We start from the raw sequence: 72089 nt of genomic DNA, 5'->3' as shown, positions 1-72089 counted from the left end.
GGATAGACTTGCCTAGAAATGCCAAGGAGGATACCCATCATCGGTTAGGATGAACATATCAAGGATACATCAACTAAACAAAAGGTAGGAATTACATCTATCGAATGCTGGATAGAAGATCATTAAAGAGAAAATCCGTCACCGGTTAAGATGAGCATATCAAGGATAGACTCTGAAAGGGGAGAAAATAGGAATTACATCTATCAGTTACTGGATAGAATACCATCGAAGAGAAAATCCGTCACCGGTTAAGATGAACATATTAAGGATTAACTCTCTGGGGAACAAAATAGGGATTACAACTACCTTTTCACTAGGTAGTGTAGCGGGGTATTCGTTACCTTTAGATTTATTGACTAAATCAAAAGTAAAACATATAATTCGAGTCTCCACCGCACTTCTATTTATCCAAAGGAAAGGTTAGAAAGCGAACAAAAACCGAGAAGTTTTATCAAATCAAAAACTAATAAAAATGTTAGAGATCTGGGTAAGGGGGTTGGTTATGCAATGGGAAGGTTTTAAGCACCCAAAACATCCTTAGTACTCTAAGGGAGCCCTTTTTACAAATGTTGTAAGGTAGGTTGGTATTTGTGAAAAATATTTGTGCAAACATGATTGGGGAGATGAGAGAAGAATATACAAATTATTTACAATTTTGTGTTTGAATGGATAAACCCATTGCCTACGTACCATCTTAAAAAGGTAGGATCAAAACCTCGTAGTTTGGGGTAAAAATCTCAAAAGAAGTTGGTGAATTAATTGGTTCAAAAGCCTTAAGGTCTTTTGTTATCAAAGGGAGAAAACTCAACCTAAAACCACAAATCCACCATGTGAGGAGAACTTCAACATGCTAGTGAGGGGTTAACCCTATAATAAGCATGGAAGACTTATAGTCCATCACTAAGGATATAGGTGAGTATTATATCAACCTCTAGGATAACTCAAACCTAATAGCTAATGTTTATGAAAAAGCTTTAACACAAATGGTCATTGGAACCACAAAAACAATTGAGTGAGTTGTATTACAAATGAAAAGTATTCACAAAAATAGGGTCAAAGTTGACTTAAGATTCAATTCAAAATAAGTGTTATGAAGAGAGTTTGAAAAATCAAAGGCATAATGCCTAGGTTTATAATTTTGAAAAAAATGTTAATTTTTGCACAAAAGTTTGGCTTGGGTTAGAATGGAGAGAAGAAGAGATTGGCTAGGTCCTAAACATGCAAAGATGAGGGAAGAGAAATAAAACCACACGGAGTTCCCTTCTTGAGATCATAAAGATGATCCAAGTTGCTCATTCCTTTGGATTTAGCAATCAATAAGCAAATAACTCAAGCAATCAAGCAAACAATCAATCAAGCTCCTAGGAATCTTCCAATTGGCTTTTGTATCTCTTATCTTGGATGTCCATGACAATGGTTCTTCTAATTGGCTCAAGTTTGGGATCCCTAGCACACAAGAACACACAAATCAAAAGGTTCCACAATGCAATAGAAAAAATGGACAAGACTGAGTTTAGAATTAGGATCCTTTCAATTCATCTTCAAGATTAAGCATTCTAAAGGCATGAGGCCTAATTGCTCTTTGATAATTTTAGCATTCTAAAGGCATAAGACCTAGTTGGTCTTCAAACTCCATTAGCATGGGTAAGGTCCTAAATCTAAGTCCTTTCTCCATTTTCATTGGGTTCCACAAACAAAAACAAAACAAGCACAATAGTATATACACAATAATGTGCTCAAGTGAGCAAAAGGCAAATTGCATTAACATAAACATGAGCTCAAGTGAGCAAATGGAAAAAGCAAATGAATTAATGTGCAAGAAATTAAATTGCATTAAAGTAAATTGCAAGAATTAAATGCTTGAACTAAAAGTTAGTAATTAGTAGTTAGTGTTAGTGTGCCATAAGGCAATTTAGCGTTATGTTAAGCAATCGATAGTGGACTAATGTAGTAGTCACACCTATCTGAGGCCGGTCAATAAAACTATAGGCAACAAACACAAGTTAGAGACCATGACTAGTAAACCAAGCTCCTAAAACTTTCCATGCCAAAAGAAAATAAGAATGATCTTGTATGGATTTAGGTTTTTTGCTTGACCAAGAAGCAACCTATCTCTAATGCAAAGCAATTCACATGATCTTTGATCAAGATGAATTTGATTTGGATCAAAGAAGGTTCAGCCCCTCATATGTCAAGGCTAACCACCAATCATTAACTCATTGATCAAAAAGAAAAGAAAAAAAGAAGAAGAAGAAGAAGAAATGGAAATGTACATAATTGAAATTCAAATGACATAAGCAAAATACATTGACCAAATATGAAATGAATCGACATCAATCAATGGTAAACGGAAGTAAGATGAAGCTTAGAAGTCAAGAAACAATAAAAATATTTTTGGTATTTTTGGAATTAAAATAATACTTGAATTAAAATAAACAAATAAAGGTCAAACTTCAAATCCAACTCAAATCAACTTGGAAAAGTCTAATTGGATCATCATAAGTTCAACATGGTCAAACAAGGTTTGACAAAAATTTTCATTATTTTTTGAAGATAAAACTAATTTTAAACAATTAAAAATGTAGAAAATATAACATAATTGAACTAAAATCTCAAATAAATCTCAAATCAATTAAGAAATTGATGAGAATAGTTTTCATAGATTCATCATCATTCAAAGATGTTAAGAAAATATTTTTGGCATTTTTGAATATTGGAAACTATTTTAAATGAATTAAAAATGACCAGAAAAGAGAAAATTCACAAAAAATATTAAATGGAATCATAAAAAATATTAAAAATCATTTTCAGAAACTAGAATTAAAAAGGGAAATATTTCAATTGGTCTCATATTTTTTGGATTAAAAATGAAGAAGTTATGAATTTTTGAAATAAAATGAAATAAAAGAAAATAGAATGGAAAATCAGAAAATGGAAAAATCAGGGAGCGTCTGATCAAGGTCTCATTAATTGACGTGGCGCATCAGATGGTTGAGAGATGCGTGCGCATGGTAGACTAAAGTCAAAAGAGAAACACATGGCATTAATGAAAGTCATAACATTCAAAGGCTGGGATTAAATTTGGAAACATCCAATGGTCCAGAGCTCATCCACGTGGGAACGGTGGTGTACACCACCGTCTTCTCCGGCGAGATTTACAGTTCCGGCCAAAACTTGCAGGTTTTAAAAACTTCACCAAAATGCACGATCTATATATCTTTAGAAAGCTGGGGTGATGTACATCACCCCTGTGCCATTGGTTTCCACTCAAGATCTATATATAGAGAGAAATTTGAGATGGAAATTTATGGTGTTCATACTGAACTTGCTCAACTCATGAAATTAAATGCACATATCAATTGCCTCTCACATGAGGACTTCAGAGGTACCAACAAACACAAGAAATGATCAATATCCAAGGAGTTTCGAATCAAAACAGTTTGAGGAAAAACCTTTGAAGAGCAGCTTTCAAACACTTGATCTACTCCAATTCTTTGATGCAACTTGTTCTTGAGATGGCAAGGAAGCAAGGTCTAGGAATTGAAGTTCAATGATCAACCAATGAAGTTGAAAACTGAACTTGAAAATTGAAAGAGAAAAGCAAAATTCCTTTTAATGGAGGTTGGGATTTTACTTCTGTAGCAATTCAGGCGCCTTGAGGTTGGATTTTGAAGAGGATTAGAGCTTCTATTTATAGCCAAGCATGATGCAAGCAATGAAATACTCATGTGCATGTGAAGTTGGGTCCTCCATGCATGGGCCTGTACAGGCGCATGGGAGGCCCAAGTGCAATTGCAAATGCAAGCTGAAATGCAAGTGAGGTGTTTTGGACGTGCATATTTGATTGAATTGGCTTGTGCATGGAGTTTTGATATGTTATGCATAATTGAACCAAAAACTTCTCCTCTTCAAAAATGCCTCTTACCAAATTGAAACATAGTCATGTGGGTAATGGTTGGAAAGGTCTTGACATGAGGAACAAATGTTATGTTGAACAAAAATCCATTTGGTGTTGGGAAATTTATGAAAACAGGCCATGAAGTTCAATGTGCAAAACATGCATATGAGAATTTTGCCAAAATGGACCAACTTTAAGCCCTTCTTTTTCAATGACCTATCATGTTTTGTATTATCACATGTGTTTATTTTAGGATTATGAAATTTTATCCAACATAAAAATTGAAGTAGGCATCTTAAAATTTCCAATGCACTTGGTCTCACCTCAAAATCATAAAAAAATGAAGGAGTTAGGTCCTTGGGAAGTTGACCCAAAATTAGGGTTTCAATCAAAATGACCTATAATGTTTTGAAATGAATGATGACCTTCCAAGTTTCAAATGGATTTTTGATGAACACGAAAGTTGTTCATATGGTTCTTAAGAACATTGTTTCTCTTGGGGTAATCTTCACTTGACAAACACATCAAATGTTAGGTCTCAGTGGATTTCAAAATAGTCAGATGAATTGACTAATCAACTTCTCAAGTTCAAACTTCAAATATTAATGAATTGATGATTGAGGATACTCACATAAGCTCAAATATGCATGAAATAATGAATGAAATAACTTCCCTTGATTGTATTTGATCATGGGTTGAGGTTGCTTCATGAGCAAGGCACAATTAATGCACAGACGAATTAGGGTTTCCTAGGGAAACAATCCTCAAGCCCCTTGGTTTGCTTTGATCAAATTGATAAATTGAGATACTTGGGAGGCATATATGATGATTGAGAGCTTTGGGAACCATTGTCATGCTTGCTTTCAACTTCATCTGGCCATATCAATGAGCATATGGCCCTCCTAGGAGCCTTGGATCACATGATTGCTCAAGCTTCAAAACAAACAAAGTTAGTGACATATTTTTGTGCTTTTGGTTAGTAAAAAAAATAAGAAAAGCAAAAATATACAATTCAAGCATGCTTGGTGGTCTCAAACCAACTCACACAAGTCCCAACCCAAGGGTTAATGAGCCAAGATGCTATGATCCTTGAGGCAAATGCAATGTGCAATGTTATGATGCCATGAGGGATATTAGGGTAAAAATTAGGGTCTTACAGATGCCCCTATTTAAGGTCATTCTAGCCGGAGATATGAAGGTTAAAATCTTCGTCTCGACGAGGTAGAATGAGCTTAAATAATAACAAAGAGATGAATTTTGGTCCCTAAGAAACCTCATGATGCAAATGTATGTATGCAAAAGTTAATGCTATGTGGGGATATATGTCCACAAAGGAAAAATAAATCGGGAGAAACTGAAAATCTATATGAGTAACATACTCATAAATGGGACAGAGACTCTGGGGACTTTACTGGGATATAAAGGAAAAAATGCGTGAGCAGGTCACGACTTGAAACTTGCTGAGAGACACGAAGGGATTCCATGAAAATAAATCAATGGAAAGACTTGAGCTGACGCAAAGATGCATGTATTGGGGAATATGCCAATACATCAAACTATCCACAAAGGATACTTCGGATAAAAATTCGGACTCGGATGGGGAAAATCCGCTAAGGGACTCAGGCAGGGATATCCACAAAGGACTCAGCTGAGGAAGAAACAAATGAGGTATTACCGATTATTGGGTAATAAGCTCAAAGAGACATATGATCAAAACACCGGTATAAGGGTGAGAGAATAACACGCTCGGGGAGAAAGAATATCTAAGACTGGCATAAGGGTGAGAGATATCAATCATCCAAAAACGTCTGAGGAAGACCTAAAAAAGGTATATTTCAACTCAGGAAATCTGACTCCACAGGGGACAAAAAGTCATAATAGGGAGCAGAAAGGAAGGAACACCAGGGATACCGGTTACTGGGCATATAATAGGTGACCAACCAGGCGTGAATTGGGGAATATTTCCAAGACACTCATCATCCGAAAGGAGGGCTGAAAAAGCAGACGCATTCGATTCCATAAGGAAATACGAATCTTACTCAACTGGGGAAGAAAAAAACTTCGACTGAAGAGCGCATGAGATATATTATCTATTACCGTCAGAACGTAGATAACATACTCCCATGGAAGATTATCCACAACCGGTTACTGGGTTAATAAAGGATAAATCGACCAAAAAGAAAGGACATCGGGACACCGACTACTGGGTATAAAATAATGACCAATCAAGGGGGGAAACAATCATTACCAAACAAGGGTAAATGAGAGATGACTCGCTGGGGATAAATTGCTTGATCAGAGCAATCATCCAAGAGATATATCACCGGTTACTGGATGAAATACTCAAAAAATGAGGGAATATCAATACCGAATATTGGATAAAGATAACCAACAAGGAGGGGATTACATCTACCGGTTACTGGGTAGAAAACCACAGAAGAGAGTAACCGTCATCGATTAGGATGAACAAAATCAAGGGTTAACTCTGCAAGGGGGATAAAATGGGGTTTACAACTACCGGTTATTGGGTAGAAAACCACATAAATAGGACTTACAAGTACCGGTTACTGGGTAGAAGGCCACGACATCCGTTGGGGGAAAGAATGAACAATTACTGTTTACTGAGCAATTGATCACCCGAACCACAGGGAAGTGCAGGGGTAAAACAAGAGGAGTCAATCTAGGAGCAAACTAGAGAGACACAATGAAAAAAGACTCAACCCAATGAGGATATAACTCAGGGGAGAAATTCCATCCCAATACATATTTTGTGAGGAAACTGAAATGATAATCCTCCACGAGGACATAGCTCAGTGGGGAATATGGAAGAAAGGATAGACACTTTCTACCTATAGGGATGACTCTATGTGGGGAGATCATACACGACCATCTGCTTAGGAAAATATATCACCAATTAGCAGGAGATAACAAACAAAGTTATATGGCAAAGAATGCAACATGAATATCTGAATGTTATAATTATGCATGCATATGCATGGTTTATGTATGATTAATGCTGACAAACAGACATATCTAACACAAACAGGTCCAAGAATTAATGGACAGAAATCCGGTACTACATCTCAAACGAGAAAGCCAAGCCCACAGGAGAACATCCAATCTGGTGGGGGCAACAGATACCAGGAAAGACCGATCTCTGCAGGGGATAAAGGCCAAAGTTGAGGATCAAATAGAGTCGCTGCCGAGAACAAAGACTACTGCTAAGGGAACAAGCAGAGGATCAACAGGGATCAGAGACCGCTGATGGGAATAAGCGAGGGATCACAATCACCAAAGTTGGGGATCTTCCAACAGTACGAAGAGACAAGGATAAGATTAGTCAGAGAAGAAATCTACTGGGGATCTTATCAGGGGGTGATGTGGAATTCTGTGGGGAACAACCACTAAACAGAAGCACATCAAACAACATTCACTTCTAATCACGGAAAGAAAAATCTCTGCTACGGAGAAAGAGAACCAGTCAATCCGTTGGGGAAGGAATCAACACATCTTCCTCGAAGTTCCAACGCCAAACTAAAATCAGGTAACGCCTTAGCTGTGGAAGCTAAACACGGATAAGATCCACCGTAGAAATAACTCTACCGGGGAAGGGCCAAGGAAAGATAAGAAACTCTTAGGGGAATAACCACCGAACAAGAGTTCTAATAACCAACACAATTCCTCATACTGCTGGAGAAACAAACTCTGTCGAGGAGAAGGGAAACACTACTTCGCTGGAGATAGGAAAATAAACATTTTCATCACCCGCTCTGCTAGGAGAACTATCCAAGAAGGAGGAAGCAACGACGATCAGACTCCGATCAGGCAACTCCACTAGGGAACAACTGTTGAGGATGAACAAGAGGCAAACTTGTTGGAGATTAATGTAGGCGAATCCACAGGGGATAAGCTACAAACCGACTTCCTCGAAAAAGATAGCATGCCAATTTATCAATCTATAAGGGATTTTAGGTCAATCCACATAAGGAATGACAACCATATAGTTGATAAAATAGATACTAAATCTAGCCTCACTAGGGAGCTAGAAGATTAGGACTAAACTCCAGACTCTCAGGGGATCTGGGTGGTGTATCACTTTCTCTGTGCTCACTGAGGAGACAAACCTGAAAGATGATGAAGAGGATAACAAATATGCTAGGAATATGAACAAATGTCTTACCCTTTTGGAGATCATACTATCCTTGGGAGAGAACTGAAGATGTCCCAATTATCCTTTTCGGTCTTTTGTGAATGTTCACTTTGTTTAAAAACAGTTTATAAAAACTTTATTTGTTTAAAACAATGATATTTATCAATTAAAACATGCAAACATTTGTTGAACAGAACAAATAAGAGTGCAAAGAATTGGATAAAGGCTCAAATTTAATTGATGGAATGGTAGTCCGCAAATGGCAAGACTCCATGGATCTTTACAAATTTGAAATTGGTGATATATATTGGAAAAAGGCTACATTGAACATAATGACCATTTCTCCACCAACTCTGAATCCAATGTATTTGAAGCTTCAGTTGACGATGACTGAGCGAAATTCTTTGACAGAAGACGGTTGTAGGACAAAGTCTTGTCAGGATGCAGTTACTTGCCAAATCCCTAATTTTTTCCTAGATTGCCCCGGGGTGAGGTACTCAATCTAGCGGGATATATATATATTCATTTTTTTATGTCTCTAACTTTTGCCTGGATCGCCCTTTCGGGTTTTCAATCCACCGAGACGCTCATTTTTGCCTAAGTCGCCCTTTCGAGTTTTCAACTTAGCGAGCTATTCTGTTTTTATTTTAGGCGAAGTATTTCTTGACTGCATCTGAATTCACAGGACGAGTGAAATCCTCCCCATCCATAGTTGTAACTATCAAAGCACCGCCTGAAAAGGCTCTCTTAACAACATATGGACTTTCTTGAGCACGAGGTCACCTTCTCGGAACACACGAGGCTTGACCTTCTTATCAAAGGCTTTCTTCATCCTTTGCTGATATAACTGGCCATGGCACATGGCAGTCAACCTCTTCTCTTCAATCAAATTCAGCTGGTCATAACGACTCTGAACCCATTCAGCCTCAGTCAACTTGGCTTCCATCAAGACTCTCATTGATGGGATCTCAACCTCCACGGGGAGCACAACCTCCATGCCATATACAAGAGAGAAAGGGGTTGCCCCTGTTGAAGTGCAGACAGATGTACGATAACCATGCAAGGCAAATGGCAACATCTCATGCCAATCTTTGTATGTAACAACCATCTTCTGGATAATCTTCTTGATATTTTTATTAGCAGCTTCAACAACCCCATTCATCTTGGGTCTATAGGGAGAAGAATTATGATGTGCAATCTTGAACTCGCTACACAGCTCTTTCATCATCTTGTTGTTAAAGTTAGATCCATTATCAGTAATGATCTTGTCTGGCACAGCATACCGGCATATGAGTTGATTCTTGATAAACTTCACAACCACCTGCCTGGTCACATTTTCATACGACGCCGCTTCAACCCATTTGGTGAAGTAATCAATTACTACGAGAATAAACCTGTGATCGTTGGACGCCTTTGGCTCTATCATGCCAATCATGTCAATTCCCCACATAGAGAAAGGCCATGGTGATGAAATCACATTCAGAAGTGTCGGGGGAATATGAATCTTATCCGCATAAATCTGACACTTATAGCATTTCTTCACATATTTGCAGCAGTCAGACTCCATTGTCAGCCAATAGTAGCCTGCTCTCAATATCTTCTTTGCCATGGCATGTCCATTGGAATGAGTACCAAATGAACCCTCATGGACTTCAGTCATCAACAGGTCTGCTTCGTGTCTATCCATGCATCTGAGCAAAACCATGTCAAAATTCCTCTTATAAAGCACATCGCCATTGAGGTAGAAACTGCCAGATAATCTCCTCAAAGTCTTCTTATCTTTAGCAGATGCCCCAGGCGGGTAAATCTGACTCTGAAGAAAACACTTGATATCATAATACCATGGCTTATCATCTTTCACTTCTTCTACTGCAAACACATGAGCTGGTCTAATCAAGCACATCACAATAACATTGGGGACTTCATTCCATAATTTCACTATAATCATCGAAGCAAGTGTAGCAAGAGCATCTGCCATCCGATTCTCATCTCAAGGAATATGATGGAAGTCAACCTTAGTAAATAAAGTTGAAACCCTCCTCGCATAATCTCTATATGGGATGAGGCCAGGCTGATTCGTCTCCCATTCACCCTTAATCTGATTAACAACAAGGGCCGAATCACCATAAATATCAAGATGCTTGATCCTAAGATCAATACACTCTTCCAATCCCATAATACAGGCCTCATACTCCGCCATATTATTCGTGCATTCGAAAGTTAGCCTTGCTGTAAAAGGAAAATGTGTGCCCTGAGGAGTAATAATCACTGCCCCGATACCATTTCCATATTGATTTACAGCGCCATCAAACACCATGCTCCATCGGGAACCAGGCTCTGGCCCTTCATCGAGCGTAGGCTCATCGCAATCTTTCATTTTCAAATACATAATCTCCTCATCTGGGTAGTCGTACTGAACTGACTGATAATCCTCAATTGGTTGATGTGCCAAGTGGTCAGCCAAGATACTACCTTTAATAGCTTTCTGAGCTCGATACTCAATATCATACTCAGACAACAGCATCTGCCAACGGGCAATCCTCCCAGTTAAAGCAGGCTTCTCAAAGATATACTTAATTGGATCCATTTTGGATATCAACCAAGTCGTATGATTCAACATATACTGGCGTAAGCGCTTAACAGCCCAAGCCAAATCACATCATGTCTTCTCAAGCATTGAGTATCGAGACTCACAATTTCTGAACTTCTTACTCAGATAGTATATAACATACTCTTTCTTCCCTGATTCATTTTGTTGACCTTGTACACAACCCATAGAGTCTTCAAGAACTGTTAAGTACATAATCAAGGGTCTCCCTTCCACAGGCGGAGACAGAATCAGAGGCTCGGAAAGATACTCTTTGATACTGTCAAAGGCCTTATGGCAATCCTCGGCCCAATCATGACGCTGATCTTTCCGAAGGAGCTTGAATATTGGTGCACATGTGGGATATAAATCTCGAAATGTAATTCAAGCGGCCAAGAAAACCTCGAACTTGCTTCTCAATTTTGGGCGCAAGCATTTCTTGTATTGCTTTGACCTTGGCAGGATCAACTTCAATACCTCTTTCACTGATAATGAAGCCCAATAACTTGCCGGAACGGACTCCAAATGTACACTTGTTCGGATTCAAATGGAGTTTGTACTTCCTCAAACGCTGAAAAAGCTTCAACAAGTTCTTTACATGTTCAACTTCCGTTCTCGACTTTGCAATCATATCATCAACATACACCTCGATCTCCTTGTGCATCATATCATGAAACAAGGTAGTCATAGCTCGTTGATACGTGGCTCCGGCGTTCTTCAAACCGAAGGGCATCACTCGATAACAGAATGTTCCCCAAGGTGTGATGAATGTAGTCTTCTCCATATCCTCGGGTGCCATTTTGATCTGGTTATATCTGGAAAATCCATCCATAAATGAGAAGACATTGAATTTAGCAGTATTATCTACCAACATATCAATATGTGGTAGAGGAAAATCATCTTTCGGACTAGCTTTATTCAAGTCTCTATAGTCCACACACATTCGGACTTTTCCATCTTTCTTAGGCACGGGCACAATATTGGCCACCCATTGAGGACATGTGGAAGTCACCAGAAACCCCGCATCAATTTGCTTCTGAACTTCTTCTTTAATCTTCACTGCCATATCAGGATGAGTTCTCCTGAGCTTCTGCTTTACAGGCACACGCTCAGGCTTCAAAGGCAAGAAATGTTGCCCGATATCAGTATCCAGACCAGGCATGTCTTCATATGACCAAGCAAAGACGTCGACATATTCTCGTAGCAACTCAATCAACCCCTTCTTCACAGACTCTTCCAGGAGTGCCCCAATCTTCACTTCTCGAACACAATCCTCAGACCCTAAGTTGACTGTTTCCAGATTCTCAAGACGTGGTTGAATGATCTTCTCTTCGTGCTCAAGCAGACGGGTAATCTCGTCAGGAATCTCTTCAACATCATCTTCTTCGGCCTTAAATACAGAGAACTCAAAGTTGGGAGATGGTGTTGGATCATTATGTTCAATGGGTTTGATCAACCTACATAATGATTTTGGATATAAAAAAGATTTTAGAATTCAAACAAGGCAAATCATTATGCAGATGAAGATATTGATTTTATTTTATTTTTAGGGTTTTATGTGATCACCAATTTCATGCAAAAAGTGAAAATAATTTGGAAAAACAAACATTTAACATGAATTTATTGAATGAATATCATTGTATTTATGTTCCAATAATGTCATCACTTCTCCTTTTGGCATGGGAGAAGGGTTTTTAAACAAAAATGAACATTACGTGGACTTATGGACAACTGTTGGAACATCAACAACGACCCAATTATTGCAGACTCCTCCAGGGATGACAAAGTTGCCAGAATTATCCTCTGTATCATCTTCCACTACAGCAACAGCTTCCTGGTCTTCGACCGTGTGGATGAAACCACCACTCTGAAATAGACCGTGCTTGTTGAAAGTGCCTGAAGAATACCCTATGCCAGCTCGGGATTTATTGTCTTCCAGCTTGATCATTTGTCCTAAACCAGTAGTTGCGCCATGCTCAATGGCCAACTTCGCATCATTGTAGGACGCAAATGAAGAAGTTCCTTTCTTAGAAGGCTCAGCAATGGACAAGGCTTGGAACAACGTCCCAACCTCATCCTCAGGATCAATGTAAGAAAAGGAAGACAGATGGCTAACCAAGAGAGCCTTCTCTCCCCCTACCACCACCAATTTCTTGTTCTTGACGAACTTCAACTTTTGGTGTAGGGTGGGTGTCACGGCGCCTGCCTCGTGAATCCATGGTCTGCCCAATAAACAACTATATGATGGGTGGATATCCATGACCTGAAAAGTGATATGGAAATCACTAGGTCCTATCTTGATTAGGAGCTCAACCTCGCCAATCACAGTCTTTCGGGATCCATCAAAAGCTTTGACGACCACTCCACTCTGCCTCATGGGAGGCCCCTAGTATGACAGTTTCGCCATAATGGATTTTGGAAACACATTTAACGATGATCCTGTGTCTACCAGCACGTTAGATAAGGCATCATCCTTGCAATTCATAGAGATGTGAAGTGCCAAATTGTGGTCTCTTCCCTCCTCAGGGAGATCAACATCGTAGAAGCTCAAGTTGTTACAAGCAGTTATGTTTGCAACAATGCTATCAAACTGTTCTATGGTGACATTGTGATCCACGTATGCCACGTCTAACACCTTATTTAAAGCTTCTCGGTGTGGCTCGGAGTTCATCAATAAAGACAACACTGATATCTTTAAAGGGGTTTGTAGCAGCTGATCTACAACATTATACTCACTCCACTTGATGAGCCTCAACATCTCATCACAATCCTCTCTTAACATGCCATTCTGGCCAGCAGGGACAGGAGCTCTAGTAACAGCAGTAGGTCTGTCAACAGCAAGTGCCGGATTCGGACAAGAAGAAGAATTCCCCACAGGACGGGTAGCACTATCAGCAACATCAGCTCTCCTGGTATCAGCCTGGGGTTTCGGCGGCGCCGAGAAAACATGACCACTGCGGGTCAAACCACTGACATCAGCAATATTCACAACAGAAGTGGAGGGTAGAGGAACCTCCTTCCCATCTTCTAATGCAACCGCATTATAACGATAGGGAACAGCCTTGTCGGAAGAGTATGGAACAGGGCCAGCTGGCTTAATGATGAGAGTAGGAGAGGTCTTCTGCTTGCTGCCATCATATCTGACAACAACAGGCTCATGTATCCTAAATACAGGAGATATCACATTAACTTCATCCTAATCACGATTATGAAGTATCTCTATCATACCCTGATCCAACATTTCTTGGATGTGCTTTCTGACTTGACGACATCCTCTCTCATTGACAGTGCATACACGGTAGCTGTCATGGTCATGCTCGTAATGACTGTATCCACATAACATTCTATGCATCTCGACCAATGATTGTAGGATATGGCTGACATATCTGACCTTGTATTTGCCAGGGCAACCCTGAACCATATTAACAGCATATTGCCCATGCTCGGGCAATGGGTTCTTCTTCACATTAGGGCCTACGTCCTCGAAAAATAGAATACCACTTCTAACAAGGTCTTGAACCTTGGTCTTGAGAGGGTAACAGTTCTCCATATCATGTCCGGGAGCACCGGAATGATAAACACAGTGAAGCTCGGGCTTATACCACCACTGAAGGTTTGTTGGTATAGCAGGTGGGACACGTGGAGTGATCAGCTTCCTTTCAATCAATGAAGGATATAATTCAGCGTAGGTCATTGGAATAGGATCAAAAGTGACCCTCTTCCTATCATAGCTTGTGCTGGTTTGATTGTTGTTTCGAGGTTGGTAGGCCTGCTGTTGAGGACGATGATGTTGTTGCTGATACTGTTGATGTTGTTGTTGCTGGTTCTGATGCTGATAATGTTGGTTCTCCCTGAAAGTAGGTGCTATATGAGCCACCTGGTGCTGGTTACTGGAGGGACGCACAGTCTTCCTCTTCACAGAGGGTCTTCTTGATTTAAGATGGGAGGTCACAGCATGTGCCTCACCATCTTTCTTCTTGGCAAACGCCCCATAATGTTTGGCAGAAGAGCCTTCTTCTCTGGTCAGGCGCCCTTCCCTGACTCCCTCTTCTAAACGCATCCCCATGTTCACCATCTCGGTGAAGTCAGAAGGAGCGCTAGCAATCATCCGCTCGTAGTAGAAAGAGCTTAAAGTCTTGAGAAAGATCTTCGTCATTTCTTTCTCTTCAAGCGGGGGCATAATCTCTGCAGCCAATTCACGCCACCTCTGGGCGTACTCCTTAAATGTTTCTTTCTCCTTCTGGGCCATGGCCCTCAGCTGGTCCCTATCGGGAGCCATATCAACGTTATACTTGTACTGCTTGATGAAAGCTTCACCAAGGTCGTTGAAGGAGCGAATGTTCGCACTATCCAGACCCATGTACCATCTCAAAGCGGCATCGGACAAGCTGTCCTAGAAGTAGTGGATCAGGAGTTGATCATTGTCGGTTTGAGTCGACATCTTGCGTGCATACATCACAAGATGGCTGAGCAGGCAAGTGTTTCCTTTGTACTTTTCAAAGTCAGGCACTTTGAATTTGACAGGAATCTTGACATTAGGCACGAGACATAGCTCAACAGTAGATTTGCCGAAGAGGTCCTTCCCTCTGAGAGTTTTAAGTTCCTTGCGCAACTCAAGGAATTGATCATTCATAGCGTCCATTTTCTCGTACAGATCTGGGCCCTCAGATGGCTCAGAGCGGTAAATGGTGTCATCTACTCTCGGCAAAGTATGCACGACTGGAGGTGGCACAACAAGGACCGGGCTAGATGCCGGCAGAGAAGCAAAAGTAGGGGCGAGACCCTCTGGAACAAAATTAGCGGGCATCCCCCAGGGAAACCCGGCTGGCATAGTAGACGGAGCAAAGTGAGCGCTGGCAGCAGGCACGGTAGAGGAAGCAACCTCTGAAATGATCGTCCTCTAGGGAGGAGTTGAAGGCATTGGAGAAGACTGGCTTTGGGCGGCCAAGAAAGACTCCATCAGGGTAGTCAATCTTGCCACTTCCTCCTTCAGTTCTCTGTTCTCTTGCTCGAGGTGATCCATTAGCTTTGATGAATTGGCTCTGGTGTAGTACCGGTGCGTCAACTTGTCTTCAAAATAAATGAAGAACACAGAGTTAGACCACTGAACAAGAAACCCTGGAACAAAACCTGCTTATGCACATGATGCATGCAATGCTTGTGCATATCATTTATTTTTTAATTAGAGGAACTTTAGAGTTCTATTTGCAAATATTTGGAAAATATTAATCATTTAGACATATATGGAAAAATCATATCAATAATATCTAGAAAATTTTACACCAAAGAAGTACAATCTTGGTAACCAAAATACAATACAAGAGAGAAGGAAAATGATCATCCTATGGAACCCTAGAAACAATCGTCCAAAGCTCTCGAGACCGGAAGATAAGTTGCACGAAGGCTCTTCACCTCTCTCTCATAGGCTGCCTCCATATCTGCCTTCTCTTTGGAGAGTCGATTGTACTTCCTCTTCCAAAACCTAGAAGACTGAGGAAGAAGAGAAGTAACCACATCATCATGCTCATCGACAACCTGATGCTATAGAAACTCTATCAAAGTATCCTTATCTCTAAGTTGCTGAAGTAGCTCCTCTCGTTCACGGACCCAAGCACGCGAACGGTCTTCGTCTCTCAACTTCTCCACTCCTTAGTTAGGGAGGTTTAAAGGCCCAACCACAACCATAGGTGTAGGTCTCGGGTAATCATAGGGCATGCGGTACTCAGAAGCTCTCCTCCTAACCCACGAGGTATAGGGTTCCAAAGCAATACAATTCTTCGGACCAAGCTCTTTCCTTCCCTTCCTATGAATCTTGCGCCAAGCGCGGACCATCCTGCCCTTCAAGTTTTGGGGATCTTTACCCTCTTGAAAGAACACACCTTCTAACAAAATTTTATTAGGTTTATCCTTTAAGGGGAATCCAAGCTGACGACGTGCCAAAATAGGGTTGTAGTTAATCCCACCACATGTACCAAGAAGAGGCACATTGGAGAATTCACCACAAGAGTCAATAATCTGCACACCATCGTATACACGGTTATACAAAAAGATATCATCATTGGTGAGAGACATAAGTCTCGTGGACCACCATAGACATCCTTTGTTCTCCTTGAAGGCGGGTGTCTGTGGCAAGTGCGAAATAAACCACTTGTACAACAGAGGCAAACAACACACAATGGTACCACCACCCTTTGCATTCCTCATATGCAAAGAGAAATAAGTGTCACCCAATAGAGTAGGAACGGGATTAAGAGTAGAGAAAATCCTAATAGCGTTCACATCCACAAAATTGTCGATGTTGGGGAATAACACTAGCCCATAGATGAGAAGTACAAATATGGCTTCAAAGGCGTCCTCACTCATGGCCTTCCCATACATAGTAGCTTAAGCAATGAGGAAATCAGATGGGAGACCTCGAATTCCACCTTTGGTAGTCATATGAGCACCAACAATAGATTCATCTATATGCAACATATCAGCAATCTCTTGAGAAGTAGGGACTCTCTCCAAGACACTGAACGACAACTGATCTAGAATAGGTATACCCACAAGATAGGCATACTCCTCAAGCGTAGGCAAAAGCTGGAAATCCGGAAACGTGAAGCAACGGTACAAGGGATCATAGAACTGCACCAACACACTCATCAGACCTTCATCCACCTAAGTAGCAAGAATAGACAGAAGCTTCCCATGACGAGCCTTGAACTCCAAGGGATCTAATACATAGGATGTCAAACTCCTTAACTCTTTCAAGTCGGGTTGTCTGAAACTGTACTTCTTTGTATTCCTTCTTTGCTTATCCATGTCTGAAAATTTGCAAATATACCTCTTAAGTTCCTTGAAAATTTTCTCATTGTTGATGATAATGGATGTGTATGAATGCATGAATGCATGGATGCAACAATCACACTCAAGGATCAAGCAAATCACACCACACAAAGGTCATGGGATGGATCAAGTCATCCTTAATATCAATCATCCATTTTGGTGGATTATGGTTTACACCTTATCAAAACCCAAGTTCCATTGATATTAAGGATATACGAGAACGGATCAACCATGAATCAAGGGTTTGTTGCAAGTCACGAGCATGGAGTCTCGGTTAAGAACCACCCAAAGGGAGTGTACTATGGTTAAACCTGACGATCATGTTCTACAAGAGGTTCCCATAGTCATCATCCCATCTTTCGGATATTATCGGATAAACGACTACTCGTATTCCAAAAATATTCTCAAGAGAGACTCTTATGAGTGTAGTATCGCATAACAATCGTATCAAATCTTACACTTGAACGAACTTCGCACTACGTCCTAAAATAGGCCAAGATGGGCTTGGTAAACTAAGGTCCTTGGCTTCTAAGGCATATATTGGAAAGAGTAATGCCTAACCACGACTACTCGTCTGACATTATTGATCCCAACATAACCTCCACCAAGTGAATGGGCTTTCAAGTCAACTTGCTAAGGAATAACTCCACACAAGTCAACAAGACTATGCCATTCTCCTATCATAAGTGCACTCGAGTTCGGGTATAGAACTCATCTCACAAGAGACCACCAAGCACACAAGCAATTGATATATCAAGCAATTCATACATTACAAACAATACAGTAATCCCAAATTTGCACAAAAATATGTCACAAATAAATATAAACATACAATACAACAAAGGTAAAAAGTAGGCAAAACGCACTAGGCAAATTGCTTCTCCCCAGCAGATTCGCCACTTTTCTGTAGCGGGGTATTCGTTACCTTTAGATTTATTGACTAAATCAAAAGTGAATCATATAATTTGAGTCGCCACCACACTTCTATTTATCCAAAGGAAAGGTTAGAAAGCGAACAAAAACCGAGAAGTTTTATCAAATCAAAAACTAATAAAAATGTCAGAGATCTAGGTAAGGGGGTTGGTTATGCAATGAGAAGGTTTTAAGCACCCAAAACATCCTTAGTACTATAAGGGAGCCCTTTTTACAAATGTTGTAAGGTAGGTTGGTATTTGTGAAAAATATTTGTGCAAACATGATTGGGGAGATGAGAGAAGAATATACAAATTATTTACAATTTTGTGTTTGAATGGATAAACCCATTGCCTACGTACCATCTTAAAAAGGTAGGATCAAAACCTCGCAGTTCGGGGTAAAAATCTCAAAATAAGTTGGTGAATTAATTGGTTCAAAAGCCTTAAGATCTTTTGTTATCAAAGGGAGAAAACTCAATCTAAAACCACAAATCTACCATGTGAGGAGAGCTTCAACATGCTAGTGAGGGGTTAACCCTATAATAAGCATGGAAGACTTATAGTCCATCACTAAGGATATAGGTGAGTATTATATCAACCTCTAGGATAACTCAAACCTAATAGCTAATGTTTATGAAAAAGCTTTAACACAAATGGTCATTGGAACCACAAAAACAATTGAGTGAGTTGTATTTACAAATGAAAAGTATTCACAAAAATAGGGTCAAAGTTGACTTAAGATTCAATTCAAAATAAGTGTTATGAAAAGAGTTTGAAAAATCAAAGGCATAATGCCTAGGTTTCTAATTTTGAAAACAATGTTAATGTTTTCACAAAAGTTTGGCTTGGGTTAGAGTGGAGAGAAGAAGAGAATGGCTAGGTCCTAAACATGAAAAGATGACGGAAGAGAAATAAAACCATACGGAGTTCCCTTCTTGAGATCATAAAGATGATCCAAGTTGCTCCTTCCTTTGGATTTAGCAATCGATAAGCAAATAACTCAAGCAATCAAGCAAACAATCAATCAAGCTCATAGGAATCTTCCAATTGGCTTTTGTATCTCTTATCTTGGATGTCCATGACAATGGTTCTTCTAATTGGCTCAAGTTTGGGATCCCTAGCACACAAGAACACACAAATCAAAAAGTTCCACAATGCAATAGAAAAAATGGACAAGTGAGTTTAGAATTAGGATCCTTTCAATTCATCTTCAAGATTAAGCATTCTAAAGGCATGAGGCCTAGTTGTTCTTTGAAAATTTTAGCATTCTAAAGGCATGACGCCTAGTTGCTCTTCAAACTCCATTAGCATGGGTAAGGTCCTAAATTTAAGTCCTTTCTCCATTTGCATTGGGTTCACACAAACAAAAACAAAACAAGCACAATAGTATATACACAATAATGTGCTCAAGTGAGCAAAAGGCAAATTGCATTAATATAAACATGAGCTCAAGTGAGCAAAGGGCAAAAGCAAATGAATTAATGTGCAAGAAATTAAATTGCATTAAAGTAAATTGCAAGAATTAAATGCTTGAATTAAAAGTTAGTAATTAGTAGTTAGTGTTAGTGTGCCATAAGGCAATTTAGCGCTATGTTAAGCAATCGTAAGTGGACTAATGTAGTAGTCACACCTATCTGAGGCCGGTCAATAAAACTATAGGCAACAAATACAAGTTAGAGACCATGACTAGTAAGTCAAGCTCCTACAACTTGCCATGCCAAAAGAAAAGAAGAATGATCTTGTATGGATTTAGGTTTTTTGCTTGACCAAGAAGCAACCTATCTCTAATGCAAAGCAATTCACTTGATCTTTGATCAAGATGAATTTGATTTGGATCAAAGAAGGTTAAGCCCCTCATATGTCAAGGCTAACCACCAATCATTAACTCATTGATCAAAAAGAAAAAAAGAAGAAGAAGAAGAAGAAGAAATGGAAATGTACATAATTGAAATTCAAATAACATAAGCAAAATACATTGACCAAATATGAAATGAATCAACATCAATCAATGGTAAACAGAAGTAAGATGAAGCTTAGAAGTCAAGAAACAATAAAAATGTTTTTGGTATTTTTGGAATTAAAATAAAACTTGAATTAAAATAAATAAATAAAGGTCAAACTTCAAATCCAATTTAAATCAACTTGGAAAAGTTCAATTGGATCATCATAAGTTCAACATGGTCAAACAAGATTTGACAAAAAAAATTCATCATTTTTTGAAAAGAGAAACTAATTTTAAACAATTAAAAATGAAGAAAATATAACATAATTGAACTAAAATCTCAAATAAATCTCAAATCAACAAAAAAATTGATGAGAATACTTTTCATAAATTCATCATCATTCAAAGATGTTAATAAAATATTTTTGGCATTTTTGAATATCGGAAACTATTTTAAATGAATTAAAAATGACCAGAAAAGAGAAAATTCACAAAAAATATTAAATGGAATCATAAAAAATATTAAAAGTCATTTTCAGAAATTAGAATTAAAAAGGGAAATATTGCAATTGGTCTCATATTTTTTGTATTAAAAATGAAGAAGTTATGAATTTTTGAAATAAAATGAAATAAAAGAAAATAGAATGGAAAATTAAAAAATGGAAAAATCACGGAGCGTCTGATCAAGGTCTCATTAATTGACGTGGCACATCAGATGGTTGAGAGATGCGCGCGCATGGTAGACCAAAGTCAAAAGAGAAACACATGGCATTAATGAAAGTCATAACATTCAAAGGCTGGGATTAAATCTGGAAACAACATCCAATGGTCCAGAGCTCATCCAGGTGGGGATGGTGGTGTACACCACCGTCTTCTCCGGCGAGATTCACAGTTCCGGCAAAAATTTGAAGGTTTTAAAAACTTCACCAAAATGCACGATCTATATATCTTTAGAAAGCCGGGGTGATGTACACCACCCCTGTGCCATTGGTTTCCACTCAAGATCTCTATAGGGAGAGAAATCTGAGATGGAAATTTATGGTGTTCATACTGAACTTGCTAATTCATGAAATTAAATGCACAAATCAATTGCCTCTCACATGAGGATTTCAGAGGTACTAACAAACACAAGAAATGATCAATATCCAAGGAGTTTCGAATCAAAACAGTTTGAGGGAAAACCTTTGAAGAGCAGCTTTCAAACACTTGATCTACTCCAATTCTTTGATGCAGCTTGTTCTTGAGATGGCAAGGAAGCAAGGTCTAGGAATTGAAGTTCAATGATCAACCAATGAAGTTGAAAACTGAACTTGAAAATTGAAAGAGAAAAGAAAAATTCCTTTTAATGGAGGTTGGGATTTTACTTCTGTAGCAATTCAGGAGCCTTGAGGTTGGATTTTGAAGAGGAATGGAGCTTCTATTTATAGCCAAGCATGATGCAAGCAATGAAATACTCATGTGCATGTGAAGTTGGGTCCTCCATGCATGGGCCTGTACAGGCGCATGGGAGGCCCAAGTGCAATTGCAAATGCAAGCTGAAATGCAAGTGAGGTGTTTTGGACGTGCATATTTGATTGAATTGGCTTGTGCATGGAGTTTTGATATGTTATGCATAATTGAACCAAAAACTTCTCCTCTTTGAAAATGCCTCTTGCCAAATTGAAATATAGCCATGTGGGTAATGATTGGAAAGGTCTTGACATGAGGAACAAATGTTATATGGAACAAAAATCCATGTGGTGTTGGGAAATTTATGAAAACAGGTCATGAAGTTCAATGTGCAAAACATGCATATGAGAATTTTGCCAAAATGGACCAACTTCAAGCCCTTCGTTTTCAATGATGCAAGCCTCAAATGACAAAACCTCAAACATAAAAGTTGTATATCTTTTCAAGACAATCAATTTGGACTTAAATTTTGCATCATTTAGATTTTTGATGAGACAGTTATGGGAACTTGAAGTTGGACTTTTTCACATTTCAATGACTTTGGCCCAAAGTGACCTATAATGTTTTGTATTATCACATGTGTTTATTTTAGGATTATGAACTTTTTTCCAACATAACCATTTAAGTAGGCATCTTAAACTTTCCAATTCACTTGGTCTCACCTCAAAATCATAAAAAATGAAGGAGTTAGGTCCTTGGGAAGTTGACCTAAAATTAGGGTTTCAGTCAAAATGACCTATAATGTTTTGAAATGAATGATGACCTTCCAAGTTTCAAATGGATTTTTGATGAACATGAAAGTTGTTCATATGGTTCTTAAGAATATTTTTATCTTGGGGTAATCTTTATTTGACAAACACATCAAAAGTTAGGTCTCAGTGGATTTCAAAATAGTCAGATGAATTAACTGATCAACTTCTCAAGTCCAAACTTCGAATATTAATGAATTGATGATTGAGGACACTCACATAAGCTCAAATATGCATGAAATGATTAATGAAAGAAATTCCCTTGATTGTATTTGATCATGGGTTGAGGTTGCTTCATGAGCAAGGCACAATCAATGCACATATGAATTAGGGTTTCCTTGGGAAACAATCCTCAAGCCCATTGGTTTGCTTTGATCAAATTGACAAATTGAGATACTTGGTAGGCATATATGATGATTGAGAGCTTTGGGAACCATTGTCATGCTTGCTTTCAAATTCATCTGGCCACATCAATGAGTATAGGGGCCTCATAGGAGCCTTGGATCACATGATTGCTCAAGCTTCAAAACAAACAAAGTTAGTGACATATTTTTGTGCTTTTGGTTAGTAAACAAAAATAAGAAAAGCAATAGTATACAATTCAAGCATGGTTGGTGGTCTCAAACCAACTCACACAAGTCCCAATCCAAGGGTTAAGGAGCCAAGATGCTATGATCCTTGAGGCAAATGCAATGTGCAATGTTATGATGCCATGAGGGATCTTAGGGTCAAAATTAGGGTCTTACGGGTAGAATACCATAAATGAGAATATCCTTCACTGATTAAAGTGAACATATCAAGGATAGACTTCGGCAGGGGAAAGAAAGATATCCTTCACCGGTTAGGATGAACATATCAAGGATATACTTCCTGGGGATTCTACTGAGGAGAAAAATAAGGGTACTTTTTCCGGGTGTTGGGCAAGAAGTAACAGACTGCAAACTAAGAAGAATATTACCAGTTACTGGGTAATAGACTCTTAGGGGACCAATGCATCTATTTAGGCAAGAGCTAGAAAGAAACAATCAATCAAGACTCAACCCAATGAGGACATAACTCAAGAGGAGTAATTCCATCCAGAAAATCTACTGGAGAGGAAACTGAAATAACAACCATCCACGAGGAAATAAACTCAGTGGAGAAACGGAGAAAGGTTAAAGTCTTTCTGCTTAAGTGGCTGACACTCTACAATTGAAGGAGGACAGACACCCGATTTGATATGGGGATAAAATACCGCTGTGATAGAGAATAATAATCTCAAACAAATCGAATATGAAGATGCGAGATATGTAAATTATGAAATTATATGAATGTATATGTATATATGATGGTTAGGCTGATAAAACAATCACGAAGGATACAAAGGTGTCGCATAGAATTTGAACCACCGGTACAATCCTTGGTCAATCCATAAAATATGGAGACAAAAGCTGGAGAACAGAGAGATCAACACCCCAAAGGTTCAAACCTAACTGGGGAAGGAGGAGATCTGCTAAGGATAAAACAACCACTATGTGGGGAATTTTAGGTCAACACCATAAATATGGGAGACAACCCTATAGAGAAATAATCATAACAAAAGCTGCTCAGAAACCAGGAGGAAACTCTGATTGGGAGAAAGTTGAATAGCAATTGGTGGAGAAACCAAAGCGATCCACATAGGGATGATCAACCATCTCTGAAGATCAATCCTGCTGAGGAAAATACGAACTTCGCTGGGGACATACAAACTCCGCTGGCGAAGGCAGGAACTCTGTCGGGGAAAACAATAAGCCGCAGGGTATCCGAATCAACCAAATCAGCTGGGGACAAGGAAAGGGATTCCACTGAGGATCAAACACTCCACCAAGGAACTGAATCAACACAAATATCTAGGGATACCCGAAGGGTTAACTGCCTGGGGAAGATCCGATGTTTCACACTTGAGGACTTGATATTCATTGAAATGCTGTTGATATTCCTTTTACTTGCTTTGGAAAAATTCTTGCTTTTATATATTAAAGAAAACTTGATTTTGATTTAAAAAATTAATTTCAAAATGATCATAATAAAATTTAAAACTATTGGCTGAAGTAAATAAGAGTAGAAATAATTTGGATAAAAGCTCAACTTTATTTAATAGAATGGTAGTCTGTAAATGACAAGACTCCATAGATTTTACAAAGTTGAAAATGGTAATTTACATTGAAAAGGGTTACATTGAATATAAATGATTCTTAATCCTTCTACCAACTCTTGATATCCAATGTGCTCTTGACCGCTGCGGGGGTGATGAATCGATGTCAACCCTTATGCTTAAACAAACCTTCAAAACACTGAAGATCAGCAGAATGCAGTTACTTGCCATAATCCCTAATTTTTGAATAAGTTGCCCCAAGGTGGGGTACTCAACTCATCGGGAAATTATTTCTGTTTTATGTCTCTAATTTTTGCCTGGATCGCCCGTTCGGGTTTTCAATCCACTGAGACGCTCATTTTTGCCTAAGTTGCCCTTTCAGGTTTTCAACTTAGCAAGCTGTTCTTTTTTTAGGAGAAGTATTTCTTGACTGCATCTGCGTTCACAGGACGAGAGAACTCTTCACCATCCATAGTTGTAAGAATCAAAGCACCACCTGAAAAGGCTCTCTTAACAACATATGGGCCTTCATAATTAGGAATCCATTTTCCTCTGGAATCTAGGTTGAATAATAAAATCTTCTTGAGCATAAGGTCACCTTCTCTGAACACTCGAGGTCTGACCTTCTTATCAAAAGCTTTCTTCATTCTCTGTTGATATAACTGACCATGACACATGGCAGTTAATCTCTTCTCTTATATTAAATTCAACTGGTCAAACCTGGTCTGACACGATTCAGCTTCAGTCAACTTGGCTTCCATGAGCACACGTAATGAAGGAATCTCAACCTCTACGGGGAGCACTGCTTACATACCATACACAAGAGAGAAAGGGGTTGCCCCTGTTGAAGTGCAGATGGATGTACGATACCCGTGCAAAGCAAAAGGGAGCATCTCATGCCAATCCTTGTATGTGACAACCATCTTCTGGATAATCTTCTTGATGTTCTTGTTTGCAGCTTCAACAGCCCCATTCATCTTGGGTCTGTAGGGAGAAGAATTATGATGTGCAATCTTGAAGTCTTTGCAAAGAGCTTCCACCATATTATTATTCAATTTCGATCCATTGTCAGTAATGATCTTACTTGACACACCATAACGGCATATAATCTGATTCTTGATAAACCTTACAACAACTTGCTTGGTTACATTTGCATACGATGCCGCTTTAACCCATTTTGTGAAGTAGTCAATTGCCACCAAAATGAAACGATTTCCATTCGAAGCTTTGGGCTCAGTCATCCCAATCATATCAATTCCCCACATGGAGAAGGGACATAGGGAAGAGATAACATTCAATAGTGTCAGAGGAACATGAATCTTATAAGCATAAATTTAACACTTGTGGCATTTCTTCACAAATTTGCAACAGTCAGATTCCATTGTCAACCAATAGCAACCTGCTCGCAACATCTTCTTTGCCATTGCATGTCCATTGGAATGAGTACCAAATGATCCTTCATGCACTTCGGTCATCAACAAGTCTGCTTCGTGTCTATCCACGCATCTGAGCAAAACCATGTTGAAGTTTCTCTTGTACAGTATATTACCATTCAAGTAGAAATTTCCAGCTAATCTTCTCAAAGTCTTCTTATCTTTCAAAGATGCCCCAAGCGGGTAAATCTGACTTTGGAGGAAACATTTGATGTCGTAATACCATGGCTTCTCGTCTTTGATCTCTTCAACAACAAACACATGAGCTGGCCTATGAAGGCGCATCACAAATAAATTGGGAACTTCATTCCAATACTTCACTACAATCATTGACGCTAATGTTGCAAGAGCATCTGCCATCGGGTTTTCATCTCGAGGGATATGATGAAATTCAACCTTTGTAAAGAAAGTTGAAATCCTCCTCGCATAATCTCTTTATGGTATCAAACCGGGTTGATTTGTCTCCCATTCTCCTTTGATCTGATTCACAACCAAAGTCAAATCACCGAAGACATCCAAATACTTGATTCTGAGATTCATGGCCTCTTCAAGCCCCATAATGCAAGCTTCATATTCTGCCATGTTGTTTGTACACTTGAAAGTCAATCTAGTTGTAAAGGGTAGATGCGTGCCTTGAGGAGTAATAATCACTGCCCCAATGCCATTTCCATATTGATTAACAACTCCATCAAATACCATGGCCCAACGAGAACCAGGTTCTGGCCCTTCTTCAAGCAATGGTTCATCACAATCTTTCTTTTTCAAGTACAAAATCTCTTCATCTGGAAAATCATACTGCACTGACTAATAATCTTCAATTGGTTGGTGAGTCAAATGGTTAGCCAAGATACTATATTTGATTGCTTTCTGAGATCGATATTCGATACCATACTCTGATAACAACATCTGCCAACGGGCAATTCTCCCAGTTAAAGCAGGCTTCTCAAATATATATTTGATTGGATCCATTTTGGATATCAACCAAGTGGTATGATTCAACATGTATTGACGCAGACGCTTAGTAGCCCAAGCCAATGCGTAACAAGTCTTCTCAAGCATTGAATACCGAGTCTCACAGTCGGTGAACTTCTTACTGAGGTAGTAAATTGCAAATTCTTTCTTTCCAGTCTCATCTTGCTGACCAAGAACCCACAACCCATACTATCTTCAAGCACAATCATATACATGATCAACGGTCTTCCTTCAATAGGTGGAGACAAAATCGAAGGTTCAAGTAAATATTCCTTGATATTGTCAAAAGCTTTCTGGCAGTCTTCGGTCCAATCACAAGACTGATCTTTCCGAAGAAGCTTGAATATAGGCGCACACGTGGCAGTCATGTGGGAGATGAATCTGGAAATATAATTCAAGCGGCCAAGAAAACCTATGACTTGCTTCTTAGTTTTGGGCGCAGGCATCTCTTGTATTGCTTTTACCTTGGCAGGATCAACTTCAATACCCTTCTCGCTGACAATAAAGCCCAACAACTTACCAGAACGAACACCAAAAGTACACTTATTGGGATTCAAGTGGAGTTTATACTTCCTCAAAAGCTGGAATAGCTTCAACAAATGCTCAACATGTTCATCCTCATCAATTTATTTAGCAATCATGTCATCAACATATACTTCAATCTCTTTATGCATCATATCATGAAAAAGAGTAGTCATTGCTCTTTGGTAAGTTGCACCAGCATTCTTTAAATAGAAAGGCATCACTCTATAATAGAATGTTCCCCAGGGTGTAATAAATATGGCCTTCTCCATATCTTTGGGTGCCATCTTGACCTGATTATAACCAGAAAATCCATCCATAAATGAAAAGACTTTAAATTTAGTAGTATTTTCTACCAACATATCAATGTGTGATGGAGGGAAATCATCTTTCGGACTGACTTTATTCAAATCTCTATAATCAACACACATGCATACTTTTCCATCTTTCTTCGGCTGTGGCACAATACTGGCCACCCATTGCGGATACTCAGCTATTACAAGGAAACCAACACCAATCTGCTTCTACACTTCCTCTTTGATCTTTACAGCCATATCAGAATGCGTTCTTTTCAACTTCTGCTTGACTGGCGGGCATTCTGGCTTCAACAACAATCTATGCTCCACAATCTCAGAATCCAACCCAGGCATGTCTTGATAGGACCAAGCAAACACATCTGAATATTCTCGAAGAAGATCAATCAACCCCTTCTTAGCATCTGGACACAGTCGAGACCCAATCTTGACTTCCTTCACATCATCTTCGGAACCCAAGTTGACTAGCTCAATCTGCTCTTCAAACGACTCAATAATATTTTCATATTGCTCAAGAAGATGAGATAATTCATCACTCACTTCCTCATCACTTTCCTCCTCGGCCTCAAACACAGGGAATTCAAAATTCGGAGAAGGAGAAGAATCATTGTATTCAATGGGGTTAGGAACCAACCTGCATAATGATTTGATATTTTGATTTTAGAGAAGTGAATTTGTGACCAAATATTATGCAGATGGACAATTATATTGTTTATTTATGTTTTTTGTGATTACCTTTTTCAGAATAAAGCAAAAAGTAAAAACAAACATAATAGATGTGGATGAATAAAATTAATTTTATTGATGATCAATTTAAAATGCCCAAACAATGTTCACTTCTCCCTTAGGCATAGGAGAAGGATTTTAAAATATAAAAGCAATTACTTAGGTAGATGCAAAATAACAGGAATATCCAGGGCAGTCCAATTGTTGCATGTCTTTCCATGCGTTACAAAGTTGGTGCAGTCTTCCTCTTTGCTATCCTCTAGCACAGTAGCTAAATGTTATTCATTTCCATGAAGGAACCCTCCGCTACGGAAGCTGAGTTGCATATCTTCAGATCTTACAATTGATGAGCCTTTTTGGAACCCCAAACCGGTTCTTCCTTTGTTGTCGGAGACCTCTACCATGCGCCCCCACTAGTCAACGACACCTTCTTCCACAATCTTCTGAGCATCTTTCAGCGAGACATAGGTGCTCCAACTTTCTTCTCAGCAGCAAAAGATAAGGCTTGGAACGGAGTTCCAACCTCATCCTTAACTTCAACATACGAGAAAGATGACAAATGGCTAACCAACAGTGCCTTCTCTCCTCCAACAATCACAAGCTTTCCATTCTTGACAAATTTGAGCTTCTGGTGCAGAGTGGAAGTAACAACCCCTGCCTCATGAATCCATGGCCTTCCCAATAAACAGCTGTAGGCCGAGTGTATATCCATTACTTGAAAAGTAATCTGAAAATGACTCGGACCTATCTTGACTGGAAGGTCCACTTCACCAATTACCGTTTTGCGCGCCCATCAAAGACTTTGACGATTACACCACTGTACCTTATAGGCGCTCCTTGGTAAGATAGCTTTGACAAAGTTGACTTCAGAAGCACATTGAGTGACGAACCCGTGTCAACAAGCACATTTGACAAAGCATCTTCCTTACAGTTCATTGAAATATGCAAAGCCAGGTTATGATTTCTTCCCTCCTCAGGGAGTTCTTCGTCACAGAAGCTCATATTATTGCATGAAGTGATGTTAGCCACGATGTGATCAAACTGATCCACAGTAACATCATGCTCTACATATGCTTGTTCAACAATTCTCTGTAGTGCTTCTCTGTGTGCTTCGGAATTCAAAAGCAGAGATAACACTGAGATTTTCGAGGGAGTCTGGAGCAGCTGCTCAATCACATTAAATTCGCTCCTTTTTATCAATCGGAGTACCTCATCATCATCATTGGCTTTCAAGTTGCTGGACTCACCAGACTTATCCTTTGAACAACCAATTGGATCTACATTAGGTACCTCTACCTTCTTACCAACAATTGTTTCCTCTTTACTTTCTAGGACCACCGGCCCAAACACTGGACCACTGCGGCTCGCCTTTGTTACATCAGCAATGCTTACTACTGAACTAGTCGTAGGTAACAGGACCTCTTGACCATTCTCTATCATGGTAGCATTGTACTGGTACGGTACAATCTTATCAGATGAATACGGGACTAAGCCCGCTAACCGTATTATCAACGGCGATACTGATCTTTGATTTTCATTCTTAATGTTGTTGCTATCATATTGGATTATCAACCGCTCTTGTTGCTTGAAAACGGGCACTACGACATTGACGTCGTCATCTACATGACGAGATTGAACAATTTGAATCATGCCTTCATCCATCAGTCGTTGGATGTCCCTTTCCACCACATCACATCCTCTTGGGTTCACACTACAAACAACATAACCATCATGGTCATGTTCACAGTCACTCACCATACAGATATCCTTGTGCATCTGCACTAAAGATCTTCGGATAAACCGAACGTAAAAAACTTTGAATTCTCCAGGACAACCGTCCACCATATTCATTGAAGAGTTCCCATGAGCGGGCAAAGGGTTTGCTTTCACATTTGGTGCGCGGTCCTCAAAGGACACCATACCACTCTTTGTAAGCTTTTGAACCTCATACTTCAATGGATAACAATTTTCAATATCGTGTCCGGGTGCTCCTTGATGAAAAGCACAGCAGAGCTCAGGTTTATACCACTAGGGAAGTGGTTCTGGCATCTGAGGTGGGTTCCTCGGTTGAATTAAGTTCTTGAGAACTAGCGAGGGATACAGCTCTGCATACGACATAGGAATATGGTCAAAAGAGACCTTCTTCCTCTCAAAGTTCTGCTGATGATGATTATTGTTGGTATTGTTGTTGTTGTAGGTGTTCGTTCTTTGTTGCGGTTGTTGTTGTTGACGTTGATGTTGTTGTTGTTGAATTGGTGTTGCTTGTTGATTAGAAAATACCGGAATTACTGATGACACTTGATGATGATGATGTTGACGGGGTGGTGGATTTCTTCTGATCTGAGGCCTCCTCTGCCACCCACTGATTAATGCGTTGGTTTCACCATCCTTCTTCTTACCAAAGTTGCTACCATATCTCTTGCTCGTTGACGCCTCATCTCTTGACAACCGTCCCTTACGAACTCCTTCCTCAAGTCTCATCCCCATATTTACCATTTCAGTAAAATCATTGGGGGCACTAGAAATCATTCGTTCATAGTAAAATGAAATCAGAGTTTTCAAGAAGATCTTCGTCATTTATTTCTCCTCCAAAGGAGGAGTAATCTGGGCAACCAACTCCCTCCATCTTTGCGTGTACTCTTTAAATATCTCTTTATCCTTCTGAGACATAGACCTCAATTGGTCTCTATCTGGCGCGATGTCCACATTATATTTGTATTGCTTCACAAAAGCCTCTCCCAAGTCGTTGAAAGTGCGAATACTTGCACTATCCAACCCCATATACCAACGGAGTGTAGCACCAGTCAGGCTATCCTTGAAGTAGTGAATAAGCAATTGATCATTGTCTGTCTGAGTTGACATCTTACGGGCATACATCACAAGATGACTGAGCGGACAAGAATTCCCCTTATATTTTTCAAAGTCAGGTACTTTAAACTTCACAAGGATTTTGACGTTGGGTACCAAACGCAACTCGATAGCACTCTTCCCAAACAGATCTTTACCTCTCAGCGTCTTCAATTCCTTGCGCAACTCAAGAAACTGATCTTTCATTTCGTCCATCTTCTCATAAACATCCGGACCTTCAGATGGCTCAGAATGATAGATGGTATCCTCTACGCGAGGCAAAGTGTGAACAACGGGAGGTGGCACGGACATGACCGAGATAGATACCGGCATGGAAGTAAAGGCAGGCGCAAAGCCTTCGGGCACAAAGTTGGGCGGCATTCCCCACGGGTATCCGGCAGGCAGGTTCGACGCAGAGTGGGCAGTAGCAGCAGGCATGGTAAAGGGAAGTCACCTCTGAAGTAGCAGTCCTCGCGGGAGGATTTACAGGCGTTGGAGAAGCTTGACTTTGAGCAGCAAGAACTGACTCCATCATGGCAGTCAGGCGGGCGATCTCGTCCTTCAACTCTTTGTTTTCTTGCTCTAGGTGTTCCATGATTCTCCGATGATTGGCTCGGGTATTGTACCGATGAGTCAGCTTGGCTAAAGCACAAAAGAAACACCAATCAGACACCTGGCAAAAACCTGCTTATGCAAATGATGCATGAAATGCAATGCTTGATTATTTTTATTTCCAAGGAACTTACTATATCGTTTACAAATTTATAATAATTAAATGGAAATTGCAACAATTTGATATGACCAAAAATCTCTTTTTATTTATATAAATTGGAAGGATTACACTGAGTACAATTTCAGACACCAAAATAAAAAGATACAAGAGAAAAGGAGACTAGTCATCCTAAGGATCCCTAGCAACAAAGTCAGAAGATTTGGTTGTAGGCGCGTACTTCCTTCGAATGCGACGGATCTAGGTCTCAAAAGAAGCCTTAATCTGAGTCTTTTCAAGGACAAGCTGATCAACAATCTTCTTCCAAGCAAAGGAAGGTTAAGGCATGCTAGAAGATGAAACCTCTGGCTCTCTCTGTCTCTTCATCACTCGGTCTTCAAGTAGCTCAATAAGTGCATCTTTGTCCTTAGACTCCAATTATAAATCTTCATGCTTCTTGCTCAAAGCATGGAAACGCTCTTCCCACATATCCTTCTCTTGCTTCATCTTGACGAGCGCGTTTTCCAACTCCTCTACATCTTGGTTAGGGAGAGTTAATGGCTCAACCATAACCATAGACATAGGTCTTTCACAAGGATAAGGCATCTTCAACTCTAAATCTCTCTTCTTCACCCAAAGAGTGTAAGCTTCCAAAGCTACACAATTGCACGGACCAAGCTCGAATCTTCCTTTCCTATGCACATTATGCCAAGCTTGCACAATCTTCTGCTTCAAATGTTCGGAATCTTTATCCTCTTGATAGAAAAGACCTTCTAACAAAGTGTTATTAGGTTTGTCTCTCAAGGGGAACCCAAGTTGATGACGAGCCAAAGCAGGGTTGTAGTTAATTCCTCCTTGTGTACCAATGAGAGTGTAGTGGGGTATTCGTTACCTTTATATTTATTGACTAAACCAAAAGCAAATCATACAATTGGAGTCGCCATTGCATTTCTATTTATCCAAAGGAAAGGTTAGAAGCGAACAAAAACCGAGAAGTTTTATCGAATCAAAAACTAATAAAAATGTCAGAGATCGGGGTAAGGGGGTTGGTTATGCAATGGGAAGGTTTTAAGCACCCAAAACATCCTAGGTACTCCTAGGGATCCCTTTTCATAATTTGTGGTAATGTAGGTTGGTATTTGTGAAAAATTATTTGTGCAAACATGATTGGGGAGATGAGAGAAGAGTGTATAAATTATTTACAATTTTGGTGTTTGAATGGATAAACTCACTGCCTACGTACCATCTTAAAAAAGATTAGGATCAAAACCTCGTAGTTCGGGGTAAAAATCTCAAAACAAGTTGGTGAATTGATTGGTCTAAAAGCCTTAAGGTCTTTTGTTAACCAAGGGAGAAAACTCAACCTAAAAACCACAAATCCATCATGTGAGGATAGCTTCAACATGCTAGTGAGGGTTTAACCCTATAATAAGCATGGAAGACTCAATGTCCGTCACTAAGGATATAGGTGAGTATTATATCAACCTCAAGGATAACTCAAACCTAATAACTAATGGTTTATAAAAAGCTTTGGCAAGAAGTGGCCATTGAAACCACAAAAACATTTGAATGAGTTATATTTACCAATGAAAAGTATTTACAAAATATGGTCAAAGTTGACTTAGAATTCAATTCAAAATAAGTGTTATGAAAAGAAAGTTTGAAAATCAAAAGCATAATGCTTAGGTTTCTAATGTTTGAAAACAAATGTTAATGTTTGCACAAAAGTTTTGGTTTGGGTTAGAGTGGAGGGAAGGAGAAGAATGGCTAAGTCCTAAACATACAAAGATGAAGGAAAAGAAATAAGACCACAAATGGAGTTCCCTTCTCGAGATCATAGTGGTGATCCAAGTAGCTCCCATCCTTTGGAATAAGCAAGCAAATAAGCAAATACTCAAGCAATCAATCAATCAAGCAAGCTCTTAGGAATCTTCCAATGGCTCTTGTATCTCTCACTTTAGATGCACATGACAATGGTTCTTCAATTTGGCTCAAATAGGAATCCCTAGCACAAGAACACACACATCAAAAAGTTCTACAAAACAAACAAAGAATGGACAAGAGTGAGTTTAGAGATTAGGTCCTTCCAATTCATTTTCAACATTAAGTCCTTTTCACTCCATTTTTGCATAGGGGATGTCCTAAAGTCTAAGTCCTTTTTGTCCATTTGCATTTGGTTCACAACAATCAAAACAAAACACAAGCACAATAGTATATACACAATTATGTGCCCAAGTAAGCAAAAGGCAAATTGCATTAACATAAACATGTGCTCAAATGAGCAAAGGGAAAAAGCAAATGAATAATGTGTACAAGAATATTAAATTGCAATAATGTAAAGCGCAAGAATTAAAAGTTAATGGTTAATAGTTAGAATTAGTGTGCCATAAGGCAATTTAGCGCTATGTTAAGCAATCGTAAGTGGACTAATGTAGTAGTCACACCTATCTGAGGCCGGTCAATAAAAATATAGGCAACAAACATAAGTTAGAGATCTTGATTAGTAAATCAAGCTCATACAACTTGCCATGCAAAAAGAAAGTGAGAAATGATCTTGTATTAATTTAGGTTTTCATGCTTGAAGCAACCTATCCTTAATGCAAAACCATTCACTTGATCTTTGGATCAGGATGAATTAGATTTGAATCAAGGAAGGTTAAACCTCCCATACATCAAGGCTAACCACCAATCTTTAACTCATTGATCAAAAAAGAAAAAGATGAAGAAGAAGATGGATAAGAATGTACATTAATTGAACATCAAATGAAATAAGCAAATTGCATTGACCAAAGACAAATGGAATCAAGGTCAAACACTAGTAAACAGAAGCAAAATGAAGCTTAGAAGTCAAGAAACAAATAAAATATTTTTGGTATTTTTCAAAATTAGAATAACACCTTGAATTAAAATAAACAATTAAATGTCAAACTTCAAATCCATCTCAAATCAACTTTGAAAAGTCCAAATGGATCATCCTAATTTCAACAAGGTCAAACAAAGTTTGACAAAAAAATTCAGTATTTTTAGAAACCGAAAACTATTTTTAATCAATTAAATTGCATAAAAAATAACCTAATTGAATTAAAATCTCAAATAAATTAATAAATTGATGAGAATATTTTTCATAGATCCATCATCATTCAAAGAGGTTAAGAAAATATTTTTGTATTTTTTGGATATTGAAAACTATTTAAAATGAATTAAAAATAACCAGAAAAGAGAAAGTTCATAAAAAATATCAAATGATAAAATAAAAAATATTAAAAATCATTTTTAGAAACTAGAAATTAAAAGAGAAATAATGCAACTGGTCTCATATTTTTTGGAATTAAAATGAGAGAGATGTGATTTTTTGAAATAAAATGAAATAAAAGAAAATTAAATCAGAAATTGGAAAATGCTAAATAATGTGGTGCGTTGGATCCAGGCATGCGCGCGCACCAAACACTCTGGTCAATGAGAAACACAAGGCCATTAAAAAAGTCATAACAATGAAGAGTGGAGATTAGATCTGGAGAATGCATCGCACGACTCAGATTTGATCTGGGAAACAGACGGTGGTGTGCACCACCGTCTTCTCCGACGAGCTCATCAGCGCCGGTGAGAGTTGCAGACATGGCAATCTCAACCAAATGAAGTGATCTATACATCAATGGAAAGCTGGGGTGATGTACATCACCCCTGTACCATTTATTTTCACTCTAGATCTCCATGGGAAGAGAAATCAGATGTGGAAAATGATGGTCTTCAACTTGAACTCAGTGGATTTTCAAAATGAAAATCACAATTTAATTGCCTCTGATGAGAGGACTTCAGCCAAACCAATAAATGCAAGAAACAAGCTACAATCAGTGTGTTTTGAAGAAGAAAAGATTGTGTAGCAACCTCTGAAATATGGATCTATGGAGCACAGTTCCTTTTAGCTATTGATTGCAGTGTGATCTAGAGATGAAGATGAAGCAAGGCCAAGGAATTTTAAGTCTGATAATCAACCAATGAAGTTGAAAATCAGATCTGAAATTTTGAAATGAAAGAGTGAATTCCTTTAGGTATGGCTATGGATTAAGTTTTGCAGCATAACAGGCGCCTTCAGGTTGTTGAATAATGAAGCCAAGCACTCTTATTTATAGCAATTGGCAAGACAATGCATGAAAGTTTCATGTGCATGAATGAAGAGGGCCTCCATGCATGGGCCTGTACAGGCGCATGGAGGGCCCAAATCCTATTGGTTTTGCAAGCTTAACATCAGCAAATAAGTTTTGGACGTGCAGATGAGATGTAATTGGCTTATGCAATAAGTTTTCAAGTAGTTTCCAAAAATGCACCAAAATGTTCTCCTCTTCGAAAATGCCTTTTCCAAAAATAAAACATGGCCTTGTGGGTTATGGTTGGAAAGATATTGACATGAGGATCAATTGTTATGTTGACCAAAACTTCATTTGGAAATGGGAAATTAGTGAAAATTGGTCATAAAGTTCAAGGTGCAAAACATGTGCATGTGGAAATTTCCAAAATGGGCCAACTTCAAGCCCTTCTGTTTCAATTATGCAAGCTCCAAATGACAAAACCTTCAGCATCAAAGTTGTATATCTTTTCAAGAAAATCAATTTGGACTCAAATTTTGCATCTTTTGGATTTTTGATGAGAAAGTTATGGGGACTTGAAGTTGGACTTTTTCACATTTCAATGCCTTTGGTCCAAAGTGACCTATAATGTTTTGCATTATCACATGTATTTATTTTAGGATTATGAAACTTTGTTCAAAATAAACAATTAAGTAGACATCTTAAAATTTCCAATTAATTTGATCCCACCTCGAAATCATAAAAAATGAATGAGTTGTGTCCTTGGGAAGTTGACCCAAAATTAGGGTTTCAGTCAAAATGACCTATAATGTTTTGAAATGGATGATGACTTTCAAAGCTTCAAATCAATTTTTGATGAACATTAAAGTTGTTCATATGGTTCTTAAGAACAGTTTTTCTATTGGAGTCATCTCCATTTGACAAACACATTAAAAGTTAGGTCTCAGTGTACTTCAAAATAGTCTGATGAATTGACTGATCAACTTCTCAAGTCCAAGCCTCAAATCTTGATGAAATGATGATTGAGGACACTCAAATGAGCTCAAATATGCATGAAATGATGAATGAAGGAACTTCCCTTGATTGTATTTGATCATAGGTTGAGGTTGCTTCATGAGCAAGGCACAGTTGATGCACAGTTGAATTAGGGTTTCCTTGGGAAACAATCCTCAAGCCCCTTGGTTTATCTTGATCAAAATGACAAATTGAGATACTTGGTAGGCATATATGGTGAATGAGAGCTTTGTGAACCATTTCCATGCTTGCCTTCACCTTCACCTGGCCAGCTCAATGAGCATAGGGCCTCCTAGGAACCTCAGATCTCATGATTGCTCAAGCTACAAAACAAAAGATGTTAGTGACATATTTTTGTGTTTTTGGTTAGTAAACAAAATAAGAAAAGCAATAATATACAATTCAAGCATGCTTGGTGATCTCAAACCAACTCATACAAGTGTTCCCACCCAAAGGTTAGGAGCCAAGATGCTATGATTCTTGAGGCAAGATGCAAATGTAATGTTATGATGCCATGAGGGATCTTAGGGTCAAAATTGGGGTCTTACAGATGCTCCTATTTAAGGTCATTCTGGCCGGAGAAGTGAAGGTTAAAATCTTCGTCTCGACGAGGTAGAATGGGCTTAAATAATAACAAAGAGACGAATTTTGGTCCCTAAGAGACCTCATGATGCAAATGTGTGTATGCAAAAGGTAATACTTTGTGGGGATATATGTCCACAAAGAAAAAGAAATCCGGAGAAACTGAAAATCCATATGAGTAGCACACTCATAAATGGGACAGAGACTCTGGGGACTCTAATGGGGAATAAAATGCGTGAGCAGGTCACGACTTAAAACTTGCTGGGAGACACGAAGGGATTCCATGAAAATAAATCAATGGAAAGACTTGATCTGACGCAACGATGCATGTATTGGGGAATATGCCAATACAACAAAACTATCCACAAAGGATACTTCGGATAAAAATCCGGACTCAGGCTAGGAAAATCCACCAAGGGACTCCGATGGGGAATGTCCAAAGAGGACTCAGCTGAGGAAAAAGCAATTGAGGTATTACCGGTTATTGGGTAATAAGCTCAAAGAGACATGTGATCAGACACCGGTATAAGGGTGAGAAAACAACATGCTTGGGGAGAATGAATATCTAAGACCGGTATAAGGGTGAGAGATGTCAATCATCCAACATCCGAGGAAGACCTAAAAAGGTATATCTCAACTCAGGAAAATCTGACTCCACAGGGGACAAAAAGTCATAATAGGGAGCAGAAGGGAAGGAACACCAAGGATACCGGTTACTGGGCATATAATAGGTGACCAACCGGGCATGAATTAGGGAATATTTCCAAGACACTCATCATCCGAAAGGAGGGATGAAAAAGCAAACTCGATTACAGGATGGACATTCGATTCCATAAGGAAATACGAATCTTACTCAATAGGGGAAGAAAAAGACTTCGACTGAAGAGTGCATGAGATATATTATCTATTACCGTCAGAACGTAGATAACATACTCGCATGGAAAATTATCCACAACCGGTTACTGGTTTAATGAAGGATACATCGATCGAAAAGGAGGGACATCGGGATACCGACTACTGGGTATAAAATGATGACCAATCAAAGGGGAGAAATGATCATTACCAACAAAAAAAGGGGTGAATGAAAGATGACTCGTCGGGGATACATTGTTTTATCAGAGCAATTATCCAAGAGATATATCATTAGTTACTGGTAGATATACTCAAAAGGTGGAGGAATATCGATACCGAATATTGGATAAAGATAACCGTCAAAGAGGGGATTACATCTACCGGTTACTAGGTAGAAAACCACGGAAGAGAGTAACCGCCATCGGTTAGGATGAACAAAATCAAGTTTAACTCTACAAGGGGATAAAATTGCATTTACAACTACCGGTATGAGGGTAGAAAACCACAAAGATAAGACTTACGACTACCGGTTACTGGGTAGAAGGCCACAAAGATAGGACTTACGACTACCGGTTACTGGGTAGAAGGCCACAGCGAATTCCACTAGGGAAAAGATGGATAATTACTGGTCACTGAGCAATCATTCATCTATACCACGGGGAAATGCAAGGGAAATGACAAGAGGAGTCAAACTAGGAACGATCTAGAGAGACACAATGATACAAGACTCACCCTATGAGGATATAACTCAAGGGAGAAAAATTCCATCCCAATACATGTTTTGGGAGGAAACAAAAATAATAATCATCCACAAGGATATAACTCAGTGGGGAATGTGGAAGAAAGGGTAGACACTTTCTGCCTATGGGGGTGACTCTATATGGAGAGATCAGACACCAACATCTGCTTAGGGAAATATATATCACCAAATAGCAAGAGATAACAAACAAAGATATATGGCAAAGAATGCAACATGAATATCTGAATGTTAAAAATATGCATGTATATGTGTGGTTTATGTATGATGAGTGCTGACAAACAGCCATTTCTAACACAACTAGGCCCAGGGACCAAATGGACAAACAACCGGTACTACATCTCAAAAGAGAAAACCAGGCCCACTGGGGAAAACTCCCAATCTGATGGGGGCAACAGATACCAGGAAACAAATGATCTCTGCAAGGGAAGGAGAACCCGTCACTCCGCTAGGAAAGAATGGACACATCTTCCTCAAAAGTTCCATCGCCACTCTGAAATCAGGCAAAGTCTTGGCCGGGGAACCGATCAGGGATGCAATCTATCATAGAAGCGACTCTACCAGGAAAATTATCCAGGGGAAGGATGAAACTCTATGGGGAACAACCACCAATCAAAAAGTTTTGAAACCAACACATTTCCTTGCACTGCTGGATAAATCATCTCTGCCGAGGAGAAGAGAAACACTATTCCACTGGGGATGAAAATATAAACATTTTCGTCACCCGCTCTGCTCAGGAGGAAACAACAGACAGGTTCTAGGGAAACACTACTGAGGACTGAACCAGGAACTACCTGTAGGTGATCAGCTGGAGATATCCTGCTTGGTGACCATACTGAGGAGCTGAAATGGGATCAACCCTGCTGAGAACGAACAAAGTCCAACCTGCTGGATATTCATGTAGGAGAATCTGCGGAGGGAAGTTACAAACCAAATTACTGAGAATTCCACTCATGCTGGGGATTTCCTGCTCACTCTGCAGGAGAATTCCAATCTGAATGAGGGAATACCAACTTCCTCGAAAAGATAGCATATCAATTTATCAATTTATGAGGGATTTTAGGTCTATCCACCCAAGGGATGACATCCATATAATTGATAACACAGATGCTAGATCCAGTCTCACTGAGGAGTTAGAAGATTAAGGCCAAACTCCAAACTCTCTGGGGATTTGGTGGGATGTTAGAGATATACTCCTCCCAACAAAATGGGACCAAAGCTCCAGACTCTCTGGGGGACTTGGCGATGCTTAACTTTCCTCTGCGCTCGCGGAGGAGACAACCTGAAAGATAATGAAGAGGACACAAGTATGCTGGGAATATGAACAAATGTCTTACCCTTTTGGAGATTATACTATCCTTGGGACAACACTGAAGATGCCCTAATTATCCTTTTTGTCATTGTGAATGTTCACTTTATTAAAAATAATTCATGAAAAATTTTATTTACACAAAACAATGATATTTGTCAGTTAAAACATGCAAAATATTTGTTGAACAGAAACAAATACGAGTGCGAAGAATTGGATAAAGGCTAAAATTTATTTGATGGAATGGTAGTCTGCAAATGGCAAGACTCCGTGGATCTTTACAAATTTGAAATTGGTGATATATAATGGAAAGGGGCTACATTGAACATAATGACCATTTCTCCACCAACTCTGAATCCGATGTATTTGAAGCTTCAGTTGACGGTGACTGAGCGAAATTCTTTGATAGAAGACAGCTTATAGAACAAAGTCTTGTCAGGATGCAGTTACTTGCCAAATCCCTAATTTTTGCCTAGATTGCCCCAGGGTGAGGTACTCAATCTAGCGGGATATATATATTCGATTTTTATGTCTCTAACTTTTTCTTGGATCTCCCTTTCGGGTTTTCAATCCACCGAGACGCTCATTTTTGCCTAAGCCTCCCTTTCGGGTTTTCAACTTAGCGAGCTATTCTGTTTTTCTTTTAGGCGAAGTATTTCTTGACTGCATCTGAATTCACAGGACGAGTGAAATCCTCCCCATCCATAGTTGTAAGTATAAAAGCACCGCCTGAAAAGGCTCTCTTAACAACATATGGACCTTCATAGTTTGGAGTCCACTTGCCCCTGGAATCGGGCGCGGAAGACAAGACTTTCTTGAGCACAAGGTCACCTTCTCGGAACACACGAGGCTTGACCTTCTTATCAAAGGCTTTCTTCATCCTTGTTGATATAACTGACCATGATACATGGCAGTCGATCTCTTCTCTTTAATTAAGTTCAACTGGTCATAACGACTTTGAACCCATTCAGCATCAATCAACTTGGCTTCCATCAAGACTCTCATTGAAGGGATCTCCACCTCTACTGGGAGCATATCCTCCATGCCATAAATAAGAGAGAAAGGGGTTGCCCCCGTTGAAGTGCGGACAGATGTACGATAGCCGTGTAATGCAAATGGCAACATCTCATGCCAATCCTTGTACGTAACAACCATCTTCTGAATAATCTTCTTAATATTCTTATTAGCAGCTTCAACAGCCCCATTCATCTTGGGTCTATAGGGAGAAGAATTATGATGTGCAATCTTGAACTCGCTACACAGCTCTTTCATCATCTTGTTGTTCAAGTTAGATCCATTATCAGTAATGATCTTATCTGGCACACCATAACGGCATATGAGTTGATTCTTGATAAACTTCACAACCACCTGCCTGGTCACGTTTGCATATGACGCCGCTTCAACCCACTTGGTGAAGTAATCAATTGCTACGAGAATAAATCTGTGACCGTTGGATGCTTTCGGCTCTATCATGCCAATCATGTCAATTCCCCACATGGAGAAAGGCCATGGTGATGAAATAACATTCAGAAGTGTCGGGGGAATATGAATCTTATCCACATAAATCTGACACTTATGGCATTTCTTCACATATTTGCAGCAGTCAGACTCCATTGTCAGCCAATAGTAGCCTGCTCTCAACATCTTCCTTGCCATGGCGTGTCCATTGGAATGAGTACCAAATGAACCCTCATGGACTTCAGTCATCAATAGGTCTGCTACGTGTCTATCCAGGCATCTGAGCAAAGCCATATCAAAATTCCTCTTATAAAGCACTTCTCCGTTAAGGTAGAAACTGCCAGATAATCTCCTCAAAGTCTTCTTATCTTTAACAGATGCCCCAGGCGGGTAAATCTGACTCTGAAGGAAACATTTGATATCATAATACCATGGCTTATCATCTTTCATCTCTTCAACTACAAATACATGAGCTGGTCTATCCAAGCGCATCACAATAATATTGGGGACTTCATTCCAGAATTTCACCACAATCATCGAAGCAAGTGTAGCAAGAGCGTTTGCCATCCGATTCTCATCTCGAGGAATATGATGGAAGTCAACCTCAGTAAAGAAAGTTGAAATCCTCCTCGCATAATCTCTATATGGGATGAGGCCAGGCTGATTCGTCTCCCATTCACCCTTAATCTGATTAACAACAAGGGCCGAATCACCATAAACATCCAGATGCTTAACCCTAAGATCAATACACTCTTCTAAACCCATAATACATGCCTCATATTCCGCCATATTATTCGTGCATTTGAAAGTTAGCCTTGCTGTAAAAGGAAAATGTGTTCCCTGAGGAGTAATAATCAATGCCCAATACCATTTTCATATTGATTTACAGTGCCATCAAACACCATACTCCATCGGGAACCAGGCTCTGGCCCTTCATCGAGCATAGGCTCATCGCAATCTTTCATTTTCAAATACAGAATCTCCTCGTCTGGGAAGTCATACTGAACTGACTGATAATCCTCAATTGGTTGATGTGCCAAGTGGTTAGCCAAGATACTACCTTTAATAGCCTTCTGAGCTCGATACTCAATATCATACTCAGCAACAGCATCTGCCAACGGGCAATCCTCCCAGTTAAAGTCGGCTTCTCAAAGATATACTTAATTGGATCCATTTTGGATATCAACCAAGTCGTATGATTCAACATATACTGGCGTAAACGCTTAGCAGCCCAAGCCAAAGTACATCATGTCTTCTCAAGCATTGAGTATCGAGACTCACAATCAGTGAACTTCTTACTCAGGTAGTAAATAGCATACTCTTTCTTTCCTGACTCATCTTTCTGACCAAGGACACAACCCATAGAGTCTTCAAGAACTGTCAGATACATAATCAAGGGTCTCCCTTCCACAGGCGGAGACAGAATCGACGGCTCGGACAGATACTCTTTGATACTGTCAAAGGCTTTTTGGCAATCCTCGGTCCAATCATGATGTTGATCTTTCTGGAGGAACTTGAATATTGGCGCACATGTGGAAGTCATGTGGGATATAAATCTGGAAATATAATTCAAGCGGCCAAGAAAACCTCGGACTTGCTTCTCAGTTTTGGGCGTAGGCATCTCTTGTATTGCTTTAACCTTGGCAGGATCAACTTCAATACCTCTCTCACTGACAATAAAGCCCAATAACTTGCCGGAACAGACTCCAAATGTACACTTGTTAGTATTCAGACGAAGCTTGTACTTCCTCAAACGCTGAAAAAGCTTCAACAAGTGCTTTACATGTTCAACCTCCATTCTTGACTTTGCAATCATATCATTAACATACACCTCGATCTCCTTGTGCATCATATCATGAAACAAGGTAGTCATAGCACGTTGATACGTGGCTCCGGCGTTCTTCAAACCGAAGGGCATCACTCGATAACAGAATGTTCCCCAAGGTGTGATGAATGTTGTCTTCTCCATATCCTCGGGTGCCATTTTGATCTGATTATATCCGGAAAATCCGTCATTAAATGAGAAGACATTGAATTTAGTTGTATTGTCTACCAACATATCGATATGTGGTAGAGGGAAGTCATCTTTCGGACTAGCTTTATTCAAGTCTCTATAGTCCACACACATTCGGACTTTTCCATCTTTCTTAGGCACGGGCACAATATTGGCCACCCATTGAGGATATGTAGAAGTCACCAGAAACCCTGCATCAATTTTCTTTTGAACTTCTTCTTTAATCTTTACTGCCATATCAGGATGAGTTCTTCTGAGCTTTTGCTTCACAGGCACACACTCAGGCTTCAAAGGCAGGAAATGTTGCACGATATCAGTATCCATACCAGGCATGTCTTCATATGACCAGGCAAAGACATCGATGTATTCTCGTAACAACTCAATCTACCCCTTCTTCACAGATTCTTCAAGGAGTGCCCCAATCTTTACTTCTCGCACACAGTCTTCAGACCCCAAGTTGACTATTTCCAGATTCTCAAGATGTGGCTGAATGATCTTCTCTTCATGCTCAAGTAGACGGGTAATCTCGTCAGGAATCTCTTCAACGTCATCTTCTTCGGTATCAAATACAGGGAACTCAAAGTTGGGAGATGGTATTGGATCATTATGTTCAATGGGTTTGATCAACTTGCATAATGATTTTGGATATAAAAGAGATTTCAGAATTCAAGCAAGGCAAATCATTATGCAGATGAAAAGATTGATTTTATTCTATTTTTAGAGTTTTATGTGATCACCAACTTCATGCAAAAAGCAAAAAGTGAAAATAATTTGGAAAAACAAACATTTAACATGAATTTATTGAATGAATATCATTGTATTTATGGGCCAACAATGTCATCACTCCTCCTTTTGGCATGGGAGAAGGGTTTTTTTAACAAAAAGTGAACATTACGTTGACTTATGGACCACTGTTGGAACATCAACAACGACCCAGTTATTGCAGACCCCTCCAGGGATGACAAAGTTGCCAGGATCCTCCTCTGCATCCTCTTCCACAATAGCAACAGCTTCTTCGTCTTGGACGGTGTGGATGAAACCACCACTCAGAAATAGCCCAAGCTTGTTGAAAGTTCCCGAAGAGTACCCTATGCCAACCCAGGATTTATTGTCTTCCATCTTGATCATTTGTCCTAAACCAGTAGTTGTGTCATGCTCAATGGCCAACTTAGTATCATTGTAGGACGCAAATGAAGAAGTTCCTTTCTTAGAAGGTTCAACAATTGATAAGGCTTGGAACAGCGTCTCAACCTCATCCTCGGCATCGATATAAGAAAAGGAAGACAAATGGCTAACCAAGAGAGCCTTCTCTCCCCCTACCACCACCAGCTTTTTGTTCTTGACAAATTTCAATTTCTGGTGTAGGGTGGATGTCACGGCGCCTTCCTCGTGAATCCATGGTCTGCCCAACAGACAGCTATATGATGGATGGATATCCATGACCTAAAAAGTGATCTGGAAATCACTTGGTCCAATCTTGACTGGGAGTTCAACCTTACCAATCACAGTTTTGCGGGATCCATCAAAAGCTTTTACCACCACTCCACTCTGCCTCATGGGAGGCCTCAGGTATGACAATCTAGCCAGAGTGGATTTTGGCAACACATTCAGTGATGATCCAGTGTCTACCAGCACATTAGACATGGCATCATCCTTGCATCTCATAGATATGTGAAGTGCCAAATTGTGGTCTCTTCCCTCCTCGGGGAGATCAGCATCACAAAAACTTAGATTGTTACAAGCAGTAATGTTTGCAACAATACTATCGAATTGTTCTATTGTGATGTCATGGTCTACATACGCCACGTCCAACACCTTTTGCAGAGCTTCACGGTGTGGTTCTGAATTCATTAACAAAGATAGCACAGAGATCTTTGATGGCGTTTGTAGAAGCAGATCTACAACGTTGTACTCACTCCTTTTGATGAGCCTCAGCATCTCATCACAGTCCTCTTTTATCGTGCCATTCTGGCCAGCAGGGACAAGAGTTTTTACAGTGGTGACAGGTTTATTAGCAACAAGTGTCGGATTCGGAGAAACAACAGAATTTTCAACCGGACGAACAGCACAATCAGCAACATCAGCCCTTTTGGTGTCAGCCTGGGGTTTCGGCGGAGCCGAGAAAATACGACCACTACGGGTCAGGCCGCTGACATCAGCGATATTAACCACTGAGGTAGAGGGCAGGGGTACCTCCTTCCCATTTTCCAATGCCACAACATTGTAACGATAGGGGACAGGTTTTATAGAAGAATATGGCATAGGGCCAGCTGGTTTGATTATGAGAGAGGGAGAAGCCTTCTGTTTGCTGCCATCATATCGGATGACAACAGGCTCTGGGATCCTGAATACTGGTGATATCACATTAACTTCGTCATCCCTATCGTGATTCTGAAGTATTTCAATTACACCTTCATCCAGCATTTCTTGGATGTCTTTTCGGACTTGACGACACCCCCTCTGATTGACAGTGTAAACATGACATCTGTCATGGTCATGCTCATAATGATTGTATTCACACAACAGTATGTGCATCTCGACCAATGATTGTCAGATATGGCTGACATATCGGACCTTATATTTACCAGGGAAGCCCTGGACCATGTTGACAACATATTTCCCATGCTCGGGCAAAGGGTTCTTCTCGAAACACAATATATCGCTTCTAACAAGGTCTTGAACCTTGGTCTTCAGAGGGTAGCAGTTCTCCACATCATGTCCGAGGGCACCGGAATGATAAACACAATGAAGCTCTGGCTTATACCACCACTGAGGGTTGGTAGGTATAGCCGGTGGGTCACGTGGAGTGATCAGTTTCCTCTCTATCAAAGAAGGATAAAGCTCGGCATAGGTCATGGGAATAGGATCAAAACTGACCCTCTTCCTATCATAGCTTGTACTGGTCTGATTATTGTTTCGAGGCTGGTAGGCCTGCTGTTGAGGACGGTGTTGCTGTTGTTGATATTATTGATGTTGTTGTTGTTGGTTATTATACTGATAGTACTGGTTTTCTCTGAAAATAGGTGTTATGTGAGCCACCTGATGCTGGTTACCGGCGGGATGCACGGTCTTCCTCTTCACAGAGGGTCTTCTGGATTTGACATGGGAGGTCACAGCATGTGCCTCACCATCTTTCTTCTTTCCAAACGTCCCATATCGTTTGGCAGAAGAGCCTTCTTCTCTAGTCAGGCGCCCTTCCCTGATTCCTTCCTCCAGACGCATCCCCATATTCACCATCTCGGTGAAGTCAGAAGGAGCGCTGGCAATCATCCGCTCGTAATAAAATGAGCTCAAGGTCTTTAGGAAGATCTTGGTCATCTCTTTTTCTTCCAGCGGAGGCACAATCTGTGCGGCTAGTTCTCGCCACCTCTGGGCGTACTCCTTGAAAGTTTCCTTGTCCTTCTGGGACATGGCTCTCAATTGATCCCTATCGGGAGCCATATCCATGTTATATTTGTACTGCTTGACGAAAGCTTCGCCAAGGTCATTGAAGGATCGGATGTTCGCGCTGTCCAAACCCATGTACCATCTCAGGGCAGCACCGGACAGGCTGTCTTGGAAATAATGAATGAGGAGCTGATCATTGTCGGTCTGAGTCGACATCTTCCTCACATACATAACCAAGTGGCTGAGAGGGCAAGTATTTTCCTTGTACTTTTCAAAGTCAGGCACTTTGAATTTTACAGGGATCTTGACATTAGGAACCAGACAGAGTTCAGCAGCAGACTTGCCAAAGAGGTCCTTCCCTCTGAGAGTTTTGAGTTCCTTGCGGAGCTCAAGAAACTGATCGTTCATAGCATCCATCTTTTCATACACGTATGGGCCTTCAGATGGCTCAGAGTGATAGATGGTGTCGTCTACTTTTGGCATAGTATGCACGACCGGAGGTGGAACGGCAAGGATCGGGCTAGATGCCGGCAAAGAAGCAAACGTTGGGGCGAGACCCTCTAGAGCGAAGTTTGCGGGCATCCCCCAGGGAAACCCGGTTGGCATAGCAGTAGGCGCGAAGTGGGCACTGGCAGCAAACATGGTTGAGGAAGCAATCTCAGAGATGACTATCCTCTAGGGAGGAGTTGAAGGCGTTGGAGACGACTAGCTTTGGGCGGCCATAAAAGACTCCATCAGGGTAGTCAATCTGGCCACTTCCTCCTTGAGTTCTCTGTTCTCTTGCTCTAAGTGATCCATCAGTCTTGAAGAGTTGGCTCTGGTGTAGTACCGGTGAGTCAGCTTGTCTTCAAAATAAATGAAGAACACAGAGTTAGACCATTGAACAAGAAGCCTGGAGCAAAAACCTGCTTATGCACATGATGCATGCAATGCTTGTGTGTATGATTTATTTTATTTATCAGGGGAACTTCAGAGTCCTATTTTGCAAAATATTGAAAATATTAATTATTTAGACATATATGGAAATATCATATCAATAATATCTGGAAAAAATTTACACCAAAGAAGTACAGTCTTGGTAACCTAATACAAGAGAGAAGGAAAATGAACATCCTATGGAACCCTAGAAACAATCGTCTAAAGCTCTAGAGACTGGAAGATAAGCTGCACAAAGCCTCTTCACTTCCCTCTCATAAGCTGCCTCCATATCTGCCTTCTCTTTGGCGAGTCGATCGTACTTCCTCTTCTAAAACTTGGAAGACTGGGGAAGAAGAGAAGTCACTACATCATCAGGCTCATCGATAACCTGATGCTCAAGAAACTCTATCAATGCATCCTTATCTCTAAGCTGCTGAAGTAGCTCCTCTCGTTCACAGATCCAAGCATGTGAACGGTCTTCGTCTCTCAACTCCTCTACTCCTTGATCATGGAGGGTTGAAGGCCCAGCCATAACCAAAGGTGTAGGTCTCGGATACTCATAAGGCATAAGGTACTCAGAAGCTCTCCTCCTAACCCACGAAGTATAGGGTTCCAAAGCAATACAGTTCTTCGGACCAAGCTCTTTCCTTCCCTTTTTATGAATCTTGCGCCAAGCACGGACCATCTTACCCTTCAAGCCTTGGGGATCTTTACCCTCCTAAAAGAACACACCCTGTAACAGAATGTTATTAGGTTTATCCTTTAAGGGGAACCCAAGCTGACGACGTGCTAAAATGGGGTTGTAGTTAATCCCACAGCATGTACCAAGAAGAGGCACATTGGAGAATTCACCACAAGAGTCGATAATCTGCACACCATCATATACACAATTGTACAAAAAGATATCATCATTAGTGAGAGACATAAGCCTCGTGGCCCACCGTAGACATCCTTTGTTCTCCTTGAAGGCGACCGTCTATGGCAAGTGCGAAATAAACCACTTGTACAACAGAGGAAAACATCACACAATGGTACCACCACCCTTTGCATTCCTCATATGCAAAGAGAAATAAATGTCACCCAACAGAGTCAGAACGGGATTAAGAGTAGAGAAAATCCTAATAGCGTTCACATCCACAAACTTGTCAATGTTGGGGAATAACACTAGCCCATAGATGAGAAGTACAAATATGGCCTCAAAGGCATCCTCACTCATGGCCTTCCCATACAAAGTAGCTTGAGCAATGAGGAACTCAGAAGGGAGACCTTGAATTCCACCTTTGGTAGTCATATGAGCACCAACCAGAGATTCATCTATATGCAACAGATCAGCAATCTCTTGAGAAGTAGGAACCCTCTCTAAGCCACTGAATGGCAACTGATCTAGAATAGGTATACCCATAAGATATGCATACTCCTTAAGCGTGGGCAAAAGCTGAAAATCCGGAAATGTGAAGCAACGGTACAAGGGATCATAGAACTGCACCAATACACTCATCAGACCTTCATCCACCTGAGTAGCCAGAATAGATAGAAGCTTCCCATGACGAGCCTTGAACTCCAAGGGATCTAATACATAGGATGTCAAACTCCTTAACTCTTTTAAGTCGGGTTGTCTGAAACTGTACTTCTTTATATTCCTTCTTTGTCTATCCATGTCTGAAAATTTGCAAATAGACCTCTTAAGTTCCTTGAAAATTTTCTCATTGTTGATGATATGGATGCAAATGGGTGCATGAATGCATGGATGCAACAATCACACTAAAGGATCAAGCAAAGCACACCACACAAAGGTCATGGGATGGATCAAGTCATCCTTAATATCAATCATCCATTTTGGTGGATTATGGTTTACACCTTATCAACACCTAAGTTCCATTGATATTAAGGATATACAAGAACGGATCAACCATGAATCAAGGGTTTGTTGCAAGTCACAAGCATGGAGTCTCGGTTAAGAACCACCCAAAGGGAGTGTACTAGGGTTTAAACCTGCCAAACATGTTCTATAAGAGGTTCCCATAGTCATCATCCCATCTTTCGGATATTATCGAATAAATGACTACTCGTATTCCAAAAATATTCTAAAGAGAGACTCTTATGAGTGTAGTATCGCATAACAATCGTATCAAATCTTACACTTGAACGACCTTTGCACTACGTCCTAAAAATAGGTCAAGATGGGCCTAGTAAACTAAGGTCCTTGGCTTCTAAGGTCTATATTGGAAAGAGTAATGCCTAACCACGACTACTCGTGTGACATTATTGATCCCAACATGACCTCCACCAAGTGAATAGGCTTGCAAGTCAACTTGCTAAGGAATAACTCCATACAAGTTGACAAGACTATGCCATTCTCCTATCCTAAGTGCACTCGAGTTCGGGTATAAAACTCATCTCACAAAGATCATCAAGCAATTCAATCATTACATACAATACAATAATCCCAAATTGCACAAAAATATGTCACAAAATAATATACACAATAAAATACAACAAATATGAAAAGTAGGCAAAACCCACTAGGCAAATGTCCCCAACAGAGTCGCCACTTTTCTGTAGCGGGGTATTCGTTACCTTTAGATTTACTGACTAAATCAAAAGCAAATCATACAATTCGAGTCGCCACCGCACTTCTATTTATCCAAAGGAAAGGTTAGAAACAGAATAAAAACCGAGAAGTTTTATCTAATAAAAAACTAATAAAAATGTCAGAGATCGGGGTAAGGGGGTTGGTTATGCAATGGGAAGGTTTTACGCACCCAAAACATCTTAGGTACTCCTAGGGAGCCCTTTTCATAATTTGTGGTAAGGTAGGTTGGTATTTGTGAAATTTTATTTGTGCAAACATGATTGGGGAGATGAAAGAAGAATGTACAAATTATTTACAATTTTGGTGTTTGAGTGGATAAACCCACTGCCTACGTACCATCTTAAAAAAAGATTAGGATCAAAACCTTGTAGTTCGGGGTAAAAATCTCAAAACAAGTTGGTGAATTGATTGGTCCAAAAGCCTTAAGGTCTTTTGTTATCCAAGGGAGAAAACTCAACCTAAAAACCACAAATCCACCATGTGAGGATAGCTTCAACATGCTAGTGAGGGGTTAACCCTATAATAAGCATGGAAGACTCATTGTCCATCACTAAGGATATAGGTGAGTATTATCTCAACCTCAAGGATAACTCAAACCTAATAGCTAATGGTTTATAAAAAGCTTTGGCAAGAAGTGGACATTGAAACCACAAAAACATTTGAATGAGTTATATTTACCAATGAAAAGTATTTACAAAATATGGTCAAAGTTGACTTAGGATTCAATTCAAAATAAGTGTTATGAAAAGAAAGTTTGAAAATCAAAAGCATAATGCTTAGGTTTCTAATGTTTGAAAACAAATGTTAATGTTTGCACAAAAGTTTTGGCTTGGGTTAGAGTGGAGGGAAGAAGAAGAATGGCTAAGTCCTAAACATACAAAGATGAAGGAAAAGAAATAAGACCATAAATGGAGTTCCCTTCTTGAGATCATAGTGATGATCCAAGTAGCTCCCTTCCTTTGGAATAAGCAAGCAAATAAGCAAATACTCAAGCAATCAATCAATCAAGCAAGCTCTTAGGAATCTTCCAATGGCTCTTGTATCTCTCACTTTAGATGCACATGACAATGGTTCTTCAATTTGGCTCAAATGGGAATCCCTAGCACAAGAACACACACATCAAAAAGTTCTACAAAACAAACAAAGAATGGACAAGAGTGAGTTTAGAGATTAGGTCCTTCCAATTCATTTTCAACATTAAGTCCTTTTCACTCCATTTTTGCATAGGGGATCTCCTAAAGTCTAAGTCCTTTTTGTCCATTTGCATTTGGTTCACAACAATCAAAACAAAACACAAGCACAATAGTATATACACAATTATATGCCCAAGTGAGCAAAAGAAAAATTGCATTAACATAAACATGTGCTCAAATGAGCAAAGGGAAAAAGCAAATGAATAATATGCACAAGAATATTAAATTGCAATAATGTAAAGTGCTAGAATTAAAAGTTAATGGTTAATAGTTAGAATTAGTGTGCCATAAGGAAATTTAGCGCTATGTTAAGCAATCGTAAGTGGACTAATATAGTAGTCACACCAGTCTGAGGCCGGTCAATAAAAATATAGGCAACAAGCACAAGTTAGAGATCTTGATTAGTAAATCAAGCTCCTACAACTTGCCATGCCAAAAGAAAGTGAGAAATGATCTTGTATTGATTTAGGTTTTCATGCTTGATTAGGAAGAAACCTATCCTTAATGCAAAACCATTCACTTGATCTTTGGATCAAGATGAATTAGATTTGAATCAAGGAAGGTTAAATCTCCCATACATCAAGGCTAACCACCAATCTTTAACTCATTGATCAAAAAAGAAAAAGATGAAGAAGAAGATGGATAAGAATGTACATTAATTGAACTTCAAATGAAATAAGCAAATTGCATTGACCAAAGACAAATGGAATCAAGGTCAAACACTAGTAAACAGAAGCACAATGAAGCTTAGAAGTCAAGAAACAAATAAAATATTTTTGGTATTTTTCAAAATTAGAATAACACTTGAATTAAAATAAACAATTAAATGTAAAACTTCAAATCCATCTCAAATCAACTTTGAAAAGTCCAAATGGATCATCCTAAGTTCAACAAGGTCAAACAAAGTTTGACAAAAAAATTCAGTATTTTTAGAAACCAGAAACTATTTTTAATCAATTAAAATGCATAAAAAATAACCTAATTGAATTAAAATCTCAAATAAATTAATAAATTGATGAGAATATTTTTCATAGATCCATCATCATTCAAAGAGGTTAAGAAAATATTTTTGTATTTTTTGGATATTAAAAACTATTTAAAATGAATTAAAAATAACCAGAAAAGAGAAAATTCATAAAAAATATCAAATGATAAAATAAAAAATATTAAAAATCATTTTTAGAAACTAGAAATTAAAAGAGAAATAATGCAATTGGTCTCATATTTTTTGGAATTAAAATGAGAGAGATGTGATTTTTTGAAATAAAATGAAATAAAAGAAAATTAAATCAGAAATTGGAAAATGCTAAATAATGTGGTGCGTTGGATCCAGGCTCATTAATTGAGTTGGCACATCCAAAGGTCCAGGCATGCGCGCGCACCAAACACTCTGGTCAATGAGAAACACAAGGCCATTAAAAAAGTCATAACAATGAAAAGTGGAGATTAGATCTGGAGAATGCATCGTACGTCTCAGATTTGATCTGGCAAACAGACGGTGGTGTGCACCACCATCTTCTCCGGCGAGCTCATCAGCGCCGGTGAGAGTTGCAGACATGGCAATCTCAACCAAATGAAGTGATCTATACATCAATGGAAAGCTGGGGTGATATACATCACCCCTGTACCATTTATTTTCACTCTAGATCTCCATGGGAAGAGAAATCAGAGGTGGAAAATGATGGTGTTCAACTTGAACTCAATGGATTTTCAAAATGAAAAGCACAGTTTAATTGCCTCTGATGAGAGGACTTCAGCCAAACCAATAAATGCAAGAAACAAGCTACAAACAGTGTGTTTCGAAGAAGAAAAGTTTGTGTAGCAACCTCTGAAATATGGATCTATGGAGCATAATTCCTCTTAGCTATTGATTGCAGTGTGATCTAGAGATGAAGATGAAGCAAGGCCAAGGAATTTTAAGTCTGTTAATCAACCAATGAAGTTGAAAATCAGATCTGAAACTTTGAAATGAAAGAGTGAATTCCTTTAGGTATGGCTATGGATTGAGTTTTGCAGCATAGCAGGCACCTTCAGGTTGTTGAATAATGAAGCCAAGCACTCTTATTTATAGCAATTGGCAAGGCAATGCATGAAAGTTTCATGTGCATGAATGAAGAGGGCCTCCATGCATGGGCATGTACAGGCGCATGGAGGGCCCAAATCCTATTGGTTTGGTAAGCTTAACATCAGCAAATAAGTTTTGGACGTGCATATGAGATGTAATTGGCTTATGCAATGAGTTTTCAAGTAGTTTCCAAAAATGCACCAAAATGTTCTCCTATTCGAAAATGCATTTTCCAAAAATAAAACATGGCCTTGTGGGTAATGGTTGGAAAGCTCTTGACATGAGGATCAATTGTTATGTTGACCAAAACTTCATTTGGAAATGGGAAATTAGTGAAAATTGGTCATAAAGTTCAAGGTGCAAAACATGTGCATGTCGAAATTTCCAAAATGGGCCAACTTCAAGCCCTTCTGTTTCAATGATGCAAGCTCTAAATGATAAAACCTTCAGTTTAAAAGTTGTATATATTTTCAAGACAATCAATTTGGACTCAACTTTTGCATCGTTTGGATTTTTGATGAGAAAGTTATGGGCACTTGAAGTTGGACTTTTTCACATTTCAATGCCTTTGATCCAAAGTGACCTATAATGTTTTGCATTATCACATGTATTTATTTTAGGATTATTAAACTTTGTTCAACATAACAAATTAATTAGACATCTTAAACTTTCCAATTCATTTGATCCCACCTCAAAATCATAAAAAATGAATGCGTTATGTCCTTGGGAAGTTGACCTAAAATTAGGGTTTTAGTCAAAATGACCTATAATGTTTTGAAATGGATGATGACTTTCCAAGATTCAAATAAATTTTTGATGAACATGAAAGTTGTTCATATGGTTCTTAAGAACATTTTGTCTCTTGGAGTCATCTCCACTTGACAAACACATTAAAAGTTAGGTCTCAGTGTACTTCAAAATAGTCTGATGAATTGACTGATCAACTTCTCAAGTCCAAGCCTCAAATCTTGATGAAATGATGATTGAGGACACTAAAATGAGCTCAAATATGCATTAAATGATGAATGAAAGAACTTAACTTGATTTTATTTGATCATAGGTTGAGGTTGTTTCATGAGCAAGGCACAGTTGATGCACAGTTGAATTAGGGTTTCCTTGGGAAACAATCCTCAAGCCCCTTGGTTTATCTTGATCAAAATGAAAAATTGAGATACTTGGGAGGCATATATGGTGAATGAGAGCTTTGTGAACCATTTCCATGCTTGCCTTCACCTTCACCTGGCCAGCTCAATGAGCATAGGGTCTCCTAGGAGCCTCAGATCTCATGATTGCTCAATCTACAAAACAAAAGATGTTAGTGACATATTTTTGTGCTTTTGGTTAGTAAATAAAATAAGAAAAGCAATAATATACAATTCAAGCATGCTTGGTGATCTCAAACCAACTCATACAAGTGTTCCCACCCAAAGGTTAAGAGCCAAGATGCTATGATCCTTGAGGCAAGATGCAAATGTAATGTTATGATGCCATGAGGGATCTTAGGGTCAAAATTGGGGTCTTACAGATAGGCACATTAGAGAATTCACAACAACTATCAATAATCTCCAAACTGCTCAAAGATGGGTCATACCAAACTATATCATCATTAGTGAGAGACATAAGTCTCTGAGACCACCTTAGACATTATATGTTCTCCACAAAAGCAGGCGACTGAGGCAAGTGCGAAATAAACCGCTTGTACAAAAGAGGAATGCAACAGACAATTGTTCCACCACCCTTAGAATTCCTTAGATTCAAAGAGAAATACATATCACCCAATAAACTAGACACAAGATTCCCAATCAAGAAAAGTCTAATGGTGTTAACATCAACAAAACCGTCGATGTTAGGGAACAAAGCTAATCCATAGATGAGCAACACAAAGATAGCTTCAAAAGCATCCACACTACCAGCTTGAGAAAAATTAGTAGCTTCCTTGATGAGGAAAATAGATGGCAACCCAAATAACCCTCCTTTATTCACCCAATGAGCCTCTATCTCAGACTTCTTCAAGTGAAGAGCTTCAGCAATAATACTAGATCGGGGAATCTCTTCCAATCCACTAACAAGCACTCTACTAGAAATAGGTATCCCCAAAAGATAAGAATACTCCTCCAAGGTAGGCACAAGCTGAAAATATCGGAGTGTGAAACAATGGTATAAAGGATCATAGAACTGCACTAACACATTTAAGAGTCCTTCAACCACATCAGCAGACAAGATGGACAGAAGCTTCCCATGACTTTGTTTGAAGTCCAAGGGATCTAATACAAAAGATGCTAACTTCGTTAACTCTTTCAAGTCGGGACATCTGAAACTGTAGTTCTTAGTGTTCCTTCGTCCATAATCCATGGTCTGAAAATATTTGCAAATGATACCTTAGTTCCTTGAAATTTCCTTGTGATGAATGTTATGATGTGCATGAATGCCTGAATGCAACAATCACAAATAAGGGATCACACACAAGTCAAACAAAGGTCAAGGGATGAAGCAAGTAATTGTCAAGATCAATCATCCATTTTGGTGGATTATGGTTTACACCTTATCAACATCCAAGTTCCATTGATATTGACAAGACTTGATTGGATCAACCAAGAATCAAGGGTTTGTTGCAAGTCACCAGCATGGAGTCTGGGTAAGAACCATCTCAAAGGAGTGAACTAAGGATAAAAACCTGTATATCATTTTCTAAAAAGTTCCCAGAGTCTTAATTCCATCTATCGGATATTATAGGTTAAGATGACTGACTCATCGACCCATAATATTCTCAAGAGAAACTCGTCTGAGTGTAGTATCACGTAACAACTGTGATCAAGTCTACACTTGAACAGTTTCCGCACTACGTCCTAAATAGGCCAAGATGGGTTAAATGTTCTAAGGTCCTCAGCTTCTCAGACCCAATTATAAATAGTAATGCCTAACCACAAATACTTGTGTGACATTTCCAAATCGAAAAGAGTCTCCACTGAGCAGATGAATCTCAAGCTAACTTGTTAAGGACTACTCCACACAAGTCGAACATGACTATACCATCCTCTTATCTTAATTGCACTCAAGTTCGGGTTAGAACTTATCTCACCACTCAGAGATCACCAAGCACAACAAGCAGATTATATCACACATACCTATATACAAACATCACATATATACAAATATCTTCATACAAAAAGTAGGCTAAACCCACTAGAGACTACTCCCCAGCAGAGTCGCCACTTAATTTCTGTAGCGGGAAATTCATGATCATCAAGCTATTAACAAGCTAGAGGTAAAATAACAAGAGTCGCCACCGCGCTTTTATTGTTTCCAAGGGAAAAGGGAAAAAGTACGAACAAAACCCAAAAAGTAAGAAGTTTTCAAATAAAAACTAATAAAAGTCAGAGATCACAGGTAAGGGGGTTGGTTACACAGAGAGAAGGTGTTAGCACCCAAAATGTCCTAGGTACTCCTAGGGAGCCCTTTTTGTGTGCATATGTATTTTGTACAAAGTGATGTTTATAAACAAATAGAATGAGGGGATGAGAAGAGAATTCATTAATTATATTTTTGTGTTTGACAAGACCTTCGGACTTATGCCTATGTACCGACATAAAAATGAGGGATCAAAACCTCGTAGTTTGTGATACAAATTTCAAAATTGATGCATTGATTTTAACAAAATTTAAATTTGAAAGGCACAAAGGCCTAAAATGGTTTGAATGAGTTAGTTATTTTTGGCTTTGTGAAAGTTTAATTCAAGTATAGTTAAGTCTATTTACAAGTTTGATTTAAGAAAAGAAGTTTGAAAATGCAATGGCATAAGGCCAAAGTTTCTATCTTTTTGCAAAAGTGGTCAAAGTTTAGAACAAAAGTAGTTCACCCAAAGAAGATTTAAAAAAATGGAGGGAGAGATTTTGAAATTAAAGAAATGGGGAGAAGATGAAGAGACTATCCTATGTACAAAATTACAAGTTTAGAGTTGAAAAGATCTGACCAAATGGGTAGCAATCCAATAGACAAAAATGTCAATAGAAACCCAGAATTCCCTTGGACTTTTTAGAATCAAGCAACACACAAATGCACAATTATATTATCTTGAGGAGCAAGGCATCAAATAAAGATGGCCACGTCCAAGCTTATCCATTCCACGATCTTCTTCCAAAATAACCCATGTAACAAATGAATTCCACAAGCCACAAGTTCAAAATAACAGCTTCACAATGATCATGTTGCAGATGAACTCAGAGAGGTCTTCAAAGATGTATCAGATGAATTTCAAATTGCAAGCACTTGGTTCTTCAACAAATTGGCATTGGCCAAGTCCATTAGCATAGGAAGGTTGTCTAGATTCTAAGTCCATTTGTCCAAGATCAAGCCAACAGTCCACTCAAAAGTTTTTTAGGGTTTTTGTTATTATTATGTACATTAATGGTCAAAGAGCACGCAAACAAGAAAAGTATACATAAACATAATATGTCACACAATATGGTCCAAATGGACAAAGTGAAAATTACATTAACACAAACAATTAGAATGATATGAACAATGGCAAATGAAATAAAGTGCTAAAAGTAGATTTCATTAAGGTAAAAGCTTGAAATTAAAAGTTAGTAGTTAGTAGGTTAGAAGTTAGTATTGTTTTGCTTTTGCTTTTCAAGACATTCTTTGGAGAACACTCAACCCACTTATCACAAGCATGGATCCTTGAACCAAAACATCTTCCAAAGGAAGGAAATAAGGCCAAGTTTCCACACAATACCATGAAAGAGGGGAGACTTAAAATCTCACTAACTAGAATGCTTATGCCTTTTATGTCACAAATTTAGCGCTATGTTAAGCAATCGTAATTGGAATTATGTAGAAGTCACAACTATTTGAGGTCGGGCAATAGAATTTTGGTGTTAATGCATGTTAGAGACATAGTATAATGGACTATGCTCATGAGACATTCCACACACAAAAAGAATATGCAAAAGGTGTGTCCTAATCTCATCCATACTCATGTCAATTTTTCAATCAACTAGCATTAGGACTTTGAGATGTCATAGGCCAAATGGAATGAATGAATGAAGAAGAGGAATAAGATGAAGTGGGAGGGGGATGAATGAAATCACAAATTGGTCAAAGGAGGACTTTTACCAAATTAATATCATTCATTCATTTTGGGAGATGGAATGTACATTCCATCAATCCCCTAAATGCAATGATATTAATTTGACAAAGTCAAATCAACCTTGACCAAGGCCCAACAACAAGAGTCAAACATAAACAAAGTCATCACAATGGGTCAACAAATTTATTTGGCATTTATTCAATTTAAAAATACTAAAATAGTGCATTTAAATTAAATATGGTTTGTCCAATTCCTAAAATCTCATCAAAACACCAAAGAAATGGCCATGAGATTTATCATAGGTCAAACAAGGTCAAAGGACCTTGGAGAAAAAATTTCATAATTTTTGGACATTTAAAAATATTTTTAAACAATTAAAAACAAAAGAAAAATCAATTAATTCATGAAAAATATTAATAATGATCCAAAAAATAATTTAAATTCAGAATATGAAAGAGAAAAATATTTGAATTTTTTTGGTGAAAGTCCCATATTTTTTGGATCAATGTTGAATTTAATATGAATTATTGAAAATAAAGCAAATAAAATGAAAATTAAAATATCAGAAAAAACGTGGACCACTTGATCTCCCTCATTAATTGAGGTGGCAGATCAAGTGGCCAGGAGTGCGCTATCCACCATAGTCCTTAGTCAGCGCGTGACAACTTTGGTAATCAAAACCAACGCCTAGGATTAAAACAAAATGAGTGGATCATGTGGTTCAGAGACTTGCCAACGCATCGACGGAGCCAGAGCTCCGGTGGACCTCACTAGACTGGTCTATCATCAACCATCATCAAAATTAAAAACAAGGACATGATCTTAAAGAAAAAATGGCACTGAGCTCGAATCTGGCCTCAATTCACTCTAACTCCAAGTATATTGAGAGATACATAGGGTTGAAATTTGAGGTACATGAACTGAGTTGCTTCGATTTGACCTCAAAACAACTCAAACTTCTTGCTACATTGGTAGGACTTCAGACAACCAAAAAATCAATAGAATTGTGCAAGAATTTTTGAGAATCGAAGAGTTCAAAATTTCTGGAAAATACCTTCAATGGAGGTCTGGATTCAACTGATCATGATCTTGCTTGTGCTTGATCTCACTCCACTTACTTGCAGAAGAAGGATTAGATGCTTGAAAGGTTATGGATTCTTGGAGATTTGAATTTCAAAATAGTGGAAATTCAACCTCAAATTCAAAAGAATTTCTCAGGCTTATCCTTTGCAAAGTGAGGGTTTGAGATGGGGGGTCAAAGCTGGCGCGAATGTGTCCTCATTTATGAGCAATTGAAGCTCTATTTATAGCCAAGACAGTTGATAATTGCACACTTCAAATCACTTTCCAAATTTGGCAAATGGTGATGCAAGGGTGCATGGGCATGCACAGGCCCATGAAATCATTGCTTGAGGTCCACAAATGAATGTTGGATAGTCTGAATTAAGCTTGGATTGCAAGGCAAGTGTGCATTGATGTTTGAAGTTTGATCCTTGCCAAGTGATATCACCCTGTTCATGCCATGCGCAGCCAATTGATGTTTGGAAATTTTTGACATTTCAAATTTTTTCTAAGTGTCAAGCCATATTTCTCAATATTCCACCTTGATTAACTTTTTATATGAGTTTCAAATGAGAAAGGTGTTTTCATAAAAGTTGTAGCTATCTCAAATACATTCAAAATGGTCGCCAATTTCATGTCATTTGGATTTGAAATGATAGAGTTATGCATTTTTGAAGTTTGGAAAAATCACTTGATCAATGGTATAGGTCAAAGTGACCTATAATGTAACCTCATATCACATGCTCAAAAAAGTTGAATTAGCTCTCACTCCAAACATCAAAATTGAAGTAGACACATTGAATTTGATTTTGAAACTTGGAAATATTTCATCTCATAAAAATTGAGCAAGTTATGGCCTTGGGAAGTTGACTTTCAAATTAGAGTTTAGACAAAATGACCTATAATGTTTCAACATAGAAAATGATTTTCCAAGAAAAAATTGCTCTAGGTCTTAACATGAAAGTTGTTTGGAATGTCATTTAGAGTAAGTTTTATCTTGGAATCATTTTCATATGGTGAAAATTGTAGGAGATAGGGTCTAGGGAGACCCAGTTTTGATCAGATGAATCCATCTGGCCAACCACCATCAACCAACTTGCTAACTTCCAATTCTCTTGACTTTATTGGTTCATGGTAGATAATATATGCATAATATGATGAATTTTGAAGTTCCCCTTGAGAAATTTGATCAATTGGTGAGATAGCTTGTTGGAGAAGTTACTCAAGATACCCAGTCAAACTAGGGTTTCCAAGGCAAATCACCCTCAAACTCTTGAAGAAAACTTGATCAATATAATATGTAGAGAACATTGGGACTCATATATGATGTTCATAACCCTTTCTACAAAAGAGTTAGACAAATGAAAAGACATATTTTTGGTATTTTGGTTAGTGAAATGATAAAATACAAGTATGATATAATCACAAAGTGCTTGGTGACCTCTCCCAAAACAAACCCAATGAAAAGGGGTAAGGAGGATGCCAAGATGTGATCCCAATGCTAATGCTTATGATGAAATTTCATGAGGGATCATAGGGTCAAAATTGGGGTCTTACAAGTAGGATCATTGTATTCAATGGGTTTGAGAACCAACCTGCATAATGATTTGATATTTTGATTTTAGAGAAGTGGAGTGCGACCAAATACTATGCAAATGGAAGATTATTATTTATTTATGTTTTTTGTGATTACCATTTTCAGAAAAAGAAAAAAATGAAAATAAAACATCATAGATGTGGATGAATAAAATTGTATTTTATTGATGATAATAATAAAAATTCCCAACAATGTTCATTTCTCCCTTAGGCATAAGAGAAGGTTTTTTTCTTAAAAAATGAAAACAAATTACTTATAGCGATGAACAATAATAGGAACATCAACAACAACCCAATTGTTACAAGTCTGGCCATGCGTCACAAAGTTGGTGCAAGCTTCGTCTTCATCACCATCGTCTTCAATCACGGCAGATGAGTGTTGATCATTCCCATGAATGAACCCTCCACTACGAAAACTTAGATGCATAACTTCAGTTATGATGTTGAACGACCCTGGTTAAAATCCCAATCCAACCCTATTCTTGTTCTCAGTAATCTCTATCATACGACCCCATTGATCAATGCTGCCAGCCTCAATAGCCTTTTGTGCATCTTTTAAAGAAGACATGGGTGCCCCAGTTTTCTTCTCCTCAGCAATAGACAAGGCTTGGAACGGCATTCCAACCTCCTCCTTAGCTTCAACATATGTAAAAGATGACAGATGGCTCACCAACAATGCCTTCTCTCCACCAATAATGACAAGCTTGCCATTCTTCACAAATTTTAGCTTCTGGTGTAGAGTAGACGTCACTGTTCCAACTACATGAATCCATGGCCTTCCCAACAAGCAATTGTAGGTCGAATGGATATCCATTACCTGGAAAGTAATATGGAAATCACTCAGACCTATCTTTATTGGAAGGTGCACTTCACCAATGACAATTTTACGAGAACCTCGAACGCCTTGACAATCACGCCATTGTATCTCATTGGGGCGCCTTGATACGAGAGTCTTGACAAAGTTGATTTTGGAAGCACATTCAAAGACGAACCATTGTCTACCAACACATTGGACACAACGTCCTCCTTACAATTCATTGAAATGTGCAATGCCAAATTGTGATTTCTACCTTCCTCAGGAAGCTCTTCATCATAAAAGCTTAGATTATTACAAGAAATGGTGTTGGTAACAATGTGGTCAAACTGATCCACAATCACATCATGCTCAACGTAAGCCTGCTCTAGCACTTCCTGCAGCGCCTCCCTATGTGCTTCAGAGTTCATCAATAGTGACAAAATGAAGATCTTTGACGGAGTTTAGAGCAGCTGCTCCACAACATTGAACTCACTTCTTTTGATCAATTTCAAAACTTCATCATCATTGTTAGTCTTCAGTTTGCTGGATTCACCAGACTGACACACTGAAGTACTAACTGGATTCACCACTGGAATCTCTACCTTCTTACTTGCTGAAACATCTTCTACTTCTTTCGGAAATACCGGACGAACACACGACCACTATGGGTCACCTTTGCAATATCAACAATATTCACCATGGAGTCTGCAACTAGCAGAGGAACCTCTTGACCTTTCTCAACCATTGTGGCGTTGTATTGATATGACACAGCTTTATCGGATGCATAAGGGACAGGGCCCACTAACCGTATTACCAACGGCGATACTGATATGTTGACATTGTTGTTGTTGCTGCTATCAAACTGGATAATTACCCGCTCAGGGGTCTTAAATACCGGTATAGTCACGTTCATATCATCAATATCTCTTGATTGGAAAATCTGAATAAGTCCTTCATCCATCAACTTTTGGATATCCCTCTTGACAATAACACATCCACGAGGGTTCACACTACAGATTGCACAACCGTCATGGTCATGCTCATATTCACTGGCCAAACAGATATCTTTATGAATTGCCACCAAAGATTGTATGATATGGAGAACATGATAAACCTTGAACTCACCAGGACAACCATCTACCATATTGACAGAAGCGTTACCATGAGCAGGCAAAGGACTGACTTTCACATTAGGCGCTATGTTCTTAAAGGGCACCATTCCACTCTTTACAAGCTTTTGCACTTCATACTTCAACAGATAGCAGTTCTCTATGTCATGGCCAGGTGCTCCCTAGTGAAAGGCATAATGAAGGTCTGGTTTGAACCACCATGGAAGTGGCTCAGGAATCTATGGAGGATTTCTTGGTTGAATGAGGTTCTTGAGAACCAAGGACAGGTATAATTCTGCATACGGAATAGGAATAGAGTCAAAGGAGACCTTCTTCCTCTCAAAGCTTTGTTGGTTATTATTGTTGTTGTTGTAGTTGGTTCTTTGTTTCGATTGTTGTTGACATTGTTGTTGCTGAATCGGAATTGGTTGATTATTGGCATTGTTGGAAAATACAGGAATCACTGATGAAACTTGATATTGATGTTGACGAGGTTGGGAACTCTTTCTAACACGAGGCCTCCTCTGCCTCCCCACAGATACTGAGTTAGTTTCTCCCTCTTTCCTTTTAGAGAAACTCCCACCATAATTCTTGCTAGACGATGCTTCTTCCTTAGACAAACATCCTTCACGGACTCCTTCTTCTAGCCTCATCCTCATATTTACCATTTCGGTGAAGTCATTGGGGGAACTTGCAATCATATGTTCATAATAAAACGAACTCAGCGTCTTCAAGAAGATCTTCGTCATCTCTTTTTCTTTAAGAGGTGGACTAATCTGGGCAACCAACTCCCTCAATCTCTGTGCATATTCTTTGAACGTCTCTTTATCCTTCTGAGACATAGACCTCAACTGGTCTCTATCTGGCGCCATATCCATGTTGTATTTGTACTGCTTAACAAAGGCCTCACCTAAGTCGTTGAAAGTAAGGATGCTCGCACTATCGAGACCCATGTACCATCTTAAAGCAACTCCAGTCAAACTGACTTGGAAATAGTGAATCAGCAGCTGATCATTATCAGTTTGAGTATACATTTTTTTGGCATACATCACAAGATGGCTCAGCGGGCAAGGGTTCCCTTTATACTTTTCAAAGTCGGGGACCTTGAACTTCATCAGGATTTTAACATTGGGGACCAGGCAGAGCTCAACCACACTCTTCCCAAACAAATATTTTCCTCTTAAAGTCTTCAACTTTTTACGCAGCTCTAGGAATTGATCTTTCATCTCATTCATCTTTTCATACACGTCTGGACCCTCAGATGGCTCAGAATGGTAGATAGTGTCCTTAACACGAGGCAGAGTATGAACAACAGGAGGTGGCACTGACATGACCGGACTAGATGCCTGCAGATGGACGAAGGTGGGCGCATACCCTTCTGTCATAAAGTTGGATGGCATCCCCCAAGGGAATCCAACCGGCATATAGGGGACAAGTTGACTGGTAGCAATGGGAACAGTTGAGGTAGCAACCTCAGAAATGAGAGTCCTCTATGGAGGAGTTGCGGGAGTTGGTGAAGATTGGTTTTGTGCAGCAATGATAGATTCCATCAGCGTCGTTAACCTGACAATCTCATCCTTCAACTCTCTATTCTCTTGCTCTATATGCTCCATGATTCTTGGTTGATTAGTACGAGTGTGATAACGGTGAGTCAGCTTGGCTGATACGCAGAAGAAGAACTGATAAGACATTTGGCGGAAGAAAAACCTGCTATACAAATGATGCATGAAGTGCAATGTTTTTGACTATTTAATTTCAAGGAACATATGAAGTTCTATTTGCAATATGTTTAATAACAACAATCTGATTTACCATAATAATCTCTTTTATTAATTAAATTTTGGAAGGATTACATTGAGTATAATTTTAGAAACCAAAATACAAGTACAAGGGAAAAGGAAACTATCATCCTAAGGACCCCTTAGCAATAGTATCAGATGATCTGGCTATGGGTGCGTGCTTACCTCAAATGCGTCGAGTCTCAGACTCAAAGGATGTCTTCATCTGAGCCTTCTCAAGAACTAGATGATCAACAATCTTCTTCGAAGCACCGGAAGATTGAGGCATACTAGAGGAAGATAGACCCTATGGATCTCTCTGTCTCCTAACTGCTCGGTCTTCAAGAATCTCAATAAGCACATCCTTGTCTTTCAATTCAAGTTGCAAATCTTCATGCTTTCGGCTCAAGGCATGGAACTGCTTTTCCCACATATCTCTCTCTTGCTTCATCTTGGTGAGTGCATCTTCCAACTCCTCTATATCTTGGTTAGGGAGAGTTGATGGCTCAGCCACAACCAAAGACATAGGTCTTTCACAAGCATACGACATTTTTAGCTCCAGAGCTCTCTTCTTCACCTAAGTAGTGTAAGCTTCCAAAGCTACACAGTTGCATGGACCAAGCTCGGATCTTCTTTTCCTATGCATATTATGCCACACACGTACCATCCTCTGCTTCAAATATTGGGGATCTTTAACCTCTTGATAGAAAAGACCTTCTAATTGAGTGTTATTAGGTTTATCTCTCAAGGGGAACCCAAGTTGACGACGAGCCAAAGCAGGGTTATAATTGATTCCTCCTTGTGTACCAATGAGAGGCACATTAGAGAATTCACCACAACTAACAATAATATCTAAGCTACTCAATGCAGAATCATACCAAACAATATCATCATTAGTGAGAGACATAAGTCTCTGAGGCCAACGTAGACATTGCTTGTTCTCCAAGAAAGCAGGCGTCTGAGGCACGTGCGAGATAAACCACTTGTAAAGAAGAGGATTGCAGTATACAATAATCCCACCACCTTTAGAATTTCTCAAATACAAGGAGAAGTACATGTCACCCAACAGAGTAGGAACAAGATTCCCAATCAAGAAGATTCTAATGGCGTTAACATCAACAAAACTGTCAATGATAGGGAACAAAGCTAGACCATAGATGAGCAACATAAAGATGGCTTCAAAAGTATCCATACTACCGGCTTGAGCAAAGACAGTATCTTTTCTAATGAGAAACTCAGAAGTCAACCCAAGAATACCTCATTTCTTCATCAAATGAGCATCAATCTCAGATTTCTTCAAATGAAGAGCTTCAACTATGATATGAGATCTGGGAATCTCCTTCAATCCATTAAAAGGTACCTTGTCAGATACGGGTATTCTCAAGAGATGGGCATACTCCTCTAATGTAGGTACAAGCTGATAATCAGGAAAAGTGAAGCACGGGTAGAGAGGGTCATAGAACTGAACCAAAACACTCAGAAGTCCTTCAACCACCTCAGCAGATAGTACATACAAAATCTTCCCATGACGTTGCTTGAAGTCCAAGGGATCTAATACAAAGGATGTCAATTTCCTTAATTCCTTCAAATCAGGACGTCTGAAACTGTACTTCTTAGTGTTCCTTCGTCCATAATCCATGGTCGGAAAATATTTGCATATAAGACCCTAGTTCCTTGAAGTTTACTTTTCTATGATGAATGTTATGATGCGCATGTATGCATGAATGCAACAATCACAAACAAGGGATCACACACAAGGCAAACACAAACAAAGGTCAAGGGATGGATCAATTCATCATCAAGATCAATCATCCATTTTGGTGGATTATGGTTTTCACCTTATCAACACCCAAGTTCCATTGATATTGACAAGACTTGATCGGGTCAACCAAGAATCAAAGGGTTTGTTGCGAGTCACGAGCATGGAGTCAGGTTAATAACCATCTCAAGGGAGTGTACTAAGGATAAGACTTGTATATCATGTTCTAAAAATGTTCCCAGAGTCTTAATCCCATCTATCGAATATTATAGGTTAGGATGACTGACTCATCAACCTATAGTATTCTCAACAGAACCTCATCTGAGTGTAGTATCACATAACAACTATTATCAGGTCTACATCTGAACAGTCTTTGCACTACATCCTAAATAGGGCAAGTTCGGTTAAATGTTCTATGATCCTCAGCTTCTCGGACCCCAAGTCAGAGAAAGTAATGCCTAACCACAAATAACTTGTGTGACATTAGTAAATCTCAAAGTGTCCTAGGTACTCCTAGGGATTGGTTATACAAAGGGAAGGTGTTAGCACCCAAAGTGTCCTAGGTACTCCTAGGGAGCCCTTTTTTATATGTGCATGTGTTTTTTGGTATAAATGATGTTTGATAAAAAAAAATAGAGTGTGGGGATGAGAAGAGAATCCATTGATTATATTTTTGTATTTGACAAGACCTTCGGTCTTGTGCCTACGTACCAATATAAAAATGAGGGATCAAAACCTCGTAGTTCGTGGTAACAATTCCAAAGTTGGTGAGTTGCTTTTTAACAAAAGTTTTAAATGAAAAGGCACAAAGGGCCAAAAGCTTGAATGAATATAATAGTTATTTTTGTATTTTTGAAATTTTAAGTCAATATGATTAAGTTTATTTACAACTTTAATTTTAAGAAAGAGTTTGAAAATTCATTGGCATAAGGCCAACATTTCTAATCATTAAAACAAAGTCTAAGTTTGAAATCACAAGCAAAGAAGGTTTTTGAAAAGAGGTAGAGATTTTGAAATTTAAGAAGTGGGGAGGAGATGAAGAGACTATCCTAAGCACAAAATTAAAAGTTAAGAGTTGAAAAGATTTGACCAATGAGATGCAATCCAATAGACAAGAATGGCATATAGAAAACCCATTTTCCATTTGGACTTTGAATCAAGCAATAATCAAGCCATTAGCAATATCCAGACATTAAGAAGATCAAGGCATCAAATAAAGATATCCACATCCAAGCAAGCAATTCCCATAGAAAGCAGTCTTCTTTGTCTTCTCATGTATCAAATGAAATATTCCTTGATCAACACAGAGCAAAGCATTAGACACAAGGTCAAAATAACAAATAAGCACAAAGGCAGAGTAGCAAATGAACTCAAACAGAGCTCAAGGCTTGCATCAAATGAAGGCTCAGTTCACAATAGCTCAGTCTCAGAATGTTGGCATTGGCCAAGTCCTTTTTGCACAAGGAATGTTGCCTAATCCTAAGTCCAATAGTTCAAACCAAGATCAATAGTACACTAGACATTTTTTTAGGGTTTTTGTTGTTATTAACTATTTTAAGGTCCTAAGACCACAAACAAAATCAAAGTGCACAAACGAATATATACAATCACAAGATATGGCTCAAATGAGCAAAAGGAAAATGACATAAACATAAACAATTTAAATGAAATGTAAATGGCAATGAATGATAAATGACTGAAATTTAAATTGCATAAAGTAAATGACTTGAAAGTAAAGCAATATTAACAAGAGTTAGTCAAATGTTAGACAAAGGTTAGTCAAGTGTTAGTGGTATTTTTTAATTGATTAAGTCATTCTTTGGAGAAGCGCTCACAAGTATGAATCCTTAAACCAAGACATCTTCCATGAGAAGTGCTCCAACTTGGATAATTTAACAAGTACGCCACTAGCTCTCATGAAAGGAAAAAAGGTCAAGTTTCCACACAATACCATGAAGAATGGGAGACTTATAATCTCACTTACTTGAATGCTATGCCTTTAGGGTCAAATTTAGCTCTATGTTAAGCAATCGTAGTTGGACTTATGTAGAAGTCACAACTATCTGAGGTCAGGCAATAAAAATTTAGGTGTTAATGCATGTTAGAGATTTGGTATGAAGAACCAAACTCCTAAAACATACCACACACTAAAAGAAAAGATCAAGAGGGAAGGGACATATCTCAATCATACTTGTATTGGTTCATCTGACACAAGGTCATTGATGAACCAATTATCCTTAAGACATTAGAGATTTTATTGGTCAAATGAGGAAATGAGAAATAATGGGAATGAAGATGAAGAGGAACGGGAAGGTAGAAACACAAATTGATCAACGGAGGATTTTATCAAATCAAAACCATTCATTCATTTTGGGATATGAAATGTACATTTCATTAATCCCCTAAATCCAATGATTTTGATCCAACAAAAGTCAAATCAATCTTGACCAAGGCCCAAACAGAAAGTCAAACATCACAAGACCATAAAAATGGCTCAACATAATTTTTACACAATTAATCAATTAAAAATTCCATTAAAAATGAATTAAAATGCATTTTTATTTGGTCCAAACATAAAACCTCTTCAAAAGACCAAATAAATGGCCAAGAGATTTATCCTAGGTCAAACAAATTCAAAGGACCTTGGACAAAAAAAATCATGATTTTTGAAAAGTCAGAAGTATTTTTAAACAATTAAAAATATGTACACAAAAATTTAATTCATGAAAAATATCAAAATTAATCCAAAAAATAATTTTTATTCAGAATATGAAAGAGAAAAATATTTAAAGATTTTTGGTGAAAGTCCCATATTTTTTGGATTAAAAATGAAATTATCATGAATTAAACAAAATAAAAGGATTAAACATAAAACCAGAAATTAAAATACAAATAGAAAAAACAAGGGCCATCAGATCTCCTTCATTAATTGAGGTGACAGATCTGATGGCCACACGCGCGAGTTCCATGGTGGACTTCAGTCAATGCAATGTATGTGTGGTAATCAAATGCAACGGTTCAGATTATAACATTTAAACATGATCAGATAGCCAGGAAGCATGACAACACACCACCGGAGCTAGGGCTCTGGACATCTTCTCCAGTGACCTCCACCGGACTGGTCCAACTTTATCTAAATGGAAAATGAAAAGCAAGGACACTATTTCAAAGAGAAAATGCTCAGGATCACGAATCTGGCCTCAATTTTCTCCAATTCAAAGTATATAAAAATATACATGGATTTGAATTTTGATGATTATGAACTGAGTTGCTTCAATTTGACCTCAAAGCAACTCAATCTTAAAGAATGGTGAAGAATTGAGAGAGAATCGAAGAGATGAAAATTCTGGAAAATCACCTTCGAGTGAGCTTCAAACTTGCTTGATCTTGCTTCCAATTGGCCTTGGCTTGATTTCAGAAGCTTGTAGGAGTTGAATTGGACCAAGGAAAAGCTTGGACTATTGGAGTTTCAATCTCAAAATAGAAGGAGATTTGAAACGCGATTTTCAAATGAAAACCTTCAAGATTATCCTCTAATGGTGAGGGTTTGGATTGCAGGTTCAAAGCTTGGGCAAGGTGTCTTTAATTTTGATCCATGAGGGTCTTATTTATAGGCAATGCATTTGATTTCCACACACTTCCAAAATTGACCAAAAATAGAAATTCACTTGCATGCTTGCATGGGCGTGTGATAGGCCCATCAAATGATGTGATCAGGTCCAAAATCCCTCATGTGCAATGCTGAAATCATGTCATGTGATCAAGCAATGGAGATTGAAATATGAATGTGGATTTCATCCAAATGAACCCTTGAAAGGAACCCATGCGCAAGTACTCCAATTCTTATATAAATGAGATGATCTTGGATTTTTTGGAAAGGTGAGATCAAGGGGAACAACTTTCATGTTGAACAAGTTTCCATTTGAAGCTTGGATCATGATGAATTTTGAGGTGGAAGTTTGGAAAATCAAAATAATTTGAAACATTTCTAAGTACCAAGTCAAATGTTTACTTCTTCCATCATGAATAACTTTTGCTATAGGATTCAAATGGAAAACGTTCCTTCAGAAAAGTTGTAGATATTTAAAACCTATTCAATTTGGTCACTAATTTGACCTAATTTGGATTTGGCATGAAGGAGTTATGTATTTTAGAAGTTGAGTAAAATCACTTGTTCAATGGTAATGGCCCAAAATGACCTATAATGTTTCCTCTTGGAACATGCCCTTGCAAGTTAAATTTGAATTTTCTAAAAGAATAAAAGTTAGATAGGATATCTTGTATTTGATCATGAAACTTTAATGACTTTCATCTCATAAAAATTGAGCAAGTTATGGTCCTTGGAAGTTGACCTCCTAACTAGGGTTCAGACAAAATGACCTATAATCTTTCACCATAAAAAATGACTTTACAAGTAAAAATAACTCTTCACTTCAACATGAAAGTTGTTTGGAATGTCATAAGGAGTAATGTTTCTCTTGGAATCATTTTCATATGACAAAAATTGTAGGAGATAG

The sequence above is a fragment of the Lathyrus oleraceus genome, chromosome 7, assembly GCF_024323335.1.
Source record: "Lathyrus oleraceus cultivar Zhongwan6 chromosome 7, CAAS_Psat_ZW6_1.0, whole genome shotgun sequence".
In the NCBI taxonomy this organism is placed as follows: Eukaryota; Viridiplantae; Streptophyta; class Magnoliopsida; order Fabales; family Fabaceae; genus Lathyrus; species Lathyrus oleraceus.
Note: the sequence above shows the minus strand (reverse complement) of the source record.